The 68,362-nt window shown below is 29.6% G+C and overlaps 3 protein-coding genes and 1 long non-coding RNA gene across 4 annotated transcripts; 1 reads left to right on the forward strand and 3 right to left on the reverse strand.

The window, feature by feature from the left end:
* Positions 1 to 25,036: 25,036 nt before the first annotated feature.
* Positions 25,037 to 28,340, reverse strand: LOC105249026 (probable ribosome production factor 1). The gene is made up of 3 exons (XM_011254157.3): positions 27,579 to 28,340; positions 25,610 to 25,874; positions 25,037 to 25,307 (listed from the first exon to the last, which is right to left on the reverse strand). The coding sequence occupies exons 1-3, from the start codon at positions 28,171 to 28,173 to the stop codon at positions 25,130 to 25,132; spliced, it is 1,038 nt and encodes a 345-aa protein (XP_011252459.1). The 5' UTR covers positions 28,174 to 28,340; the 3' UTR covers positions 25,037 to 25,129.
* A 6,493-nt stretch (positions 28,341 to 34,833) lies between these two features.
* On the forward strand, positions 34,834 to 40,594 carry LOC105249027 (cytochrome P450 4C1). Its single transcript, XM_025406689.1, is given in 9 exon segments — positions 34,834 to 34,849; positions 35,676 to 35,745; positions 36,072 to 36,198; positions 36,274 to 36,340; positions 36,667 to 36,761; positions 38,013 to 38,081; positions 39,212 to 39,389; positions 40,132 to 40,308; positions 40,386 to 40,594. Coding segments are annotated over 9 exon segments (1,008 nt in total).
* A 2,203-nt stretch (positions 40,595 to 42,797) lies between these two features.
* Positions 42,798 to 44,570, reverse strand: LOC112637302. The gene is made up of 3 exons (XR_003122497.1): positions 44,456 to 44,570; positions 42,895 to 43,121; positions 42,798 to 42,815 (listed from the first exon to the last, which is right to left on the reverse strand). It is a non-coding gene; the product is annotated as an uncharacterized LOC112637302 (long non-coding RNA).
* Positions 44,571 to 54,892: 10,322 nt separating this feature from the next.
* LOC112637061 lies at positions 54,893 to 59,097 on the reverse strand. The gene is made up of 10 exons (XM_025406690.1): positions 59,022 to 59,097; positions 57,597 to 57,780; positions 57,317 to 57,496; positions 57,137 to 57,235; positions 56,766 to 56,987; positions 56,629 to 56,685; positions 56,345 to 56,473; positions 55,863 to 56,056; positions 55,406 to 55,558; positions 54,893 to 55,001 (listed from the first exon to the last, which is right to left on the reverse strand). The coding sequence occupies exons 2-9, from the start codon at positions 57,778 to 57,780 to the stop codon at positions 55,493 to 55,495; spliced, it is 1,131 nt and encodes a 376-aa protein (XP_025262475.1). The 5' UTR covers positions 59,022 to 59,097; the 3' UTR covers positions 54,893 to 55,001; positions 55,406 to 55,492.
* Positions 59,098 to 68,362: the final 9,265 nt, after the last annotated feature.

A 68,362-nucleotide genomic window follows, 5' to 3' on the forward strand; every position in this document is an offset into this window, starting at 1 on the left:
ATATTTATATACATGAAATTTCTCTAAATTAGAGTACAATATATTTTGTTTCATTATACATATAAACTTGTTTACCATTTTTTTACCAGCAATGTTATATTTTCTTTTGTCAAATATTTTGCAAATATTTTATTGTATAAAAGATATTATATCTATTGCTATAATTTAAGAATATATATTTTCTATATATTTATATACATGAAACTTCTCTAAATTAGAGTACAATATATTTTGTTTCATTATACATATATACAAGAGAAATCTGATCTTTAATAACATTTATCTCAGATGGTAAAATTTACATCTTACATTTGTGTGTCGTAATTATTAATATTTCACGTATGCATAATGCAATTAATTCGCACAGCTTAATAAGTCGAGAGTACTAACAGCCACGGGAAAGCAGATGCGCGCTCTCTATCGAGACAAGAATCAGTTTTCATGGAATGAATGGCACAGAGAGAGAGTATGTCATGCTTTGCGATAAGCAATGATAGTGATGTCCTCATTTCATACGTATTTCCAAAATACGACTGTAGTTACAAAGAAAATATGACATATGAAATGCAGAGAGAGAGGAAGAAAATATTGTGAAAAATGTTGTCAGCATTTGCATCGACAGTTTGATTTTGCTTTTCCAATCTACAGAAGTATCTCGCACATCAATACGATCAATCTTCATTCGAGAGCAGCTATTATTCGTCCGGCAAGTTTGAAAGAAACATCGCGGTTTCTCATTAACATTGAATAAAATTACGCGAGGCCAGACAGGAGAGCAAGGATTCTTTCGATAAAGTTAATTCTCCTTTTTCGCGATCTGTTCGCTTACACATATCACGGGCAAATTAAATATCCTTCGGAAATCGGCTTATCAACCATCAACTTCGCATTAACGTCACACTGTCCGCGAAGCGAGCGGGCTATCATTCGTCAAAGTCAATTTCATGCCTCGAAGCCAGTGGCAGGAATTAAACTTCTGCGGTAACTTCCGCAATACATCGCCGCGAAATTAGAAGCGCCGTACATCGAAACGTGTTTTCCTTCAGAAATATGTCGAACGGTTAATAAACGGACATTAATTATTTAAGGATGTTTTACATGTATAATCCCAGCAAAAAGTAGCTGAAAATCAATATTGACGAATATTCACTTTTGGTGTACTTTGAATGAGAAATTGTATGGACAATTTGATCTTAGTTACAGTGCAGAAATGTATTTTTTAATATTTATTGCGTTTTTATTGCTGAAATATTCCGAATTTTGTTAATCGAAATGATTAACTTTTGGCAGAGAATTTCGCCTTGTGACAGATACATGGCTAACTTTATTCAATTATATTTAATATCTTTTTAACCAGTTAGTACTTGTATAATATTATTTGATCAAATATTTCCTCTGTGTCTAAACTTTTGCAAATTTTAAACAAATTCTGAATATTATTTCCGTGTGTTTTTGTCATTTGAATCGACGTGGTTATACGTTTCCCATAAGAACACATGTTAATTCGGTGCAAATTAAATTCCTTATAACTTCGGAAATACTAATATTAAAAAATTTAGAAATAAGGATACAATCTATTATATATATATTTTTTTTATTTCAGAAATTAACAGATCTATATCTATTCAAATCTTGTAAAAAGATTTCCTAAAAATTTTCGATTTTACATATTTTTTTACTTAAAATTGCAAATAAAGAAAATATTTTAAATATCTTTTGATGTTAATTTCTAGAAAATGAAATTGTTTCTATATTTCCTAAAAATAAAATTGTTATTACATGTATTTTCTAATACATTTGACTCATACGAAGGGAAAAGTAAAATCATTTAAGTCATTTTGTGAACGCTTTAGTGAATCGATTTAAAAATTGTACTGAAAATTCTAAATATGTAAAGACATTCTGTACAATTTTCATTAAATTCTCAATATTTTGAAAATAGATACAAAACATCCTTAATTGTATCCCTGAGGGAGATGCGCGTGTGCAAATTTTTGAATTATTAATATTTCCAAATTATATGTCTCTAGAATCAATTCGCGAATAATTTCATTCGTTGAAGGATATTTATTTAGAGGTGATGCACCTTTTCACTTTGCTGAGAGAGATTCAAGATTCTGAATCTTATATGCCACGAAATAACTTCCTTTTACGCAATTACGACCTGTACATAATCGACACACGTATGCGTGCAACTGAGCGTGTGGGTCACGTTTGTAGGCAGTCTCGTGGAATTGTTGAACAGGATGTCTGGAAAAAACATGGAAAACTTGGAATTCTCAGGAATTTCTTTTGTATCTGGGAGAATTAGGAAATTCTTATAGAATTTTATTGGAACTCTGGAAATTTTTTTACAAATTTTGTGTTTGATAATTCCTCTCTTGTATTGTAAGCAATCGTCAATTTGCTAATAAAATAATAAAAGTCAATGATCGTGAATTATATATTTAAAATATATTAATATATCTTTGATTTGTTTATATATTATTATATGAATAATAATATTAATGATTTATATATTATTATATATTTATTATATATTACATTTTCAATGTCTTGACAAAATATTGAATATGCAATATATATTCTTCAATGTAATTTTTAATGATAAAAAATTGAAAAGTTACTTAAGCGAAAAATATTTATTTCACGAAAATATTTTTTTCAGTACAATTGCAAATTAAGCACTTAAAGCACTTTCTACTTTTCCCTTGGTATGAGTTAAAAGTATTAGAAAATGCATGTAATAACAATTTTATTTTTAGGAAATATAGAAACAATTTTATTTTCTAGAAATTAACATTAAAAGATTTTTTATATATTTTCTTTATTTGCAATTTTAAGAAAAAAATATGTAAAATCAAAAAATTTTTAGGAAATCTTTTTACAAGATTTGAATAGATTTGTTAATTTCTGAAATAAAAAAATATACACATAATAGATTGTATCCTTATTTCTAAATTTTTTAATATTAGTATTTCCGAATTATTTATTTCTGGAATCAATTCATGAATATTTTCATTGTTGTAAAATATTTATTTAGAGTGATGTATCTTTTCATGTTAAGAGACTCAAAATTTTGAATTTTATACTTTACGAAATAATTTTTTTACGAAGAAATTAATCCAGGATTTCTATTCACTGAAAAAACGTGGAAGGTCTGAAATTCTCTTTTCTTGTATCTGGAAAAATCAAGAAATGTTTGTGAAATTTTCTTGGAGCTCTGGAAATGTTTAAAAAATTTTTTTTTGATAATTGTGGTTTTATATTATAATCGATAATTTGTTGATCAAATGTGCATATTTAAAATATATTATAAATATATATCTCTATTTCCGTTTATATATTCAATGCCTTAACAAAATATTGAATACACAATACATTTATTGTAATTGTTTGCAGTAAAAAATGAAAATGTTATGCAAATAAAAAAATGTCCATTTTAAGAACTTATTCAGATTTTCTTTTAATAAATTTTCAAATATAACATTCGAAACTTAAGTAGTTCCGTATTTTGTTCTGTATGAGTAAAAAATATTAGAAAACGCATACAATAAAACATCTTATTTTCTAGAAGGTTCAAAAAATCTTTAAAATATTTTCTTCGTCTACAATTTTTTTTTTAAATAAAACAACATCAAGAAAATCGGGAAATTTTTTCACGAGACGAGCGGAGACACCATATTAATCTCTCCGAGGTAAAAAATATTTAATAGACTCCACTTCTAAATCGAAATCCGTTAAAAGCTCGCTCCTCGATATCGCATAAATTCAATTATTCCGCGTCAGCAACGTAAAATCCGCGGGTAAAATGCAAAAAGAAAAATGCGCAAACAGAGAAGTATTATTTCTGGCAACGACGAGAAACGCCACTTACTTCTACGTAACATCCTCATCGAGCACATGCCCGCGTCGCGATAAAAAGGAAACCCCGACATCTCGCTTAATGGGATTAGCTTCCTTGCGGGATAGGATTCTGCATCGGAGAGATCGGCGTCGCCTAATTAATAAAATAAATCAGCCAGTGCGCGCCGATCACGAGGAGTGCGACGACCCCGGGCATTAGAGCGAGCCTGACTAACTGGCTGACTGACATGACACCCGACGTCGGCCGATTGTCAAATTACAAGGAGATCGCGAATATCTGATGGGCATGTATGTGTGTACATATATATATATATATATATATATTATATATATATGATAGAAGGGGGAGGGGGTGGGGAGAGGGGGGGACGCGCGGCGTCGCGACGCCGGTGTCGAGGATCGCGCAGAATCCGACGTCGTCCCCCACCGAGCGACGCGGGCTACCGTCGATCCCTACCCCTTTTCCCTACCTGCAACCCTTCCGCGGCTTCGATGTTACGTCATTCGAGTCCCGGACTCCGGCGACGATCGGCGTGGGTCCCTCGCGACTTCCGCTTCCGGCTCCCGCTCGCGAGACTCTCTCCCGACGGACGAGGCTTCAGGTTCTGTTACCAGGTAAAGCGGCTCCTGCGTCATTCTAAGCATCCTCTCCCACTTAGCTTCAATATGCAGGGCGATATTACGGTTTGAATTGAGCTAGGTCGATTCTTTTTAACATTACACCTCTGCCTTTAACTTTTCCTTTTTGTAGATGACAATTCTGTTTATTCACCCAGACAGCACACATGTCCAAAAGACATCTAAAAGACGACTTAAAGACGTCTTAAAGTCCTTTAGACATCTTTAAGACATCTTTTGTGCTGTCTGGGCAGTTGCCAGTCGGTGATAATTTCTGGTGCGATTTTCGAAATTCCAATTTAACAGTCTCCGTTAATTTCTTCGAAATTTTAAGACACTACCCAGACAACACACATGTCCGAAAGACATCTAAAAGACAACTTAAAGATGTCTTAAGATTCTTTAGACATCTTTAAGACACCTTTTGGCCTTTTTGTGCTGTTTGGGCAGTTGCCAGTCGGTGATAATTTCTGGTGCGATTTTCGAAATTCCAATTTGACAGTCTCCGTTAATTTCTTCGAAATTTTAAGACACTACCCAGACAACACACATGTCCAAAAGATATCTAAAAGACGACTTAAAGACATCTTAAAGTCCTCTAGACATCTTTAAGACATCTTTTGGCCTTTTTGTACTGTTTGGGTATAAGATTTTCCAATAATATTGCATATCATTCCTTTTTGTGGAAATGTCAGTGTACAATAACATTAATTATTTTGTATAAGGATATCTCATTTTTGGTAAAATGAGACTCGCTGTAGGCTTTATTCTTGTTATATTTTATTTCTAACGCCATTTATTTTATAATTGAATGCATTTAAGAGAGAGAGAGATATATTAATCGATGCCAAGTTGAATGAAAATGTGTGTTGTGAATGTATGTAAAATATTTACATGCTGTAATTAAGTGATAAGAGAATTTGAGATCATTTTCCGAGACCGCTACGAGACGAAAGTGAAGAAATTAACAGTGGGGGATTGCAGAAGGCCGTAAGATACCTGTTGCATGTTGCGCATTGCTCCAAGGCAGATGCGACCGGCACTGCTCCTCAAATAGCTATTTTATTCAAATATAGTGGCATTACATACACACACACACACACGTGCTGCTATTATCAAGCATTGTCAGATCTGCCGTTTCATAGCTGCATAATGCGTAGTCATCGTGTATGTGTGCGTGTGTCTCGATCTAATGTAAATTTTTTTAAACTACTCCCGTAAAGAAAATCTGCCGAGAATCAGTAGTTTGAAACTGATTGTACGATACCTAGTGAAACGTATTATTATCCTAGATATATTACGTTACTTTGTACGCGTATATCAAGATGCATTGATAAAATAATGAGAAAAAAATTGTGCCTCCGATAAATTAAAATTTTCCTTCGTCAGTGATTTCCTGAGTTCATCGATATTGACGTTTTGTTATTATGCACTTTATGCAATTTTCGATAATAGCACACATTCACAAAAAAAATATGAAAGTATTTATGGATGTTTTGTACCTATTTTCAAAATATTGAGAATTTAATGAAAATTGTACAGAATGTCCTTATGTTTAGAATCTTCAGTACAGTTTTTAAATCGATTCACTAAAGCGTCCACAAAATGACTTAAATGATTCTACTTTTCCCTTGGTATGAGTCAAATGTATTAGAAAATACATGTAATAACAATTTTATTTTTAGGAAATATAGAAACAATTTTATTTTCTAGAAATTAACATCAAAAGATTTTTAAAATATTTTCTTTATTTGCAATTTTAAGTAAAAAAATATGTAAAATCGAAAAATTTTTAGGAAATCTTTTTATAAGATTTGAATAGATATAGATCTGTTAATTTCTGAAATAAAATATATATATAATAGATTGTATCCTTATTCCTAAATTTTTTAATATTAGTATTTCCGAAGTTATAAGGATTAATTTGCACCGAATTAACATGTGTTTTTATGGGAAACGTATAACCACATTGAGTCAAATGACAAAAACACGGAAATAATATTCAGAATTTGTTTAAAATTTGCGAAAGTTTAGATACAGAGGAAATATTTGGTCAAATAATATTATATAAGTACTAACTGGATTAAAAAGATATTAAATATAATTTAATGAAGTTATCCATGTATCTGTCACAAGGCGAAATTTTCTGCCAAAAGTTAATCATTTCGATGAACAAAATTCGGAATATTTAAGTAAAAACGCAAGAAATATTAAAAAATACATCTCTGCACTGTAACTAAGTTCAAATTGTAATATTCCACACAATTTCTCATTCAAAGTACACCAAAAGTGAATATTCGTCAATATTGATTTTCAGTTACTTTTTGCTGGGATTGTACATACAAAACATCCTTAAATATTTATAAACTGCAAAAATATTGTAATTTCTTTGACTACATTCGAAAGAGCATTTATAAAACGTATATATACATTTTTTTAGTAAATAACCAGAAAGAGATAGATAGATAGATATATATATATATATATATATATATATATATATATAGAGAGAGAGAGAGAGAGAGAGAGAGAGAGAGAGAGAGAGAGTAGAAATAATAGATTTTTAAAAAATCTCAAAATACAAATAAAAAATCTTAACGGCACTGGAAATAATAGGGTTAAAATTTTCGAATCTCTAAAGTTGAGAAAAAAATCATTTGTTTGCAGGTTGTAAAATTTGAGAGAGTATATTACTAGGATATTTAAATGGGAAGCCACAAATAGACTAACATTGCGGTTTACACGGATTGCAATAATCCAGGCAATATTCGAAAGCTGTAATAGAGATAGAATTTCATATTAACAGCAGGCTCCGTAGGCGATTCGATATATATATATATATATATATATATATATATATATATATAGCAATATTGCGGGAATATTGTAATGTTATTGTAATATTGCAACAGCATTGCGATATTGCTGCAATGTTATATTGGATAATGATAATGTGCTCTAAAGGAACGTTCTTTGTCAGAATTTGGGAAATGAAAATCGTGTAAATTTTCTGTAACTAAAATATTTTCTGTACTTTTCTGTAATTTTCTGTACTTAAAATATTTTCTATTTATTTTAACTTAATTTCAAAGCATACCGTGCAAAGAGTGAAGTTCAATATTTAAGAAAATATTTTCATTGAAAAGTACATTTCGCAATTTTAGATTTATGTGACATATATTTCTGAGATGAAACAAAAAAGTTCTGTACCATTTTCTATTTTTTCCCCTTTACGTTTGCATTTTGAAGCACTTAAAGAGTCGATGAATGTTTCAACTCCGAGAGGAAAATAGCATCGCGAGCGGAAAAAGATAAGAGCTCGATAAAAAAAATCGAGGTAAGTGAGAATCCGCAGGGAGAAGTTTCGAGTGGAAAGGGATTTACTTTTCGTAAGACATCGATTTAAAATTGGACGTGAAACGTAGTTATCGATATTGCCTCTCGACCGGCCGCGAGAGAGAGATAGAGATAGAGATTGCGGCGTCGAAGGAGAGCGAGAGAGAAAAAGAAATCGCAGCCGGAGTTCCTCCTCATCTCGACGTCCGATACGTGCGATGTAATAAAATTATGATCGGCCACTAGCCCTTCCATCCATTCGTCTCAATCATTTCCTCGCGAAGATTGACGAGCACCGGGTATTCCACGCACTTCCGATTCTTTCTCTCTCTCTTTCCTTCTTGTTTCTATCGCGTTCTTGTTTTTCCTCGCCGATAAAATTTATACGCGACTAATTTTAAAATCCCATCATAACTCGACGTGATACTTTTGTACTGTCGGCGTACGGGGCGTCTAGAGTTTGGAGAAACATGGAAAATTTGGAATTCTCACGAATTTTGTTGGGATTAAATTTTTTTTTAGTTTTCTTTTCAATAATTTTGCTCTTATATCAGTAGGCGACGAATGAATTATATGTTTAAAATATGTTATAAATATCTGTTTATATACATTCAATGTTTTAACGAAATTGAATACGCAATGCTTATTTTTTATTACAATTTTTAATGATAAAATCAAATAAAAATGCAAGTGAAAAATGTTTATCTCACGAAAGTTATTCATACATTTGCCTTGAAACTTAAATGATTATGTGTTTTTCCTTTTGTATTATAATAAAAAGCATTAAAAAAACACATACAACAGATAATCTTATTTTACAAAATTACATAAATTTGTAAATCTTTAAAATATTATCTTTATCTGGAACTTTGAATAAAAATTCCTGGAGATTCAAGATATTTTCTGGAAATATTTTACAAGATTTGAGTAGACATTCTGACTGTGAAATTGATCATGATTTCATTTATAATAAAGATAAATGATAAGCTACAATTGATAAATATATAATTTTTTTTACAGGACTATGCAAGATTTGTGCCCAAATCGGCGCTGCAAGTTGTCTGTCTGTCCTGGCAAGTGTCCTCGACTTGAAGCTCTTTATGCTTTTGATTGTTGCTCAGAAAGCCTTGTTTACGCTATTGGCTTTCGGGCAATAATCATAATCACGGAAGAGCCGATTATCATCGCTATCTGCTGTGATTGCGTGTGTCATCGAATTATAATAAATATTGTATTGTATTTTTATTCCACACTTGTATATATATTCAATATTTATAAATTGAAGATCTTTTTAGATGATCTATAATTCGTGACGAAATTCACAAAATAAAATTTTATTTATAAATTTGACGTGTCTGTCATGTAATGTAGATATATTTAAATACATAAAAATCAAAATATATATCAGGACGTATACTTTAAAATAAAATTATGACACAAAATTATAAATAAAATTCTATCTGGAACTTTATCGCAAATTATAGATCGCCTGAAAAGATTTCAATGCTATATTTATATACAATAGTTCTATTGCACATATAAAATTAAGAGACTTTCTTTTATTATGTTTATATACGTAATTTATATGATTTATATACGTAATTTATATAATACATATGAAGCAATATAAAAATAATACCTATTTATATATATTGATATTTTAGAATTTTATTAATCTAGTGAGAATACTTTATATTTGTCTAGAAATATTACATAATTATTAAATAATATTACACTTTATATAGAAATAAGATACATTGCGATTATCTTCAGATAATCAACAATTTACGATCCTTCTCAAATTCTCAATAGTAGTGTGTATCAATCTCGTTTTATTGGAAGTAACAGCGTGGGAATTCCTCACGTAAGCGTTATATCGCAGGAAGAAGTGCATCGCATCCTCTGATAGTTATGATCCCTTTAATTACGATTATTACCGCGCATTATAAGATACGAGACTAATAATTCCGTAAAGATATTAAAAATAATTGCAGCCTACGCTTACGGAGCAAAATGAGTAATAAGCTAACAGACAATGGATTATAACGCGATAAATAAATAGAATCGGAATAATAAGTAGTAATATGTGATGTCTATCAGTTAATATGCTTTTTCATCCGCAAAATAAATTGTTTCAAGCAAGCAAATAGCTCTAGAATATCTATTTGTATTTTTATCTTTGTACTCATGTTTAATTACAGGGTATTCAGTAAAATGTGTCGCCATAAAAGAGACCGTTCATGATAAAACGATTAATAAATCGTAGAATATTTTGAGCAAGAATATTTTTTTTTAATTTTCCTTAATTTTTAAAATAATTTATTATATTAAATAACGCTTATATATAAACATTTATCTAAGAAAAATATAATTTATAGCTGCGTCGGAATCTAAAAATTTAAACTATAATAATGATTAAGTTTTTACAATTTAAAATTTCTTTATCATTTAAATTCCTAGATAAAGACGATGTTAATGCAAAGAACCTAAAGTAATAAAAGAAATTAATATCTTATAAAAAACAGAAAAAATATTATATTGTCATATATATAATATATACCTTATTGTCTTATTGTTTTTTATTGTTTTGTAAAATAATTTTTATTACAAAAGAAAATTATGCGTGTAGTTTTGAACATAATTCTACGTAAATATTTGTCAGTATTTCTGTAGAAAGAAATAGAATGAGTTTTTATACAGAAAATCGAGTAACGAATTTGTAATAAACACACGATATTTTAATTATAACTTTGATAGACGGAAAACACACAGGGGCAGTCGATATTGGTTACGAAATTATTTAAAAATTTAATCTGGGGGAGAGAGCGAAAGAGGATATATTGTTTCCACAGATTTTAATGGACCGAAAACTGCGCGAATATTGTTTCCATGCTATATATGTACGCCTAACTTTTGAAATTATAAAATATTTCGCTAGAAAGGTAAATATTTCAATGGATTTATTTCGCTTCTCGCTAATAAATATTGAAAGCTCTGGCATAAATCAAAATATTATAAAGCATGCGATCTATACATATAATTTAAACAAGTATGAAAAGTAAGCAAATCTTTTATTGAGCCTAATTAAAATATATTTATCTTAATATTGTAAAACTAGAAGACCACAATATTGATCAGATTTTATATTTATAATAATTGTTTTTTGGCTATTTTTGATTATTATCATAATTTTTTTTATTATAATATTATGACTCTTTTTCAAATATTATTTTTTTAATATTTTTTTAATATTTTCGAAATTTAACGAATATTATAATACGAATGTTTATGGCAACACTACATCATTAAACTTGTTTACAAAATGAACACGAGAATATATTTGATAAATCTCTTCAGGCTTTATCGCTTATTTTTACATTTACGTATGGTATCAATAAAATCCATTTAAAAATAAAATTTATTTCAATAAATTTCTCCTCCAAAATTTTACGAACGTACATGATGTAAATTATCAAATATATTGCCCTTTGCAACGGGAAATATTTATTTTTATTTTACATCATTTTCCAATAAACTCTCAATATTATTTTCATACAAAACTAACAAAATGACACATGATGTTTCAAAATAAATTTATTAGCACAATTACATATAAAAGCATATTTTCAATATAAATAGTTATCTACTTCTCTCTCTCTCTCTCTCTCTCTCTCTTTTTCTTTTCTTTCTAATATCCATAATTTGTTATATTTTATTAAAGCTTAAAAATATGTATAAATTAAGGTAATTATTACACTGTATTTAAAACAAAAATATATTTGATAAAATAATATGTGTGTATGTCAAAATATACGTGGTTATATATATATATATATATATATATATATATATATATATAATAAAAATAAATTTAACAATAATATAAATATATGTCTCTAAAAATATAAATATACAATAATATAAATCATAACATATCATATAATACCTCGTTCTATCATAAAAAATCATATAAGCATTATTTTCAATATAAATAGTCGATTAGTTTCCTTTTTTGTCTTTTCTCTAATTTGTTAAATTCCCAAATAAAAAAATATTAAATTAAATTAAGTAAATAAAAATAAATACATGTATTATATGTATACATACAGTTTGCATTATAATATATATACAGGGTAGATAATTTTAATCAATACAATTTTGCAATTAATAATTATATGTTTTTTCTCAAAAATAACTATGTTTTTTCTTTACACCAATCGATTCCTCTTATTATTTTGTGCACAAATGTATTAAGGTAAGATAAACGAAAAATGAATATTTTACTAGATATTTTATGCTTTATGTAAAATTAAAATATTATCTTGAGCCTCAAAACTTGAAAAACACTCAATGAAAAAACACTTTATTATAGTGTTCTGGAAAGCTCTTGAGGCAAGCTAGAAGAATATGAAAAAGTATATAGGATATCCTATTTGAAAAATTGGAGATGACTTTCACGTGATCTTCAGGTGACTCTTTAAAGTCAAATTAATGGCACCATCTAATGTTCTCCTTCAAGCCTTACAACTTTTGTTTGAAACACTTTTCGATTTGCAGTGTTTCTGAGATATTCGCGTGTATTAATTAAAATGGTCTATCCTGTATACATATACAAGGTGTCGCATTTTAATGTCTCACCCCAAATAACATTCTTATTTTTAATTTTAGAAAAAGATGTTTCAGACAAAAGTTGTATGGTTTCTGAGAGGAATCAATTGGTGTAAAGAAAACACATAGTTGTTTCTAAGAAAAAATATGTAATTTGCAATTAATAATTCCATATTTTTTCTTAAAAACAACTGTATGTTTTCTTTACACCAATTGATTCCTCTCATTATTTTGTACATAAAAGTATTAAGGTAAGATAATCGAAAAATGAATATTTTACAAGATATTTTATGGTTTATGTAAAATTAAGAAATGATTTCAAGCCTCATAATTCGAAAAATATTTGATGAAAAATGTTTATTCATAGTGTTTTGGAAAGCTCTCGAGATAAGCTACAAGAATATGCAAAAATATGTAGGGTATTCCGTTTAAGAAATTCAAAATAACTTTCACGTAACCTTCATGTGACTCTTCAAGGTCAAACTAATGGCACCATCTTATGTCCTCCTAGAAACCATACAACTTTTGTCTGAAACATCTTTTTCTAAAATTAAAAATAAGAAAGTTATTTGGGATGGGACATTAAAATGGGACACCCTGTATATATCTCATACTATCATAATAAAAAAAACTCAAGACACTCAAGAGAGTAAAGTTTAACATTGTAGATCACTGTGTCCAATTTATCTCGATGTTGGAGAAATCGCAAAGGATTAATTCTGAAGGATGCATCAGCCCACGTCAGATGAGTCGGCTCCGCCGAAAAGTTTCTTCCTTCGTTCGCGTTTTCTCCGCGAGAATTACACAATCTCCGCGATGCGCCTCGATGTCGGCAGCGATGGTGTTTCGTCGAGAACTGCCAAAGAGTCGGCGCAACGAGGGTTGACAGCCAGCAACAACGAGCAGTTCGCGACGGAAGGCGGACAATGGTTTTGGCAAAACACGATGCATTATTTAAATTTTAAAAGCCCCTCAAAGTGTCGGCTTAATTCGCCGGTCTTTTAGTCTACCTCCAACTGTGCGCGGTCGAAAACCGCGGGAAAGCGACAAGCGAGATGTCCCCACACGTGCCTCGACACGTGCGTAAATGTGCAGGATGCGCAGGATGCAGCTCCTCTAGAAATCCTTTCTTTCTTTCTTTCTTTCTCTCTCTCTCTCTCTCTCTGTTCTTGAAATAATTAATTATAATAACTGAGAAGATTATTACCTCGAGGAGATTAAATAATAACTGTCATATTTATGTGGCATTTAATGACGTTTTAAAGATAATAGATTTTAAGTAGACATACATAATATGAGCAGGACGTGACTTTTTAAATTTTACCGTAATATTTTCAACTGTTAACTTTGCTTATTCTAGCCTTTCTTATTTTAGCCAAAATTCTGATAAATTAACTCGGAAAGTGCGCTTGTTATCAAATTATTTCTTGTTCGATAAAGTCGTGAAACGAGAAAAAGTAACCGTGTATTTTCAATTCCAACTTTAACCGAAAAAGTTTTCAATAATTCAAATAAAAAAATGGGTAAAAAATCAAGCGAACTTTCAAATTTCATTAAATTTTCCTACAAATAGAGTACATCAGATTGTACATTTGTAACATACGTGCGATCGCACTCGTATATTTGCGATGCACCATCAGCCGTCTAATGAAAAATATTTTTCATGTGGAACGCGATATCATCGCCTCTCGAAAAACGATATACGTCACGTTCGCGAGCGTAAAATCTGCATTCGTCGCTGAATCGATCTCATCCTTCCATATAATTGCAACAATGTAACCAGCGGCGAGAAGTCGCGTCTGTGCACCTCTGTAAGTGTGTCGCGCGAATAATCGAGTATACTCGCGAAACCTACACACACATACATACAGGGTGATTTAAAAGTCTGGAAACGATCAATTATCTCCGAAAATAGTGGTCCTGTGGGAAAACGTTTTAGACAAAAGTTGTAAGATTTTAAGTGACGCATTACACAGTAATATTACTATGACCTTAAAGAGTGTTGTTAAGGTCACGTGAAGGTCATCTTAAATTTCTTAAATGGAACCCCCTACTTTTAATTACATATTCTTGTAACTTACCTCGAGAGCTTTTCAAAACACTATAATAAAGTACTTTTTTATTGAGTACTTTCTGAGTTATGAGACTTGAAATTATTTCTTAATTTTACATAAACCATAAAATATCTAGAAAAATATTCATTTTTCGATTATCTTATCTTAATACTTTTATGTACAAAATAATGAGAGGAATCAATTGGTGTAAAGAGAACACATAGTTGTTTCTAAGAAAAAATATGTAATTTGCAATTAACAATTCCATATATTTTCTTAAAAATAACTATGTGTTTTCTTTACACCAATTGATTCCTCTCATTATTTTGTACGTAAAAGTATTAAGGTAAGATAATCAAAAAATGAATATTTTACTAGATATTTTACGATTTATATAAAATTAAGAAATGACTTCAAGCCTCATAATTCGGAAAGTACTTAATGAAAACTAACTTAATTATAGTGTTTTGGAAAGCTCTCGAGATAAGCTACAAGAATATGTAATAAAAAGTAGGGGGTTTTGTTTAAGAAATTAAAAGTGATCTCGACATGGTCTTAACAACACTCTTCAAGGTCATAGTAATATTACTGCATAATGCGTCACTTAAGACCCTACAACTTTTGTCTAAAACATTTTTCCATAGGGCCACTATTTTCGGAGATAATTGACCGTTTCCTGACTTTTAAACCACCCTGTATATACTTAGACACCAACATGCGCGCCTCGAGTGCAGGATACGAGGATGGAAGCAGGTTGACAGATTGACGTTCGGTCGCGCTTCGTTCAGCCCAGCGTCCGATGAATATTTCAGGTGCCCGGCTTCACCTGTCAGCCCGCGGGATGCCAGGGGGCGCGGGGAGGAGGGGGAGGGGGGGAGAAAGAGCGAAAGAGAAAGAGCAGCGGAGGCGGCGGCGGGGTTGCTTCTATCTATAGGGGGGCCGTGCCCTGGCGAACTTTCGACCCGAAATGACCTGAGAGAGGCGAAGAAGACGTAGACTCCGTCGCCATGAGGTAGATTTCCACCTTTTCTCGATTTCTCCCTCTTTCTTTCTCTCTCTCTTTCTCTCTATCGTTTTCGTTGCGATTCGCCGCCATCGGCGATGATGAATCTAATTCCAGAATGCCGATCGATTGTCTATGAATATCAGAGGATTATGTATTTATTTGCGCACGTGTCCCAATTCGCTCGCCCATCGTCTGCATGAGGGGAGGCGAAGAGGAAGAAGAAGAGAGATGCGCAAAATTTCTCGTCGTTACCTTCGATTAAAAATTCAACAGTGTGGTTGCCCCTCGTATAACCATCGGTTTTATCAATTTTATTAATTTGTGAATAGCTAATAGCGCTAATTCGTAAAAACCAACGTATATTAATTAATTGAAAGGAGGAAATGAAAGGTATTTTAATTATCATTTGGTACAAGATGCAATCATAATTAAATTACTATAAATTCTCGATTTAACCGACACGTTTTCTTTTCTCCCCTTCTTTTTACATCTTCTTATCTCATTAATTTTTTATTATAATTCATACTATTTTAAAAACAGATTTAAGTCGTTTTTAAAATAAACGCTTCATATTTCATACGAAATCTCTACCGCATTTCCGAATATTAATTTCTCATTGATCTCTCGATATAACGTTCTATTATTAAAATCTGCTGAAGATTTGCACGTAGAATCTTAAATAGTTCGTCGATTATTATTATTTAAGTGCGCCAAATCATGTTAGATATAATTATTCCAGGATGAAATATACGTCAAAATTGATATGCAAATTAGCATATAAGATAAATGATATTTTGCGGGTGCCTTGTACGGCTGTGAGATGATTCCACCGATTAAATCCTACTCTCTAAAAGTGAATCAGTGTATTATCACTGGAAAACAGTAAATAGTCACTGATTACAGCAGTTATAAGTACAGCTATTGTAAATCAGTGATATTTTATTGAAAGAATCAATTAATAATTCTGTTTCAATCAGAAATATTTCTCAGTATCAATAATATTTCTTTCTATCGTCAGTAATATTAAACTATAATTCATCTCTTCATAATTTTCATTAAGTCGTCAGACATTTATTTGTCCGACTTATATAAGATCGATTTAATACCTCTTTTTAATACCTCTTTGAGATTGTATCAGAAATTAAATCGAAGTAATACTTCTAATTTTATCTGTCGCTTTTTCCAAACTTTATATAATTCTCATGACTAAAACTAAATACGAGAGAGATAGCGATTACTGGTTTTACAGTGAAATTTACTAGTTTTATAGTAAATTTTATTTTAACTGACCATAATCAGTGAGATATAAGATAAAATAACAAAAAAATAAGCGTTTCCACTGAAAATCAGTAAAATACTCACTGATTCTCAGTGAAATCTTATTTTACTGTTTAAATTAGTATTATTTTCACTGATTTACTTTTAGAGAGTACATTACAGATATATATTTGTTAATGATATTAAATTAGGATGACAATTTTGATTAATAGACAAAAAGAATATGATGTCCGAGAAACTTAAATATAAAACTTTCATAAAATGTTTGATGCTACTTCAACGACATTATAATATAAATCACATATATTACTCTCTAAAAGTGAATCAGCGTATTATCACTGAAAAATAGTAAATAGTCACTGATTACAGCAGTTATAAGTACAGCACTGTAAATCAGTGATATTTTATTGAAAGAATCAGTTAATAATTTTGACTGTTTCAATCAGTAATATTTCTCAATATCAGTAATATTTCTTTCGTTATTGTCAATAATATTAAATTACAATTCATCTCTCTATCTATTTCATATAAAATTAAAAATTTTATTTATATTTACTAAATATTTATTATATTAAAAATTTTATTTTATTTATATTATATGCATTTTGAACTTGTTATTTTAAATAAATAACGAATGAATAATTTTCATTAAGTCGCCAGACATTTATTTGTTCGACTTATAAGATCGGTTTAATATCTGAAGCCTCTTTATTAAGATTGTATCAGAAATTAAATCGAAGTAATACTTTTAATTTTATCTGTCCCTTTTTGCAAACTTTATATAATTCTTGACTAAAACTAAATACGAGAGAGATAGCGATCATAGCGATAAATGAACAAACTAGCGATTACTGGTTTTACAGTGAAATTTACTGATTTTAGTTAATTTTATTTTAATTGACCATAATCAATGATATAAGATAAAATAACAAAAAAATAAGCGTTTTCACTGAAAATCAGTAAAATACTCATTGATTCTCAGTGAAATCTTATTTTATTGTTTAAATTAGTGATATTTTCACTGATTCACTTTTAGAGAGTAGAATGATATATAAAAGAGTACAAATTTTCCCCTTTCTTTATAAAATTAGTCAATTTTTATGAAAAATGGGATGAAAAAAAAATATAAAACTACAATATTTTTATTATTAGCTCTAAGTTTCGAAACATAATCTTCAAGCGTGTTTTAGCAAAATAAAATACTTAAAATAAGTTTTGCTGGAGAATTTAATATTAAAATTTAAACGACATGTTTTCCGATCAATTCCCATGTCTTTGATGTGTTATTCTGATGAGATAGAAATAGCCAAGTCATTTTCATGGGAGTATTCGTCATGCAACTGATGGGATATCTGAATAGTTGATGGTCCGACTTTTTTCGATTTAAAGGAAAGGCGTCATGCAAAAATAATAATTACTTTCGTAATCTTTAGACTTTCACCATATCATGGAAATGGCAAAAACTTGACCATGTATCACTTTTGAACCAACCACGAAAAATCATTGTACATAAATTACAAAAAGTTTTCCCTTGTCTTGGATTCCTACCTTACAATCGAAATAATGATGATATGCTGTTTTAATTATTATGGAAATAAGTTGCAATAATTTCTGAAATGAAAAAGTCGCTTCATCTCACAAAATTCTCAACCCATTTGTGAGATATCTTGAAAATAAAGTGTAAAATAAAGTGAATGATATTAAAAACATTTAAAAATAAAAGCACCTTCAACCAGGTTTGTGCTCAAAAAACAAGATAAATTTAAACAATATGACTTTTGTCTCAATCATATATTTAGATATGACACCAACCTAAATTCTTCGGATTCACACAAAATTTCTTTAACAGAAATTAAATATTTCTCTAAATCCTAAGAGAGAGAGAGAGAAGTTATATCATACAAAAATGAAAATTACCTAAAAGTTTTAAAAAATGACATTATTTTTTTTATATAAAAATTAATAAGAATTGACTATTTTTTTAGAAGCGGAAATATTTTTCATATTTATCAGGGTTATATAATAATAAACCATATTGTTCATAACCGTAAGCATATACGGGCAAATATACGAGGAAGATACAAAGAAAAAAAAACGAAAATCTCTCTGAGATTTATAGTCATTCTGCGCGGATCTCCCTTCGCAGTCTGTCTGACATTTGGTGTCTTACGATGAACGAAACTGAAATATGAGCCTTCAAGTTGCGAACGTCCAGCCGGTCCGGTCTGGTCCGGACCGGAGGAACTGGATTTCAGTCATAGACGGTAAGCGCAAAGTTGAAATTGGCACTTTACGATGGACGCCTATTGCACTTTTGCTGAATATTCATGCGCCATCGCAGTAAAGGGTTGTTGAACTCCCTCCCAAGCTTGGGACCTCGTGAATGAGCCGCCTAAGCTATACATAAAGATCGCTGCCGACTTGTAAAAAGTGAAACAATTCATGTCAGATATAATCATTCGGCATTAAATAATAAAGATATCTCATATGCGAAGGATGTATATATAGTCCCAAAAGTCCCGGACCGGTCGAATATTTCATAAACTATGCACTTTAGAAAGAAATGTTTCAGACAAAAGTTGTATGGCTTGAATGGGGCTATCAGATAGTGGCAATGATTTGACATGGAAGAATCATTTGAAAGTGACGTAAAGGTCACCTTCAATTTCTTAAATGGAACCCCCTATTTTTTATTACATATTCATGTAGCTTATCTCGAGAGCTTTCCAAAACACTATAATAAAGTATTTCTTCATTGAGTACTTTTCGAGTTATGAGGCTTGAAATCATTTCTTAATTTTGCATAAACCATAAAATATCTAGTAAAATATTCATTTTTCGATTATCTTACCTTAATACTTTTATGTACAAAATAATGAGAGGAATCAATTGGTGTAAAGAAAACACATAGTTGTTTTAAAAAAAAATATGTAATTGTTAATTGCAAATTACATATTTTTTTCTTAAAAACTGTTTTTTCTAATTATTAATACAAATGTAATAAATTAAATGTATCTGAATAATATTATTAGTATATTATTAATTAATCAATTATAAATAAATGTAGTTAAATATTAATACACATTTTATTTATTAAAAAATATCGATATTTCAAATTTCGAATATTATCAACGAGTTTCTAATTCAGTCCCTAACAGAAATATTTTTATTTATAATATTAATATCAATTTATTAACAATTAAATTAATAAAAACAAAAATGCATAGCCTAAGAGGATAAAGTAAAACGATTACGAAAAAAAAATTCAACATTTTTTCGTAACTCCACGCAAGTATTATTCTGCTTCATAAAGATTGAAAAATATTTACGTAATCTCATATATTTTTGGATTCTTTGACAAATATCGTGCATCGAATTAAATTTTAATTAATCGCAAAATTATACTTGCGCGCAGACCAACAATAGCGCATTTGATTGATCTGTATGCTTCATCTGCTATATCCGCGCGATTTCTATCGGTATATCATAAAATAGCAATTGATTGTCCGTCGTCGCGGAATTGTATACCAGTCGGCGTTAATTTTCCTTAATTAATGAAATAGATTAAAACACGAGAAAGCGCTTTCGAGCGCTGCCGGACGCGGTCACCGGTTAGTTGACAGCGCGAAAAGGTATAATGTCGTCTGCATATCCGATGCAGATCCATTTATAACGTCTATCGCATCACCCAAATTTATGCACAAAATGTGCAGATATATTTACTATAACAATTTTATAAAATACTTATTGATGTATATCATTGAAATTAAAAACATCTCTCTAATTTCATCTATGGTCACCTATTTATCTAATTTATGGAAGAGGCATTTTACTCGTATATGTTTTTGTTGCATTAGAATTACTTTTATAAATTTTAACATTGATTTCATGTATTTAATATTTTCTTTGCCTGCACAAGAAGATTTTATTATAAAATTTAAAGGACTTGAAACAAAGTTTGAATATTAAAATTTGTAAAATGCTATACGAAGATGCTATGAGAAGAAATTAATCAGATTTAGAGGGATATTTTTTCTTATAAAAATATAAATATCATGAAAAATTATAATAGAATTGAAGGAGAGATATATAAATACGATATGTTCGTATTTATATTTTATACAATAATTATGAGGATATAAATACAATATAAATATCTACATAGATACGACAGATTAAATTAGTTGCAATTTTAATTTTCTTCTTTAAACTTTTCTAATAATATACAGACTGTGCTATTTTAATTTAGACACCGTAATATCTCAAAAACAATGCATTTTCGAAACAAAAATTCCAGATAAGAATTGTAGAGTTTGAAGAAGGAAAAAAGACAGTATATTAGTTTGATCTTGGGTGTAAGTTAAAAGTCATGTAAAAGTCAATCTAGTTTTTTTAAATGGAATTATTCTAATTTTTCTATGCAAATTGATCCTGCGTAAAATTTCGCGTAAAAAAATTATAAGGATAGCCAAAATATATATCTAATTTACAAGATATTTTATACTTTACATAGTTGACATAATTCTACATAAATTTTAAAAATATTTATTTTTCAATTATCTCAATATTTTTATGTACAAAATAATGAAACTAATCAACTGGTGTAAACAAAACTTATGTGTTGCTCGTTGCAAATTTGTATTTTTTTTTTAAAAAAACTTATTGATCTTTACATGGCCTAGTATCTATAGTCAAAGTTAAATTAATATTCCTATCTTTTTCCCCTTCCAAATCCTATAAATTCTGAACATTTTTTTTTGAAAATGTATTATTTCCGAGATATATTACGGTGTTTAAGTTAAAATTAAAACGGGACAGCGCCTGTATATTCCCTTCATATCAAAATGTAAATTACAATAAAATAGGACATTACATTAATTATAAGGCAAATAAAAAAAGGAAGAGAGATACATAAAGTGTACATGTACATACAGTATGTTCTATATAGATCAGATATATGATAGCCTGTATTTTTTATTGTATTCCTTATTTATTAAAAAATTATTTCCTTATTTATTAAAAAAAATATATATCTTTCTTCTTCGACAAATTTCCGGAAATGTATCGTTTTCGAGATATCTCATTTTTTAATATGTCAATACAGTGTGCATTTACTACTTCTTAATTCTTTATATAAATTATTTAACGCGATTTTGTTATAATTAAGGCAAATCTAATATTTACATTATATAACCAAATCTAATATTTACATTATATAAACATTAATGTGTCCTTTTGTTTACATCAAAATTGACAAATATACTTTGTTGTTAAGGGAATTTATTTCATGTCAAAATTTCTCTCTCTCTCTCTCTCTCTCTCTCTCTCTCTCTCCTCCCCCTCCCCTTCCCCTCTCTCTCTCTCTCTCTCTCTCTCAAGAATATTTTATTATAAAAATATAATTATTATATATATAAAAAATTAATAATATAATAATGTAATAATAATATAATAAAATATTATATATAAATGTAATTATAACCGAATTATAAAATTCTTGAATTCTACGAATCTAAAATTTCATCTACATCAAGTATCAAGAAGTAACAAATACAAAATATTAGCATATTAAAACATTGAATTTCGCGAAAATAATGTATGTGTTTCAGAAAAATTTTATCGAAAAAAATAAGATACATATCTTTTTATGAAAAATATCAGTTTGTACTATATTTAAATAGAACACCTTATACGTATATCTCGGATTGATTATATAGAAGGAGAAACCTCGCTGTGAGTGACGTCAAAATTTTTAAATAGATTCTTATCGAGTTTCGTTAATGTGCGTAATGATCAAATTTTTATGAGTGTGACATTTTAGACACAAACGAAATTGTTCATAAATTCTTGTTCTATTAATCAATACAGGTTTTGAACGAGAGACAATTAAGCAAGAAAAACTGAACAAAAATATATCAATGCGAAAGAGAGAGAGAGAGAACTTTTTAGTATAAAGATTTATACTTTTTAATATACATAATTTAAAATAGTATAAAATTAATACAAAAATATTATTTAAATACGAAAATACTTTTCTTGAGATTTTCTATATAATATATATAATTATATTATAGTTGATATATAGTTTATATTATATATTATTATACAGAAGCACACACACACGCGCGCGCGCGCGCGCACCAACATATGTATATTCATTACACACATATATATATTTCGCATATATATATATATATATTTCGCATATATATATATATATTTCGCATATATATATATATATATATATATATATATATATATATATATATATATATACACACACACACTTATAATAATTGTGTGTGTATTTTATAAGTGGCTCATATGTTTTTATAAGTGAAAGTACACATGAAAAAAAGATTTAAGTTATTGATCGCATTGTCTGTATCCAAATCTACTAATAAATATACTCGAAATTGTGAGTTAGATTTGTACCATTATAGCTCATATATTAGCTCATATATATAATGCATTTCGAAATTTAGCCATTATTTTATAATATTAACAAATAACATATTCATAGTAATTCACATAAAAAGATTTAACTTTTAGCACTGATAGATCCAATTTGTATATAATTACATACATAGTTACAAATTTGGATGAAATGTAAAGAAAAACTTTCTATATAAACGTACAAATTTTATAGGAATGTTTTATCCAATAATCAAAGAGTATATTGTAGTTAAGACTTTTTTAATTAATTATTAAATAAATTAAAATTAGTAAATAAATACTTGTCTAAGAATATTTAGAAAAGGCACAATAATATGTAATAAGAGTAAATATGACTGGTAGTCGATTTAACAAAACATCATCTAGAAATTGTCCACAAATTAATAAACGGTATGAAAAATTAAAATTAATAATAGAATTTTGAAATTCATATATTAAATTTTTTAACATGAATTTTTTGATATAAATAATGATTGGATAAATATTGTTAGGAAGTAATTATTTCTTAAAACACTTTTTAAATCTACTAATAACTAACAAATCCAATTAATGTAAGTTGTGGGTCAATTATTGAATCAACAAAAAAATTTCAATTAAAAAATGATGAATTCTAAACTCCAAACACTCAAGTACTGATTAATTCAAATAATTATAGTGTGTGTGTGTGTGTATATATATACAGCCAAATTTTAATTGCATAATTCATCATTCTTAATCTCAATTCATTATTCCTTCTATATAATAAATAAAAAAAATCAATTCCATCTATATTAATATATAGTATTAATAAAATATAGATATTACTTGACAAACTATTTCTGGAATATAAAATTAACTTAGTTTTAAAATGTGTATATGTATACCATTAACAATTTGAATATTTATTCATACGATATGATATAGATGGAATTGATTTTTTTGAAGCACATTAATTTATTGATATTTATGTATCTTTTGAGATGACAATGATTTTAAAGTTGTGGATACAATATGAATTCCTCGACAGTTGAATACAAAATATGCTTCATAGTAGATTGTTTCAAACTTGCTATTTAAGAATTTGTTAATGTTATATATTATTGATATGATGTAAAAATTAATTTTTGAAAATTTTATTTCATTTTTATGATTACTGCTTTTAAATGTTTTGAATCTTTTTTTAAAGAAAATAACTTTTAATTGTCAATATAATCTCTTAGTCTTTTGATAAGACTGAATAAGTATAGGCATACAAAATTTCCTATAACCATGTCTTGTTGAAATTCTTCCAAACATAAGTAATGTAATTATAAATTAGATGAATACTTTTACTTACTTAAAATAGATATAGTTTTAAATGTAAATTTTTGTTATAATTATGTGCAAAATTTAAATAAAGTTAAATATTAAAGAATTATTAAAATAAAATCTATTCTTTACAAAATATACATTTATTTTAGTTTATATTATTTTCGACTTAAATAAAATATTATAAATAAAATATTTTAGAATTTGAGTAAAATATTTTACTATAGTCTTTCTTAAGAGAAATTCTATAATAATATAAATAATGTATTTCAAATTTTGTAAACATTTTGGTTCTGAGAGATGAAAACGATGATACGAAAGAGTAAAAGGAAGAAAAATCTTTAAATTATAACTGATATCTTGAAGTATATACATATACTTTACGAACATTTTAGAACAATTGTTCCAGAAATATAATTATCTAAGAGACAAAATCTGACACATATAATCAGACTTCTCAAACAATTAGATATTCTATTTTCTTAAGTACTGTTTTTTAGTAAATATATCCATACTTTTATGTAAAGAAATTAATAAAGTTTATTTCATGTATAATTGTGATCAAATTTTACGACAAAACGTTTCTTCCATTAATAATTTACTTAATTTCATACAAAATTTACAAGAAGAATTTTCTTCTGCTTGTTTCCATATCGTGTCTACGACCCTGTATAATCCATTCATAATCCCCATATTTACTGTCAAACGTTCCATGTTGCAATGATCTTAACTTCAAAGTAAATCGTGGACCCAATTCTCGTAATCTTGGTTTTCCTGTCTTAAGATTAAATTCGTACCTGTAAATATTGATTCACATTAAATTATATAACACAGTTTACAATGATATCAATCTTCATCAAAATTCTTTTAAATCTTATGACATAAAAATTATTGCAATTAATAGTAAAATATAAAGCTTATATATGTAAATATATATATAATTACACATATGCCTACAATATTATTCAAGAGAATTATTTTATATAAATGCTTAAACTTTAATAAAATTTTATAAGATTATGTATATAAACTTGACTCAATATTGTAATGAAATTTATAATATCCATCAAGGATTAAAAATAGCTGTTATAAAATTCACCTATGATGTCTGAAAAATATATAATCTCTTTGATTATGAAATGTCACAGCTCTTCTTCCTTTAAATTCTGGTTGATAATGAAATAATGCTCCCAGCATTCTAGCAATAGTAAATCCTAAACGTGTAGAAAAGTTATTTAGAATAACTTCTGGCCTATGTTCTGTGATTTCCTTGTGATTACGCTTCAATTCTGTTGTTATTTTGACATTACTGAGCTTAAAGTGCGCAGTAGGACCATCTGGCAGGTGAATGATTAACATTCCATCTAACAAATGTTAAGGAAAATTTTTTTAAGATTAAAACTTAAATTACACTTGTTATTTTACATTTTATGTAATATATATATATATATATATATATATATATATATATATATATACAGGGTGTCCTAAAAATCTCGGACCGGTCGAATATTTCATAAACTATGCACTTTAGAAAGAAATGTTTCAGACAAAAGTTGTATGGCTTGAAGAGGGCCATCAGATAATAGCAATGATTTGACCTTGGAGAGTCATTTGAAGGTGACGTAAAGGTTACTTCAATTTCTTAAATGGTACCCTCTATTTTTTATTACATATTCGTGTAGCTTATCTCGAGAGCTTTCCAAAACACTATAATAAAGTATTACTTCATTGAGTACTTTTCGAGTTATGAGGCTTGAAATCATTTCTTAATTTTGTAAATCATAAAATATCTAGTAAAATATTCATTTTTCGATTATCTTACCTTAATACTTTTATGTACAAAATAATGAGAGGAATCAATTAGTGTAAAGAAAACACATAGTTGTTTAAAAAAAAAATATGTAATTGTTGCAAATTACATATTTTTTTTCTTAAAAACAACTGTTTTTTCTATATACTAATTGATTCCTCTCATTATTTTGTACATAAAAGTATTAAGGTAAGATAATCGAAAAATGAATATTTTACAAGATATTTTATGGTTTATGTAAAATTAAGAAATGATTTTAAGCCTCATAATTCGGAAAGTACTTAATGAAAACTAACTTAATTATAGTGTTTTGGAAAGCTCTCGACGTGAGCTACCAGAATATTTAATAAAAAATAGGAAGTTTCATGTAAGAAATTGACGGTGATCTTCACGTGACTTTCAAATGACTCTCCCATGTCAAATCATTGCCACTATCTGATGGTCCCCTTCAAGCCATACAACTTTTGTCTGAAACATTTCTTTCTAAAGTGCATAGTTTATTAAATATTCGATCGGTTCGGGACTTTTGGGACACCCTGTATGTGTATATATATATATATATATATACACATACACACACACACACACATGCGTTCCAGCCAGACTTTGAGATGTTATAGGAAATTTAATCCTGAACAAAAAATTTCTTATAAACAAGGATCAAAAAATGCTTCCTTAAGAAGTCTTATCGCGCAAAAACCTCTGATGAAGGAAGAGCAAAAGGTGTAAAGAAAATGAAACTGAATAAATTTCTTGAAAAAAACGATAAAAATAAAAATCTTTTTCTTTTATGAAAATAAAATAATTTTTTTTTAACTAACTTTTATTTTATTTTCATAAAAGAAAAAGATTTTTATTTTTTATTTTTATCGTTTTTTTTAAAGAAATTTATTTAGTTTTTCTTTTCACCTTTTGCTCTTCCTTCATCAGAGGTTTTTGAGCGATAACTTCTTAAGGAAGCATTTTTCGACCCATGTTTATAGGAAATTTTTTGTTCAGAATTAAATTTTCTATAAGATCTTAAAGTCTGGCTGGAATGTTCGAGGCCATCCTGTATATAGAAAGAACTTATTAATTCTTTACGAAGATAAACAATTAAATAAATCATTTCAGCAGCTCTCTGAAAAATTCTAGAGTTTCAAATAATTGTCTATCAGTTTGTCTATATAAAATTTATCTGTATGTATAATAGTCTATTTTCATAAAAAGAAACTTTATACATTAGAATATTAATATAACATTATTTCAAGGATACTTGGTTTGCACTGATCTTCATTAACAATTACTATATCTGTAAAGTTCTTGGCAACAGCGCTTTTCACCATCTTCTTAACACCGGAACGATTTCTATATAGCGAGAGGGAGTTAGGTATTATCCTTGTGAGCTCTCTGCCAAAAATTCTCGTTTTTCTGTTAGGATTGTCTGCGTATGTAATGAGAACCTTGGGCTCATAATCCTGTCTGTAGTAGGCAGCAAATTCGTCATGCTCACATTCAACTTTAAGTTCCTGATTCGTTTCATCATTCAAATCATTGGATACAATCATAGTCTCATCTTTCTCTCGCAAGCTCTCTATAGTGTGCGGTACTTGTTTTGGAGCACCTTCTTGTATCCTTGCCTTTTTGGCCGCTTTTTTCGCCTTCATTTTCTCCTTCATCAGTTGCTGGCATTTTTTATATCTTACAGCTTTGCATTTAATATCATTAAAATTATTATGGGAAGGTAGCAGAACCTCTGACGTTTTACTTGCCGAGGTGCTCTGTTCATCTTGGCCCTTATTATTCGTCTCATCAACATCTTCTTTAGGTCGACTTAGAGGATTTCTTCGTAAATTATTTTTTACCTTCATAGTATCTTTTTAATAAAATTGTAGCACTTTTATTCACTTTCAAACTGTTTTCCCTTATTTCCTTCGAAGACCTCGTGCAGATTCAGTAATTCCAAGCGTAGATTTTTCTGACGCATGCGCACTAGTGAATTTAGGCTGCATTTCAATATTCACTGCCAGTACTGAAAATCTATAGTTTACGTGATGTATGTACACTATAGATTTTCAGTACTGGCAATGAATATTGGAACACAGTGTTTTTTAAGGCCGGGTCTACAATAGATAAGTTAAGTCTTAAGCCTTAGGCCCGTTCTACAATGAGTCGTAAGTCGTAAGTCGTAGACTAATTGATCAATTATTTCAAAAATAATCAACCATGATTGGACAATTTGCCTATGACTTACGATTCATTGTAGAATGGGCCTTAAGAAATTGACCAATCACAGTCGAGTATTCTCTCCATACTCGATTGTGATTGGTCAATTTCTTAGGCCCGTTCCAACAGTGGCCAGTTAGCTTAACTAGTAGTTAAGTAATGATGCCAACCACTGAAACAAAATTCGGTAAGCTAGGTTAGATTTTGACAGGGGTTGCATTTTCGCAAAATATATAAGTGAAATATTGAAAATTTATAAATTTTGTAAGTAAATGTATATTTTCAATATTTCACTTATGTATATTTTGCAAAAATGCAACTTGTGTATATTTATGCAACTTGTGTACACTTATGTATATTTTGCAAAAATGCAACCGGGCCTTAGGCCCAGTTCCACAATCCAGTTTAAGTAGTGAATGGACCAATCAGGTCCCAGTTTAACGTATTAAACTCGGATTAACTCGAATTGTGGAACCGGGGCTTAATCGGATCTTTGATCGGACTGACCAGTGGTACTCAGCGATAGACTTCCTAAATTTCCCTAGACTAATCCGGATCAATGATGTGTCTCTGAAGTAATCGAATTAGATTAACAACTTATTCTTATTTTATAGAAAACACCTTATTCCAGTAAAATACATTTGCTTATTAATTTATATTTGATAAATAAAGATATATTAATTAAAAGAATAATAAAGTATCTTCTATAACTTCTTATGATGTTTTTCACAATGGGTGTGTTTCGGGGTCGCATCGCTACAGTAGCGCTACTGTAGCGCTACATAAGCGTGTTTCACGTTATTAAAGCGCCCTCTATCGTTTTCGTGGATACATAAAGGTCATTCTACAATGGCCGTAGCTAGAGAACCTCTAGGAGAGAGAATGGACAACTGATCATGTGACATGTGATCAAGCTTTTTCATGATTGGCTGGCAGAAAATGTATCAATTTTAGCTATTGCGACGCCAATGCAAAATATGATGCCACATAAATAGGTTAATATATGTGTGTCATGTGTGTCCTATTTGTGTGTCATCATATTTTGCATTGGCGTCGCAATAGCTAAAATTGATACATTTTCTGCCAGCCAATCATGAAAAAGCTTGATCAGTTGTCCATTCTCTCTCCTAGAGGTTCTCTAGCCGTAGCATAAGGTTATAAGATTCAAGAAATTGACCAATCATAGTCAAGTATTAAGAGAATACTCGACTGTGATTGGTCAATTTTTTGAGTCTTACGCCTTACAACCTTATACTACGGCCATTGTAGAATGGCCTAAAGCAATATTCTGATTGGTTCTTCAGCTTACGTTTACGTTTTATGTTTATGGTTATGGCAATTCATGTGCGAAAGCCTTTAAAGGCTATAGCACACACTTTCCATAAGACATGACAGTAAGGTTTCGACCAATCGCGTTGCTCAATTTGGCCGTCCGTAACCAAATTGAGCAACGTGATTGGTCGAAACGTTATTGTTATGTCTTATGGAAAGTGTGTGCTATAGCCTTTAAGCTAACTGGCCACTGTTGGACCGGGCCTTAGATTTTATATGCTAAGGAAACAGAAAATTACTAAAAACTTAAGCATAAGAAAAATTTCAACCGGTTGAAATTTTTCTTATGCTTAAGTTTGCTTGTTGTACTCATCTAGCACAATCATCTGGCACAAGAGAAAAAAAATTAAAAATATAAAATTTTTTTCACTCCCACTACTTTTTATTAAATATTTAATCAAACTTTATAATTACCTATATTTTTTTATCTGTTTATCCTTTCTAATTATGAGGACCATATAACACAGTTGATAGAAATTCAATTAATGCTATAAAAAATTATTTATGTAGTATTATTGTTTTTAACTTTACACATTTTTTTAGCTAAATGGAATAAGATAACAAAGTTTGCTTAACGGCACAATACGGCACAAACTTATGCCAATTTATTAAAAAAAATTAAACTCGACTGGGACAAAGTGCAGGGCTAGTAATTTTTTTTTTCTCGAATATAGTTCAAGTTATTGAGCTGCGGTTTGCGGCACAAATTAGCACAAACATAGCACAATACAGCACAATCAATAAAACTTCAAAATTCAAAAAGTGCGGGGCGCCGCAAATTTCGTTTTTTTCAATTTTCCAAAACAATGGTTAAAATTATTAAACTACGGTTTGCGGCACAAATCAGCACAAACGTAGCACAATGCAGTACAATTAACAAAAATATAAAATTCAAAAAGTGCTGGGCTAACTTCACACAGGTACACGTCTAACCGCGTGCTTATGCCAGATCTTTTGAATATTTTAATTAGTCTGTTCAATTTATTGCGTTCTCTCTCTATCTTCTTACGTGTTTCGATCCAATCTTTATCACATTCAATCAAACACCTGTATATATATTTGACTCAGAAAGCTATAATATATATCTAAAAAAGCGAGAACGAAAGCGAAAAAGAAAGAAAAATATTACAAAATATTTATTTAACATAAAATATTTGTTGATCTTAATTGCAGTTCTGTCATCAATACATCGAAAGTTTCGATTAACCACGCATATCGTTAATGTCGAGCGCGGCTAATACGTAGAACTAAAATGAAGATACTTTTCTTATATAATATAAATCAAACTCAAGCTATTTATTAAGCTTTTTAAAAACTTAATCGGTTCAGTCGTTATTGAAATCCGATAATTCTATAAGGTCTTAAATATTCGAATATACACACAAATGAGATAATAATAATTTTTCTTCAAGATACTAATAAAATTTTCTTCAAGATCAATTAATAAATATTCTTCAACTAATAAAAATTCTTCTTTAACTAATAAAAATTACAAAAAATTTGGAAATGAAAATAAGGCTTAATAATATTATTCTACCAAGTAGTAATTTTTAATTTGAAAAATATATCTAGTTGTGCATATAGAAACTATTTTAAATTACCACACTTCTTTCTAATTATAATAATTAACAATCATAATCTCTAATGTGTAAACAGTAAAATATTAAACTTTAGCAATTAACTTTAGAAGGACAAAAATTACAAAGTCTTATCTTTATTATAAATTGTAAATTCTAAAGCCATGTAAATATTTATTTGAATATACATTTAAAATATGAGCTCTCTCTCTTTTTCTATTTTTCTTCTTCTCTCTTTCCCTCTCTTTGTCTTCTCTTACATTTAATAATTTAAACATTTTATAAAATAAAGATTCAAACTTATTTTTATTTTTATTTAATCTTTTAAATGTAATTTTACTGGATTAATTTGATTTTTGTAGCAAAGAGCATACATAGAAAAATAAATATGTGTTAAATAAATAAACAATAGAATTTTGTTCAATTAGATTATCACTGCTCATAGTATTTTTCTTTGATAGTGAAAGTGTTCTTTCCATACACATGTATTTCTTTCATTTGGTTTTTTACTATTAATCAAGGCAAGAATTGATTGAGGATTGAGAATGCTGTTTTCCATAGATTTCTCCTACCTGTTAGACTGGTTTATTAGATATTATTAAGGCTAGCTAGGTTTTAGTGGTATTTTGTTGACAGCATGAAGGCTAGCTGGTTTTTATAGTATTTTGTTGATAGCATAAATAATAAACATATTGAGGTTGTGGAAAAATACAAGTTACAATTTATTTATGCGTCAATGCTATATTTTTATATAATTGCATTGACATATATCAGTGACACATATAAATAAATTATAACATGTACTTTTCCATAAACATCGATATGTTTTTTATTTATGCTATCAACAAGATTCTAGCTAGCCTTATTATTACATATATATAAATCGGTCTCTATTCTAAGAGACAGGGGAAATCTATGAAAAACGGAAATATTTCAAATGCATAAATTTTTATCTTGATTAATAGTAGAAAATCAAATATCTCTTAAACAAAACATTTACGGGCACATCTTTAGAAGAAAATTTTTTCTTGAAATCCCCTAAAATTAAATTTTAAATTAGGACATTTAATCCTGAAACACCCTGTATATATAAACATACATATACACATGTAATATAATATAATCCTAAAAAACAAGAGAGAGAGAGAGAGAGAGAGAGAGAGAGAGAGAGAGAGACGAAGAGACGAAGAGAGAAAACTAAAAGTAAGATTTCTGTTGATTAATATTTTCATTTCATATTTATCTTTTTTTAAAATGACTTGAATTTTATTGAAAGATTTGAATTTTAAAAATAATTTTAAAAAATAGGAAAGTGAAAATTATCATTTAATATATAACATCAAAATTATTATTGTGTAGAACGTTATAAAAGTATTACATTTTAAGTCAAAACTTATTTAATTTTTATCTTTTTTTAAACGGAAAAGTTTTAAAATCTTTTATGTGAAACTTGATATTTTAAGATAAATTATGCCTTTACTTTCAAATCGAAAGGACGCATTATGTAAATAGTGTTTACTTATTAGAGTATGATTGGGTGGGGAAAACATAATAAAAGCCATAACATTCCATAACATCTACGGGATGGTAACATTAGTGTATAACCATATTTTCACTTTGCTGTTACAATTTTTCAATAATGTCATTTGTAAGTGTTGTGTTAATTGCATTGGTAGGTATCGTCATAAGTTATTTAATCTTGAATTATTATCATCGACGATCTTCTATTAAAACGGTAAACACGCTGTCTGGACCGAGAGCATTTCCGTTTATTGGAAGTGCTTATTATTTTCTTCGGCGGAGTTCTAATGGTAATAACAAAAAGATAAAAATATTTACCCGAAAATTAATTATCGTTAATATTGTATTAATTTAAAATAATAAAATGTTCATAAATTATTTTATATAATAAATCAAAAACCATATTTTAGAGTTTTTGGATGTTATAATTAAACTGACGGAAAATTATCCGTCTCCATTTAAACTTTGGATGGCCAACAAGTTATTTATTATAATACATGAAGCAGATCAAATGCAGGTAGAAAAATAGTGCCGTATATTTCATGAAAATATAAACTTATATTTATGGGGAAAATATGTTCCAAATAAATAAATATTTCATATTTTTTTATATAATAATTAATATAACAATAATTTATCACTAATCTAAATGATTTCCTATACTATATGAGTAACTTAAATCTCAAGTTATACATGTCCGAGAAATAACAATTTGAAAAATAAAAAAGCTTTTTGTATTTGTTTTTACCATAACTACACATAAGGATAATTAGAAATTTAACTATGTGATCTGATTAACCTTGATAATAGATGAATTCAGTATAGTTATACTGATCGCATTATTTGTATCTCAAATCTGTTAAAACTCGATAATAAGTTTAGATAAAATTGTATAATTTGCCATCTGAACTACTCATACTTAATTGTCAAAATGACACAACAAATATATATCGAAATATTTCACATTACATTATAGGTAATTTTGCAAAACATTGTAGAGAAAAATATAATATATAAATTTATTGAACCAGCATTCGGCAAAGGATTGCTTACAGCATCTGGTAAGATATTTTTTGTATAATAAAATTTAAAATAACTTCTAATTAGGGCTCCTATCCGTTCAATTTTTCTCAGATTTGCTTGAGTTTTTCGAATATCCGAGAATATTTAGGAGGATTTTTTAAAGTACTTCAGATTTTGAGCACTTTTTATCCAAGCATGACTGCACGGAATATTGTCGTTCCAGAACGTCGGTCGGAATCATTGGCAGCAGAAAAAATATTATAATAATTATTCTTATTAAAAATTCTCAACAGTAATGACTATTAATAGTATTAATGATTATATTAATAATTCAAAATATAAAAAATTAAAGATTCAAAATATAAAATATTCTATCATTTTTATCACTTTATCAGCAGTTGTATAATAATTTTGCATTATAAATTATTAGTGTTCGGATTTCAATCTGAAATCTTTTAATCTTAAGATTAATAAAATTATAACATAAAAATTAAAAATAGTAGTTTTTATATTTTATTTGCATTCCAGTTATATAATATTTTTATTTACAATTCGATACCAATATGACAAATTTAAAATTATTAATAATTAAATTTCTAACAACATTTTCTAATATCATTATTTTTTTTATATATTATATATTTTTTTTTTTTATTATATCTTCTTATAATACTTATTTCAGAATTGACGTGGATTAAATATCGAAAAATAATAGCTGCGAATTTTAGTACAATTGCATTACGAAAGACTTTTGATGTATTTGTCGAACAATCTTTAATGTTGACACATGAGTTAGAAAAAATTGGACTAAATAGGAAGAAAATCATTCACAATCATATATCAAAATATGCTATGAATACTGCCTGTGGTAAGATTAAATATTTTTATTCATTTATAAAATGTTTGCATATCTGTTACAGTTAAAATTAAAAAAAAAATAAAAAATTTACAAGAGCTGAAGAAAGAAAACGGATTAACAGTACATAGTATTTATATTATATATCTTCTAAATTAAATAATGTTAAATAAAGGTGATATAAAGATAAAATTGCAAAGAGTAATAAATTGTCATAATTATAATAATTTAACAATAGCAGAATTAGATTTATTTCATTCGAATTGGTTGTGTTGATCATAAGTTTGCGTGTTAATCAAAGTTATAGCATAATGATTCGTATAAAAAATTTATTTTTTCAAGAAAATCTGAAAAAAGTTGCCAAAATACACGACCATGTTCAAAAAATTATTTCCAAGGAATTGTTAGTACAAAACAACATTATTTCATTGTCTACGCAAATCTGTTTTTTGTAGAAAAAATTATGATATAAAAAAATGTACAATTGAGAATAAATATTATTTAAACTTATATATCTTTCTTGCAAAAATAATAATATCAAAAATAATAATGTAAAAATTATAAAAATTTAATAAAATAATACAAAAAGAAATTTTAGGCTATTGTTTACTCATATTATATATACAATATTATATTTCTTATTTAGATTTAATAAAAAAATAATGAAACAAGTACAATCTTATGTAGTTAATTGTCACTTTCAGGAATTTTGTAACGGAACATTTATTTTCTGCTTAAACATTTCCTATCACATTTGTTTAGTAAATATGTAAATTAATATTACTAATAAATTTATAATTAATATCTTAATTAGTTTATTTTTCATGACATTATAAAGGCATACTAACGAACATTAAACCGGAGTCTTTATCCAATGAAATCGATCAATGTCTCGAAGTATTTGAGAGGTAAAATAATTTTAACTCTAATTTCTTATTGTAATGTGTATATGTAAATCATAATAATAAATCTATTTAAAAAATAACTTATAAATTTTTTAACAGATTGCACTTTTGAAAGAATTTCTTTAATTTCATTCAATATATTTCTTTCATTAAATTATATTTCTAGTTAAATATTTATAAATAATATTGTTGATGTATAACTAAGAGAATAATATTTGCTTCTTAGTTATTTTATTCGTAAAATTTAATAATTACGATTAGTTAAATGTGTGCTTATATCATATAAATGCTTATATAATATAAAATATTTTAAAAGAAAAATCTTTTAGCGTGAGAAAAACTTTTAAATCAAGAGTGCGAAATGTATTCTTATATCCTAATTTGATATTCAATCTCACTGCTGTGGGACGAGAGCAGCGAAAGAGCGTAAACTGTTTACATTCTTTTACAAATAAGGTAAGCGCGAATATTAATAACTAATTAATTTAATTATATACATGTATATTAACTACATAATTTATTATTACATAGATAATACAACAGCACACATATGCATTAAATACACAGAATACCAACATTGAATCTGGAACGTCGAATCGTAAGTTTTTATCCATGTTTTATTTGTATGTTTTTATGTTATAGTGCAAGATTCTTAAATTGTAAAAATAACTTTTTTTCCAAAACCTAAAATACTATTGTACAAAGTGTTTGTTTCAATTATTAAAACTATTAAAATGCCTAATTTTGATCATTGCTAAAGATATTTTTCTTTTTCTAAATTTATTTTCAATATTAATTCTCAAAGTGACACATTTAATCCTACTATTATAAAATTTAGATACTAATTTTATAAATTAATAAATTGATAACCAATTTTATATACACATGCAGAAAATTTTACATTTTATTTTTTATATGATACAGATAAAACAATTCTTGACATTCTATTAGAAATGTCTTATAAAGACAAGTACCCGCAAGACATGATACATGATAATCTAATTACGATAATGTTAGAGGTATGTATTAGGGGTCCCTAAAGTATTTTTATATAATTTCTATATAATTATATTGTATATAAATGAAAATAGTTTATTACATTAAATATAAAAAGGCGAGGAAGAATTGGACTAATAAGAATCGAGTCTAACAAAATAAACGTACTTATTTTGTGTTGAAATTCTCTTTAATAATAATGTTTTGGATTTTTGTGAATCATCTTCAGCATGCAAAAATAAATAATATATTGTAATAATACAATTAATATTATTTAACTTTGGCATTCCAACTAATTTTATTATATGGCCTACCAGTAATTTCAAGGCAGTTTTGTGGTACCTTTAGTGAACATTAAAAAATGTTATTCTATCAAATAAAAAATTTTACTATTGTCACTACTGTATCATGAATAATTTCATTATAATCGACTGACAAATAAATATTATAAATAATTTTATTATAAGATGCATATCGCCGTAGCAGCGCGTATAGAATGCAAATGATTAATATAAATAAGAAACAGAAAGAGAATTGAATACAGTGTTGATAACATAAATCGCCTTATATATGTATTTTTTTAATATACAATATGTTCTATTTTTTTCCGGACATTTTAGAGATGTAGTGATCAAAATATAATTTTATCTTATACTGATATGAACAAATTGCGTTCCTTCATTAAATACATAAAAATCTTCTCCTTAAATAATTAAATAAAAATGTGGTGTATATTATATTAACCAATCGGATAGATTATTAAAAACGTGCATCAATAGCATCATAATAATATTAATAAAAGTAGTTTGCGTCCAATTACGAATATAAATTAATCACGAGTTTTAATGAGAAATAACGTTTTTAAATAAGAAATTAATAATATAAATATTTGTTATTTATTAAGCGTCAGAAAAATAGTTTCAATAGACAAACAGATAAAATTCAAATGTTTTGCACTCTATATCCACACATGTTTATTTTTCCCTCCTCTTCGTATGCAATTTAATGGTTTATCTTGGTTTGTTTATATCTAATTCTTTGTCAGCTTGTTATTCACTTCATCTGCTGTAGAAAGGCCCAAAGAAAGAATCGAAACTATTATTAAACTAAAATTATTATTAAAGAAAACTTTTACACAATATAAATGCATTTATTTACTGTGCTCGACTCTTATTAGTTCTATTTCTTTTCGATTTATTATATTCAATATTTTAGAGCTTTTTTTTGTTTTAACTTGTTTATTGTAATCAATAAATGAAATATTTATCTTTTAGGCTTTCGACACAATAGCTGTTACGGTAGATTTTGCAATCTTTATGTTAGCAAATTTTCCAGAGATACAAGTACGTATTTATTAAATTTACACACATTACTCACATTAATTTATTCATAATAAGCAAAATGTGCAAATGATAGCCCGACGAGTAAGCCAGAAAGGATACAGAAATTGATTATAATGTAATTGTAATTTGTACGCGTAACTTCAAAGTTCATGAACATGCATTGTTACATAGAGGAGAGAAGTAGTAGCCAAATTTTATACTCCGATTAATGCCAGCTCTTGGAGAAATCCTTTAATTGTAAAATCCGCATTGGGGATTTCGAATAATTGTCACATCAGTTTTTTATCGCTGAAATGCCGACTAGTAGATAAAAATCGAACGCTTTCTACTCCTCTTCTCCATATAATACAATACATGCCTATGATTTCGAGTATAGATCAAATCAAAGATTTCACGTATAGATCAAATAATTAACGCTTATCTTTATTATCGGACTATTCTCGTACGATTCTTTATGGCAAATATTTTTTTAAACAATAATCGAGAAAACTCTTTTTCAGAATATCTTTTTAAACAATAATCGAGAAAACTCTTTCTCAGTAAATTCAATTATATCTTTTTAAAAAATTCTTTTTCAAAATATCTTTTTAAACAATAATCGAGCAAACTTTTCAAAATATCTTTTTAAACAATAATCGAGAAAACTCTTTTTCAGTAAATTCAATAATATTCACTCAAATTATAACTTGTTTAAAATTTTTTTTAAATATATTATTATATGCATTATGAAGTAATTTCTATTACTGAGGTTAATAGAATCATATATATTAAATTGCTTTGTTCACATTGTAACTTAAATTTAGTTTGTATAAACGTTTTTCTTTTTTAAAGTAACTACGCTTATAACTTATAACACAAGTGAGCAAACAAAAAGTGACGTCATATACTTATTGCAAATTCGTTTAAATAAGAATTTAGTGTTTTAATTAAATTAAAAATTTTAATAAAGCCATAAAATGTCTACATTGACGTTTATCATTATTTTGATATCAAAATACGAATCTGTAAATGTAATTAATAAAATTACATAAGTGAGATTAATCAAATTGTCTCTCTTATAATTTATACATATTAAATATATTTATATTTATACATAATTAAATGTATATCTTATTAATTTCATATAATAGGAAAAAGCATATAAAGAATTATGGGAAATTTATGAGACGCAAACTCCAAAATGTGCCCCAATTAAATACGAAGATTTACAACATATGAATTACTTAGATTGCGTCATTAAAGAAACTATGAGATTATTTCCTGCTGTTCCTTTAATTGGGCGATATCTAACAAAGGATGTAAAAATAGGTTTGTTTTTAAATATAATTATCTTGTTATTTTATGTGTGTGTGTGTGTGTTATTATGCATAATTATTATTATTATATTATATATAACTTAAACGCACAAAATCATAGTTTTTAAAAGATAATTACAAATATATATACAATTTTATTATTAGTAATTATGTGTTTATTTCATTTTTATATATGAAAATAAGAAAAGTAAACATAGAAAAGTAATAATATATATATATATATATATATATATTTTATTATATTGATATTTTTCTCTTTCTGCAATTAAATCATAGAATTTATTTCGATTATGAATTATGAGCAAAATAAAAAAAATCTGAAAAAAGCACATGAGTCTTTTTTGTTAAACTGAAGATAAAAATTATAAAATTAAAAGGAACTGTTATGTTTAAAACAACATTAATATCTTTTAGAAAAACTAAATCTTAAAAACTAAATCTTTTAAAATAAAAAATACTAAATTTTAAATTGATCAAAGCTCTCAATAATTCTCAATAAAAAAGAACTTAAAAGATCATTTTAATTTTTAATATAAAATATTGTTTGTTCAATTTTGTATAAAATTATATACCTGTCTATGAAATGAAAGAACATAAGACGATTTAAATTATATTCCTATTGCTTCATTTATAACTATTCATTATAAGCTATTTATTATTTTTCTAATAATTTATAATTTCTAGTGTTTTCTAACTTTATTATAATAGCATTAAATATAAGCATATATGTTTAGGAGAGTTTATTTTGCCAAAGGACACTGAAATTGTTTTGGCAATACTGGCTCTACACCGAAATGAAAAATATTGGCCCGATCCGTTGATATTTGACCCGGAAAGATTCCTCCCTGAGAAAATAGGAACATCTTATAAGTATTACATGCCATTTAGTTATGGTCCCAGAAATTGTATAGGTAAGCATGAATAAATCACATAAAACGTACATCATAATAAAAAATTTACTTCAATATACCTAACAAGTTTTTTGCAGGTATGAGATATGCAATGATTGCAATGAAAATTCTCTTAGCAATTTTGATAAGAACATTTGTATTCAAAGTCGAGAAAAGTATTCAGATAAATGCAATAAAATTAGATATGGCTATAACACTATGTACTGTTAAACCTATAGAAGTCATTATTGAAAAACGAGAATTACATTAAAATAATATAAGAATATGTTTATTGAAAGACAATTGATATTTTTTGTATAATGTGTTGTTTTTGTATACATAGTGTAGCATAACAAGCGAGGAAAAAATAATCTAAAGATAAGCCACAATTTATACATAATATGATTGAAATTAAATGTAACCCACACAGCACAAAACTCAACAAATACCTTTCAGAGACCTTCGCAAAGTGTTACAAAAAAGATCTCAAAAATGTCTTATATACATCTTAGATACGTGAAAATGTCTGCTATTTTGTTACAAATACGTTTGTGAAAGGTTGCACAAACATTTCCTAGAGATTTTGCAAACGTCTCTGTAATTTTTTGCAAAACATTTTAATTACATTGCATAAAGGTATCTGATAATTGTTACACCCGTAACACCCTCACCCGAAAAAAAAACTACAAAAGAATACGAAAAAACTACTAAGTTACAATAATACATTATTATTGAAAAACTATTATATTATACTAGTAGTTTTTTCGTATTTTTTGTATAAAGTTGTTTTCGGAGGGGGGGGGTGGCATTGTGCAAAATTATTTTTATATGATGAAGAAACAGATTAATATATTTTTTTGTTATTCCTTTCCTTATTTTATTACTTTTTATTTTATAACAAGTATACAAATTTATAATTGCGAAAGACAAAGATAAGATATATTTTAAGATATATTTAGATAAGATATATTAAAGAGATGATTTTATTACATAAAGATCATTAAGTCTAATTGTATATAACAAATATAAAATTACATAAAACATAAGGTGATATATAAAAATATTAAATAATTATTGTTGCACATGAAACATACATAATTTCTAATAAATCAGAGAGAAAATTAAAAGAATATAATTTTATAATAACACAACAAAAGACATTACAAATACAATTTTATAATGAATAATATATTAAGCAGTAAGAATATTAAGGAATATATAAAAATGAGAAAATAAGAAAATAAGAATAAGAATAAGAAAATATTTTGTTTAAATAAAAAAAGAAATAAACGTTGTTGAAGCTGTCTTCAGGTATTAAATGATAATTGAATATCTTCTGGCATTTATATTAAGACAGAGATTTTGTTTTAAGAGCTCTCATCAGATGATATAGTGGATTTCTCTTCATCATCAGTGCATTTAAAAGATTCCTTTTCGAATTTCTTAGACCTTAAAGATAATAAACTTTTAAATATAGTTATTTAAAATTAAATACCTCTTAGTCACTAATATAATAAACACTTACGTAGATCTCGATAATCTGAACTTAGCATTTATTAGCCATCTGCTAATTATTGGTTTTATTGTTATTAAATCTTCATTTGGCCATCGACGTCTTACTGCTCTGTATTTTGTCCATTACTTCTATCAATTGTCAACATACGATTATCTAGCAAATCAATTTTTACCACTAATTGACTCACTTTCTGAAGTATTTTCTGCATTAATTCTAGAACAGAAATAAATTAAATATTTTGTTATGTGTTTGCTAATATACAATATTTTATAATTAGTTAATATAAAATTTTCATCGGTTGATGAATCAAAAGAGGAAATACTACTGTTTTCCTCACGATAAAAAGCCTTGTTCTGTGTTTTTATATTATAATTGACGTCATTAAAGGTTTGATTTGCATTCTCATCCATATTATTAACTTTAAACGATAATTTTTTATCATATTCTTATGCATTATTTGCTTGTCTTAATAATAACATATTTACACTTTTTCTTAACAATTGTTTCTTTAAAAGCGTTGAATCAGATTGCTTCATAATAGAAGAACACTCGTTTTCTTTTTCGCCATCATTATCTTTAGAAGAGTTTTCAGAGAGTAAAATCTTTTTCCTTTTCTCTGGTATTTCACAAATTTCATTGTCAGATAAATTTAAGGAATGTTTATTCCTCTCTTCTACATTCAAATCTTCAAATAATGATATACTAGTGATCGTAAATTTATTGTTTACTGGTGTTTTAACGTTCTTCATTTTTTGTTTTGTAGAAGTGTTACTAACTACAGGTAGGATACATTTCTCAGATAATGTTGACGGTACTTTTGGAAGTGATGGCATATTATATTTCTTCTTTTTATTATACTTGATATTTGCATTGTCTGGAGTACTTAATATTTCATCTTCTGTAAATACAACTTTTGCACGAGAATGTCTACTTTTTAAGTTGATGAAAACATCATCAATGTCAGAACAAGTTTCAGCAGATTTTAGTTTTTTTACTGCGATTTCATAACAATCTGAAATAATTATTCTTGAATAAATTAAAACTTTTAATAAAAAAATAAACATCACATATAAATAAATATATTAACTTACCAGCTGTACTAATAATCCTCGATATGTCAAAGGAACCCCATTCCGATGTAGAAAGTTCCATTTTGTCAATAGCTAGCACTATTTTTTTATCATCCTTATAAGGAGGCCACTTTGTCATTGTTTTATCTTTATTTAACCAATTCTCTGGCATCATTGCTATTGTATTGTCTCCAAATTCAACAATAAAGTACATCATGACAAGGACCAAAACTTTTCTTGCACAAGTGCTGTATAAAAACAAAATCAGAAATAATTCATAGAATTTTATATAATCTATGATAGTTTTATTTTTTTATATTTTCTTTCAAACAATATGTTGCACAATAATAACAGTGTTAATAAATATTATGATACTTGTGTTAAAATTATGATGATGAAAATAAATATAGATATACATAAACATAAACATAAATCTTATCAGTGATACATTATGAATTTGCTAATACATACACGTATGTTATAACAAATAGAATGTAAAATAAAAAATAACTTAAAAATAATTATAATGTGTTAATAAAGATAATAAAAATTAAGATTATAATTTGAAAAAAAATCTATACTAAACTGTAATAAACTTTTCTTAATTTTTAGTATAATATATGTATTTACATCTAATATATAAGAAAATATAATAAATACAGTATAATAAACAATATAATACAGTTAACATATTCCAATAAACATGTATTATGTATGTATTTTGTTTCGTTTTACATCATTTTATGTATCACAATATAATACTATAATGAATCAAATCTGTAATCAAATTTGTAAAATTATTGAAAAGTATGAATAATTGGTATAAGAAAAAAATTATGCATATATGACAGTCTGCATAACTTTGCCTTTATATGTCTATATGACCACATTTTTAAATTGGACATCTCTTCATTATTAGAAACAACATGTATATTAAAATTTTGTGAATGACAAAGTTCCGTATAAAGATTTGACGAATTACACATTATTTCTTTTCCTATTAACTAGCTTTTGTTTTTATATTGTATAAAATTATATATTTGTACACAGGTCCCATTATCTAGCAATACACAGTCATTATTTGTGTTATCAACATCTAAAGAATAGTGTTTTGTTTTCAAAGTAGAAAATTGACGACAAATCTTTTGACTAATTCCATTTAATAATGGTCCATTGCAATGATGTTTTTTTAGTTGAATGTTATTAGTACTTGTTAAATTTTCAATGTCATTGCGACAATTTATATCAATTTCAGTTAGTCTTCTTGCAATTTGTTGCAAAGGCTTGTCACCTTTACGAATCAACTTTTTTATTTTAGATAGATAGTTTTCGAATCTAAATGCGCTGAATTCGTCTAATGGACCAAATGTTTCTACATCATCAGCTAGATGCAACAAGTTATGTACATTGTGCGAAACGTACTTCTTTCCATATATTATTTGAAAGCATTTAACAAAATGTCGTAATAGTTCTTTTGCATACTGAATATTTTCTATCTTAGCAGATAAATTTGGACTAACTAAAATTGTTATGCCTGCATGTAATATCAGAAAATGGGAATAAACATTCTCGTCTATAATACCTTTAAGTACTACAGGTCCTAAATATAATAAGAATTGCCTTAATTCCGTTGCTTTCCACAATTTAAGATAATCCAGACTTCGTGGTTTTCTAGAAAATTCGAATGGGACATGTTTTCTAAAACTAATTAACGCAGTTGAAATTTGTTTCTTTTGAATAATCGATAATTTAAAACAAAATGATTTCGTAGTCCACAATAGAAAAAGTTTTCGAACTATACCTAGACAAATTAAGTGCATATAGTCTAAAGGCACACTTTTTATTAAATCAAAGTCAGGAATATTACATAAAATAGTCTGCCCAATTTGATAATTATTATTATATGCCAAATTTCTGAAATTTTCGTCCGTTCTATGTTCTTCATTTCGATTATAGGGAAACAATTTGTATCATCTGTATATTCTCCTTTTATGACACATTTAGTACAACTATAATAATCATTGTAATATATAACTTTTAAAATATAAGATTTCGCAGGTGCATTGCATATTATAGCTTTTACTCTAATATGGAACAAAGTATTATTTAACATAATACCATTATTTATAAAATATGTTGCTTCATTCACAGTTTGTTGAAGCAAATCATTAGAATTCTTTGGTTTACCTTCACCACAGTAGATACCGATAAGAAAAACTTGTTTTGTAAGAAAATCGGAACATAAGATAGGCCACAAACTTTTTTCACTAAAATGTCTTAAAGGAACACCATCTATGTTAAGCGTCAGATTTACAGTGCGTGTTTCAAATCCTAATTGTAAATATTTTTCAATTATCTTAATAATTGCTTTTTTTAATCCTAAGTAACAATATTGCCCGTTATCCATTGTAGAAATAAGAGTCGTACGAGGTGTTTGTAGTAACGTTCGATTTTTTGGAAAAGGAACTTCTGTATATTTGCACAAAATTTTAAGCAAAGCAGTAACTGTTGCAAGCGGAATTGTAGAAACAAACTCAACTGCCCACATTGAAATTTCGCTAACAAATTCTTGTCGATACTGATCTTCGGAAAAATTATTCAAATCATCGTTCTCTAAACCTCCACAATCTAATGTTATATTTTCATTTTCATCGAAAGATACATCATAATTTATTTTTTCTGCATAATTGAATGATTGTGATAATGACGCTCTTTCGTTTGCTGGAAATATTATTACTGTCAGCGTCGTATTTTTTAAAAATATATAAATATATATGCCTATATAAATATACAATATATAATATACAGTATAATACATGTGTGTGTGTGTGTGTGTGTTTATATTTATGTTTTTATTGTATTTATGTTGTTATTCATAATGTGCTGAGTTTTAAAAATTATACTTATAAAGAATACTCTAGTCACATTTTATATTCCAAAATTTCAAATAGTTCAATAATTATTAACATCATATATTTTATTTAAAAATAAGAGATAAAATTATTATGTGTATAAGTGTAATATAAAACCTATATTTTCACAGCAAAATTATATTAACTATAAATAACATTAAATAAAAGTTGTATATTTAAAATTATTTATAGTTAATATAATTTTACTATGAAAATAGCTTTACATTTAGCTGTATATTGAATTGATTCAGTTTCATTACTGGATTGTGAATTGCATAATTCATTATCATATGTTTCGTCAATATTACATTGATCATAATTAATAGAATTATTATTAGGATTATTTAGCTGTTGTGGCAATTTTGTATGTACTCCTCTTTTCAAAGATAAGCATTCATTGTGAATCAAACGACGAATATATCTTTTAGAATACGAATATTTACGTTTCATATTTGTGTAGAAATACACGGAAATATTTAAATTGAATGAGAACACAATACGATAATAGAACGTATAATTATGTATAATAAAGATATAAAACAGCTTGAGAACAATAACAATCTGAAAACACTAAATAATATATATAACATATAATAATAATAATAATAATAATAATAATAATAATAATAATAATAATATATATATATAACAATTGTGTAATTGTGTGTCATAAAAACAATAATTATTTTATAAAATAAGATTTATCTGATTTCAACGCAAATGATTAACTCTAATGGACATATTATTGTGATATAAAATATATACGAGTATATATAACATAATAAATAAATAATATAAATAATATATACAAAAAATAATATATATTAATATATATATATATGTACATATATATATATATATATATATATATATATATATATATTGTTACGCCCGCGGCGAGGACTTCGATTATTATCGAAGTCGCGCACGGAAAGATCGGCCGCTCGCGAGTCGCGCGAAATAAATAAACACTTTTAAAAGAACTAAAAGCTTTAATTCCCAACACAGGGCAACACAAACGATAACACAAAACGATTCAACACAAAATTAGTGGCTCGATGCAAATTCGCGTCCGCGCAGCCAGACAGCTGGAACCGAACTCAGCTGACAGTCGTTGTTTGTAAATAATCTTCTTGCCGACGAGATCCAGACAACGGCAGGGCCGTGACGACTCGGGCGCGCGCGTAACAATATATATATACATTCTTCGATCAGCAAAATTCGAATTATCTTACAATTAGAAATGTATATGTACAGGGTGTTTTCACAATTAGAAATGTATATGTACAGGGTGTTTTCACAACACACACACATCATTAAATCGGGTTGCCTGTCTGTCCACCGTCAGGGGCATGCTTTATTTGGGCTCACAAAATAAGATCAGAAAGTGCAAGTTCGAAGGGGAATAAGAAAAGGGAAATTGGCTTTTATCACTCTGTAGGGAATAGTTGTGAAATTTCATACACGGTAAGAAACATTTTGTATTTCTGTTAAAATTTTCTCGTGTAAAAATTTTTGTGTTAAATTTTTAACATACTCTTATGTTAATATAACGTATTATCTCTTATATTAATATAACATATTATCATTGCGTTATTTTGACATTTCTGCGTTGAGTTAATATTCACCGTTTCTAAGAGTTAAAACAACACAATTAATATGTAAATGCACGAATTTTTGATGAAATATGTTATATGTTAAAATGAACAGATAAGTTGTGTTATTTTTCTCTTTATAACAGTTTCCATATGTTAAGTCGACATATCTCTTCTGTTATTTATCATAAAAATGTAGGAATAACATTTTCTTTTAATTAAATTTAACATTATAAATATGTTAATTTAACATAAATTTTATTTCCAGATAAAGTTTAAGTGTTACACTTTTGTGTTAATTTTTAAACATATTACTTGTGTTATTTATTTACATATTTACATACTTGCCTTCTGTTAAATTAACATTAAAATTAGAGTGGATAAATTGGGACATGTGAAATATGTTAAATTTAACACAAAATTTTTTACTGTGTAATATAAATAAAATATTTATTTAATAATTTAGATAAAATAACATAAATAATTTAATAAGTATTGTCGGCATCGCGAACGCCGCTCTTTGATTTTTTTTCAAATAGCACAAAGTTTTTAAGAGACACTGATCCTCTCTCCGATGTAATGTTTTGCAGTTTTTATTGCGCTATTCGATAAATTCCTCGATCTTGCCGTCGATGTTTTGTTAGTGTCTGCTTTTTTCACTATTAATAATGTCTAGAGATTCTTAAAAGCCTAAACACTCGTTAAAAAAACTACAGACATCCAATAAAATAATCTCATTTTAAGATGAATGGTTTTTATTTTAAAATAGACCCGTTATATTTGCAATAGTGATTAAGAAAACGTCTTCATATTTTCTAAAACATTTAGTTATATAGCCCGGTCATCTATAATATATTAAAAATAAGCAAACAATTTTATAAAAAATGCATGGTTTTGAAAAATATTAATAAATGTGAAAATTTTTTATCTTAATTCGTTTAATATTTTTAGCTTTTCCCTTCTTCCTTGCGACACTTTTGCCCACCTCGAGAACGCCGATCCCGAGGGGTAGCGTGCAAGTTTGGCGGTTACGGTAGCTGACGGTATTGGGTTATAAAGCGGTATCTCCAAAAAGGCGGTAACTTGTAAATCTCCTGAAAAGAGAGTGAATTTGGGCGCCAGGCGCGGTAATTCCGCGCCACGATATTGGTACAGTAACGGTAATGTCCGGGCTCAGTGTATGGCAGAGGGGCAGGATTCTTGTGAATTTTATAGAGAGAGAGAACGCTAGAGGATAATCGGGAGAGAGAAATAATCGACACTCAATATATTATGTTACACAGATTTAAGTTATATTAAACCATGATAATACAGAGACAAGACCAATATAATAGATAAATTCAGAATATAAGAAAATTCAGGTAGTAGATGAATCAGTACAATAAGTACGTCAATATATCCGGAAGTTCATATAAGAGGCAAATTGATATAATAGATAATTCAAAACATCAGAAAATTCATATAAGAGACAAATTAATATAATAGATAATTCACTATATAAGAAAATTCATATAAGTCTCAGCATCTAAATAATCGGTATCATAAGTTTGAACAACCACGAGATTCAAATCGGTAACGGCTGACGCGAAGGTTAAATATATCAATAACGGAGACGCTCTATTCAGAATAGAAAACCATAAGTCCACACAAAGAGCGATACCGAAATAAATATAACTCAAAAATCATAACAAGAACAGAAAATCACATAAATTATTAGCGGTTCGGTAATTTATAATATCCGCGGACTAACTACGCCAGATTTCCGAACATACATAGAGGCACAGGCCTCGCCAACGAATTTCAGTATAAATTGAATTAATTTTCCCTACAAAATCGACGGTAATTTGCGGTAATCAATGGCGAAGGAAGATTTACGATCAGACTATGGTAACGCGTATACTTTCGGAACACCCTTGGAGGCACGAGCCTCACGCCGAATTTCGATATATCTCGAAGTATCTTTTACACAAATTTTTGACGGTAGCTTAAAATAACGGTATCCGAAAGTAATTACCGATAAAGGAGACTAAAGAAGTATAATTACGATAGATTTTAACAGTAAACGTATCCTGAAAAATCTCGATATAAATCGAATCTAAATTTTCCTTCACGATAATCGGTAACAAGATCTCACAATATTTTCGGCAATTCTTATCGGCAATTCCTCGCGGTAATCTCCAGGATGACAATGCTAATATGATTTACTCGATTTAACGGTCGTCTCGCGACCTTCTATCTTTGACAATAAAACTTGACTTTCACACACTCGAATTTTAAACGGAACGATAACGGATATATGTACATATCTCGACGGAGATTTCGCTTTATACAATGTTCTTACAGAGCCGTGTTCTTTTAATTCCGGTAGCCCGGGCTCGTCAAGAAATTGTCTGCGCAAATCCCGACTTTTCCGATAAGCGATACGAAACGACCAAAATTTGCCACGTCACGCGATGACTTGAAATTCGGCCCGGAACGTAACGGTAACGAGACGGTATGTACAAAAAAAAAAGACGAAACGATACAATATTAAACGGTACGAGACGAAACAGTACGGAAACTGCGTCACGACGGGGACTGTCGGCACGAATCACCCCCTGAGAGGGACAAATTCGCGGCGCCCGAGGGCAGCTGACGTCCGATAATTAGCGGTACAAGTTTTATACTTTACGCGATAATTGAGACGGTAAAATCGCCGCCCCGCGACGATTCCTTTTTTTCTTTTTTTTTTAACGTAGTGACGCCAGCTGATCCCGGACGTAAAACACCTAGGCTACTCGTGCGGCGGCTTACAGTATCAGCTGGTGGCGGTTTCCTTCGAGATCATCTCCTTCGGTTTTCCAGGTAGTGACACACTGGACACAGGCTCACCGAACAGTGACGAATCTTTTCTGCGTCCGTGAGGCCCTCGGATCCCGCGCCGATCTTCCGCGCATCCCGTCGATTTTTTGGAGAAACGGGGGTTGATTCTCCGCCCCCTTCAACATCTCCGCTGTTGGACAGTGTTGCCCTTACGCAGGGGTTCCGACCCGACGCTGACAGTAATTTCTTAGCGGTGTCTCCTTGCAGCTCGGACTCCGCAGGCTGGCCAGGCCTTATCGTGGTCCGGAGTCTGCAGTACTTCATTCTCTTCCCAGTCTGCAGCCTGGGGGTGGTCAGTCGTCCAGATTTTCTGCCGTCCTGAAAATTTTCGGGATTAATATTTCGCGGACTTCGACTAGCGGCGGCGCGAGATCTCTATACGTGACCTTATCTCTGTGCGGTATCCTTAGCCCATCCTCCGGCCCATCCACCTTACTGGCGGTATCTTCGGTATCTTCGGTATCTTCGGTACAGGTTACAATATCACACGCTCGCACAGGCCGCCGCACTCGCTATCGCACGAATCTTACTTGGCTAAAATAAATCTAAATATGCGAACAAATTCAAATTTAAATTCCCTCTCAGGCGCGAGGAACGACCCTGCGCTTGCTGTTTCCCCTCGGCGGGGTCACTGTGACGGAGCTTAAAAAGCGTCACGTCACATCTTTTATAACACCTCGGGTTTAATTATCTGCATGTTTATCTTTAATTTTCTATTATCAGAATCCACTGAAGCGCGATGTAGTCTCATTATAATTATTGTCTCGTGCTGAGATAATAATCTTTGTCTTTCCGATAAAGCGCGTCATGAACAGTTTGTTGACTTGTTTCGATGTTCCAGTGTAATGTGCCCGAGATGAAGTGTGGAGGTAAGGATTGTTTCGTCGAGACATAAAGCGATTAAGGTAACGAAAGTCGGTAGGTGAGGGTTTGTTCTGCCAAGACGTAACGACTAAGGGTAGCGAGGTAACGAGAATTTGACTTGGAGCCCTATGGGCTCCTGGAGTGGGAGAAGGATTGCTTCTTCGAGTCTAGTACCGTGGAGGTAGAGAAATAAAAATTTGCTAAATCAGCGACATAGCCGGAATCGACCAATCGCTCTAGGTCACTATGGTGCAAGCTAATCACAATCGAAACTTCCGGGAGGTGGGGTATTGTTTCTTCAGGTATTTAGCACCTAAATTAACTTTTCAATATCCTAATCCACCAATTAGAACGTCTCCCTCCACTTCACCTGGCCACGTCCACAGCGCCAGGGGCCGAGTGGTGGAGATTGTTTCGACGCACCAAAGTGGTCCATATCTACTGATAAATTAATTAGAAACTTAAATGTCTCGTATTTCTAGTAACCTTTCGCAGCCTTCATGAAACGGCAGCGTGAGAACAAATTACTTCTCAGAATATCGATTCTGCGGTAAAAAGGTAAAAGCAATATGACGAAGCAATATGAAAGACGCAATGAAAGCTTTGATTTTCAATATTATGTGAATATAGTACCAGAGTAAAGATCAAACGTGTAAATAAACAATTTTTATTATAAAGACTTCCAATTATTATAAAAAGAGAAAATCGAGATATATTATACTGTTCTCTTCCTTCTGTTTATAACTATAACTGTTATATAACTATAACAGGTCTTTTTTTAAGGAAAAATATTAAAATAAATAATTTAACAATATAAAGCTAAAAATTTTGGAAACATAAAGAAATAAGGAAATATTGATACAAAGAGATTATGTAAGACTCTATTTATATATCAAGCGACGCGGTAGCGTCGCGACGCCAAGTACATAAAAAACAAGTCCAAGCATTGAGTTCCACGTATTGAGTTGAGAGTCACTGTTCTCGACGCGGCGCTACCAAGTACCTTATCCGGAATTTCGCATCAAGTAAACTTTCGGTTAAGATATTTAATAAACTAAAGCCGTAATCAAAAATATAATGACACTTTTATTATAAAATGTGAATATATGCTTTCGATTGCGACTTGTTTGAACAAAATCGGTGCAGTCAATCCTGAGAAATGATGATCGAATATCAGAATTGTAACATTTTTCGTTTTCCTTCATTTCCAGTAGTCTCACGTACATATGCTCGCACGCACACACGCAAAGTGAATTTGTCCCTCAAGCGGCGTTCACATCGCTGCGTATACGATTATTGCTTCGATATGTACAATGCTTTAAGTGACAAAATCATATGTGTGCATGTGCGCACATACATGTGATATGTATATGTATGTGTACGTACATATGAAAGATAAATTTATTAAAGTATAGTGAGGAATAGTGTAATATGTATGTGTACGTACGTATGAAAGATAAATTTATTAAAGTATAGTACGGAATAATGTAACAAGGAATAGAAGTGACACGTTAAGGTTACTTGTTTAAAAAGACAGAAGAGAAGTGACATATTATTAAAAGTTATTATCAAGCGACGCAGTAGCGTCGCGACGCCGAATGTATTGATTAGTAAAAAACCCCAGACTTGTGACACTTAACGATCGCCAAGTGGACTGTGATTTATCAATCAAAAGGTAAATATTGTAAAATTTTTCTCATTTCTATTTAGATTAGACATAACATATATTTTGACATATTATATTAATAAAGAGAATAGACATATTGACAAGAGAATAGATATTTTGACATATTATATTAATAAAGAGAATAGAGAGTTATCATTTTGTGGAATATATTTGTATAATTTATAATTATGTGTGTGTGTGTGTGTGTGTGTATGTGTGTGTGTGTGTGTGTGTGTGTGTGTAGAAATTTACATATTTGACTGTGCAGTCATAATTATACCCAGTAAGCAAAATGTTAGCAGTCTGCCAGCAGCATGCGAGCAGATTCAAACAGAATATTGCGGCAGTTTGGCATCAACTGCGTCCGTATTAAGCTTGGGTTCTGCTAGCAGAATCTGTCAACATAAACTGACAGCAGATTGACAGCAGAAATCGAGCAGGATCTGCGCATGCAATTTGATGTTAGATTGTCAGCAGAAACCGAGCAAAATCTGTGCATGCAACCTGATAACAAATTGACAGCAGAAACTTCACAAGATTTGCGCTTACTTTTATTAATGTTATATAAATGCAACACAATTGATCAGGTGTTAAATAACAATATTATCGGCAAGTTAATTAGAATTTTCTTAGAAAATGACATATATGTAATATGTTATATCGTAGTTATATCTCATATAGCGAAGGACTAATTCAATTTAATTAAATTAATAATAAAGTAAATGATAAAAGTAAATGTAACTTGTAAAACTTGAGATGAATTGACTTGAGACTAATTTATTATATTTAGAATTAAATTCTTGCTTTATGCCTCAAATAAGCAGTACATGAATAATTTTTCATTTATCATATTGATTTCAATCAGTTTAATATTCTGACTCTCATTTGCTTCTATCAGATATCAGAAATTAAAGTGATAGAAATTAAAATAATTACTACATTTTTAGTCTTTTATTCATATTCGCGACTTTATATATATTTCTGACAGAAATTCAATTACGAGAAAGTACAGCTCGCGTAGCGGTAAGTGAAAGAATTATCGAATCATGCAAACCCTGTTCCGTTTCTGCCATCAATCTGCTATCAGAGATTGTATGCGCAGATCCTGTTTGACTTTTGCCGACAATCTGTTGTCAAATTGCATCGCACAGATCCTGTTCAATTTCTGCCACCAATCTGCCACTAAGTTATGCCGGCAGAATCTGTTCGATTTTTGCTGCCAATCTGGTAACTGATTATGTTAACAAACTTTGTTATATTTCTGTTGACATTCTGCTGACATCACATGATATATCAGAACCTGCATCGATTCTGTAATCTTTCTGTCGACAACAATTTGTAACAGATTCCCTGACAAGATCTGCTTTAGCAGATTTGGCTATTAGGGATAGTTACATAGACATTTATTACATTTGCCTGCGTAGACACAAATATAGTTACATAGAAATATTTCCTATATCTATAATAATAATTATATATATATATCTATGTGTGTGTGTGTGTGTAGAAATTTACATATTTGACTGCGCAACCATAATTATAGTTACATAGACATTTATTACATTTGCTTGCGTAGACACAAATATAGTTACGCAGAAATATTCCCTACATATTATAATTATTTATTATATATATATATATATATATATATATATATATATATATATACCCACACAGCAATATGACTTCTAAAAGAATTCTTAAAGAGTTCTCACGTAAGATTTAGACATCCGAATGTATCTTCTGAAAGAAGACTTAATGACTTCAGAAAGTAATCTAATGCGCCACTTTAAGAAATAAGTAAGACTTCTTCAAAAAGATGTCTTAAAGACTTCTTTTTTCTGATTTCTTTAAGACGACAATAAGAACGCTTTTTTGAGAATTGATGTTTCGGAAATGATATTATTATTTCAATATATATGTATTAAAAAAAGTTTTATTTCAGTTATTTGATTTTTGTTGATTTATAAATTTATAAAGAAAATATAAATTATGCCTTATAAATAATACAAGTAAAGCATAATCACATATATGTTTATAAAAATACATAATATAATTTATATTATTCTATATATATATATATATATATATATATATATATATATAATATAAATTATGCATTGTGTTTTTTTTCATGGTATCGAACGCGATCACCGGCATGCTGAAGCCAGCTTTGTATTATTGTCTGGACCTCATGAATGGTGCAAGCCTCCGAAGCGATCATGGCTTCTGAAATAATAATTAAGCTGTGTAAACACCTTTAAATATTGATTTTAATGAAAAAAGATAGAGTGACCAAGCTAGTAAATAAACGATTTAACCAATCAGTTAACAATAAAAGTTTTTATTTTTTAATAATGGAGAAATTTAAAAAATTGCAATTAATATTTAAAGATTGACGACTTAAGTAGTTATTAACCATTTTCATCATGTGGTTATGAGGAAAAATTTTGATTACATGCTTAAGGAGATACCGTTAATGCATACCAGTCAAGTAAAAGAAACTTTCGCACCACTTCCTTTTGTACTTCCTTAAATTTAAATGATGTTCATTCACTGTTCCGTTCATTTATACAGCCTTGGTTACGCTAATATGAATTACAAATTATCAGTCCGATTCGAAATTTAGTTACCTACAAAAACATCAACAAATTTCATGTCTTTGACTCCGATCGTTTTTTTTTGACCTGTCCACGATAGTTTGCATGCCAAATCGTCGTTTAATATGGTATTTGACGGATATGTTTCTTAACATCTCTGCCACCTCTCATCTGAATCATCTTTTTCTGAAAAAATATAGTTTAAGTAACATACTAGAAGAAGTAGAATAATAAGTAAAATAATAAGTAAATAATAATTAAAATAAATTAAATCAAAATTTTTGGTTAAATTTCTAGAAAAAAATTCTTGATATGTCAAATGAACGTAAATAAAAGCTGCGTGCGCGCGCGTGTGTATGTGTGTGTGTGTACTACAGAAATAGTAAATAAATAGCTAGATATATATTACAACCAGAAATTTTAATAATTGATGATAGTTGAAACTGAAGCAAATTTTTCAAGTAGTAAATAGAATTTAAAAATTATTAACATATTGATTACGTGCTCCTGCATCGTCATCTAATAATTTATTAAATGCCTTTAAACTTTCTATATTTTGTATAGGAAATTGTGGTAGGGCATTAGCATTTTGCGGATTTTCATTAATGTGATTAGAGTCCATAAGAAACATACTTAAAGCTTCAAGTTTATGCAATATTCTTTCAATATTGAGACGACATGCAGCTGTAAATAGAAAGATAGCATTAATCAGTTATGTGTAAGCTGTAAGACTTCTTGTTGATAAGTGAAATAATCAAGATAAATTTTCTTTTAAATTATTTAAAAAACATGCTCAGTCAGTATCTTTATCTTATTAAGGAGGTTGGGGCGTTACATAATATATGATAAAAAAATTTTGTAGATTTACATATTAAAAAAATCATTATCAAAATTTTATAAAGTTTAGGAAGCTGTTTATTGAAAAAAACTTAATTAGAAAATCGTCAAAATTACATGGACTCTTATACTCACAACAACAATGTGTATGACACTTCGTGGAGGATGGATCCTTAACAGTAGCAGCAGTAGTTTTTTGCTTTACAACTGAAGAAACATGAGAAGACTCAGGCTTTTCTTGGCTTACTACACGTATTGGTATATCTATTGAAACATAACCGACATTTTCAAGATATATTCATTACATAACTACAAAATAATCATAACTATATAAAACTGCATATTTTGTAAAAAAAATAAAAATTTGTTATAGCTATGATTAGAATTTGTTAGCTGGTCCTAATAATGGTACAATTTACTGGTTTTAATACTATGAATAATTTTAACATCCTTGCGTGGTTGGAAATAAACTGAATCTAAAAATATAAAAATTTAGAATGAATATTACAAAACTTGACACAGCAATCTTATTTTTATATTTTTTGGGAAAACTAACCAGAATTGAGATTTTTGTCACATTTATTAACAGGTTTGACTTTTTTTAAATCAATAGCTTTTTCAGATTGTACTGGGTCTGCAAAATAATTTCCGTAATCCAAGAGTTCTGTGTCTTCGAGTAATTCATCATCCTTATGGTTATTGTTATTGTCAGGCTCCAAATATATATTTTCATCTTCAATATTCTTTACTTTCTGACATTTAGAGGCATTTGTTGGACCTAAATAATTATACACATAAAATTAAATAAAAATACAATGATAACGTCAGAGTGATAAAATATAAAATTTAGACGAGTACTAGATATATGCAAAAAATAATGGAAATTATTTTTTTATGATCTATTTAACATTAAACAAAATTTTTTACCTTTTGCTTTAGATTCCACCAAATTTTTTTGTTCTTTGTGATCAACATTATATGCAAATGTAGGTTTGGGAATATTTTTTTTAATTTTAGTTGTAATGGCTAAGAAAAAAGTATAAAGAACTTATAGTCTGCATTTATAAAATATATAAATGTATAGACAATAACAAATTGATACACTACTCTCCGATTCATTATCAGCATCTTCTTCATCAGATGAAATTAAATGTGCCGGTTTTTTTCGAAGGCGTTTCTGCGGAAGTTGATCACTTTGATTAGTAATGTTTTGTAATGGCTCTTCATCATCGTTAGTCGATAAATCAACAGCAGCAATTTCTACTGCTCTGGCAGTTTCGTAATTACCTTGGAGAAAATTAATTTATATAAATTTAATAATAATCAGCCCAGTAAACACAAGCTAATAGCAACATAACATTAATTATTAACATTACATTGAACTTACTATACGGTCCTAACACTCTTGTGTATTTGATGACTGCCCAATTATCTTTTGGATTAGTCGCTTTTTTAGATTCCATCGTTGGATTACTAGTTTTCGGGGGCCATTGTACTTTATGTATTTTAAGATTTAACCAACATGCTGGCACAGTCGCACACCAATCATGGCAAAATACAACAAAATACATCTGGAAAAAATAGCAGTATTTATGAAAATTAATGTGAGGTTATTTGTAATTCATACCCCAATAGCCAAGTCTGCTAAAGCAGATCTTGTCAGGGAATCTGTTACAAATTGTTGTCGACAGAAAGATTACAGAATCGATGCAGGTTCTGATATATCATGTGATGTCAGCAGAATGTCAACAGAAATATAATAAAGCTTGTTAACATAATCAGTTACCAGATTGGCAGCAAAAATCGAACAGATTCTGCCGGCATAACTTAGTGGCAAATTGGTGGCAGAAATTGAACAGGATCTGTGCGATGCAATTTGACAACAGATTGTCGGCAAAAATCGAGCAGGATCTGCGCATACAATCTCTGATAGCAGATTGATGGCAGAAACGGAACAGGGTTTGCATGATTCGATAATTCCTTCACTTACCGCTACGCGAGCTGTACTTTCTCGTAATTGAATTTCTGTCAGAAATATATATAAAGTCGCGAATATGAATAAAAGACTAAAAATGTAGTAATTATTTTAATTTCTATCACTTTAATTTCTGATATCTGATACAAGTAAATGAGAGTCAGAATATTAAACTGATTGAAATCAATATGATAAATGAAAAATTATTCATGTACTGCCTATTTGAGGCATAAAGCAAGAATTTAATTCTAAATATAATAAATTAGTCTCAAGTCAATTCATCTCAAGTTTTACAAGTTACATTTACTTTTATCATTTACTTTATTATTAATTTAATTAAATTGAATTAGTTCTTCGCTATATGAGATATATCTACGATATAACATATTACATATATGTCATTTTCTAAGAAAATTCTAATTAACTTGCCGATAATATTGTTATTTAGCACCTGTAATAATCAATTGTGTTGCATTTATATAACATTAATAAAAGTAAGCGCAAATCTTGTGAAGTTTCTGCTATCAATTTGTTATCATGCGCAGATTCTGCTCGGTTTCTGCTGACAATCTAACATCAAATTGCATGCGCAGATCCTGCTCGATTTCTGCCGACAATCTGATATCCGATTCTGTGAGCAGGTTCTGCTAGCAGATTAGAAGCAGAATGAGGACGCAGTAGATGTCATTCTGCTGACATGGTTTGATCAAATCTGTTGCCAGTCTGTCGACATACTGCTTACATTTTGCTTATTGGGATATCTAATACTCTTATTCATTCGAAAAGTATTAAATTTACTATTTTTAATAATTATTAGCATTTTTTCAATACACTTACCTTAATTAATTGATTTATAACGCACTAAACTGCATACAAGCGTATATGAGTGTTATTCTATAAAATGGTTGTGTAAACTTCTCATGCTGTGATCACTACGTGTAGGGGTTCAGAAATCCTACTCGTAGAGTAAAGTCGCTTTTAATTGACCAATCGGAAGAAAAAGAACGAAGACTTCTTTGTTTTGATTGGGCAATTAAAAGCTACTCTACCTTATGAGTAAGATTTTTGAAGGCACTTCAGAAGGCGCAGCAACGTCAGCAGCAACGCGCGCAATTTGAATTAGAGGTTGCGAAATTATTAAATACATATGTAAAATTATCAAAGATTTTATTTAACGTATAATTACATATCTTTTTAAACTATTTTCATATAAATGTAAAAAACTCAATACTTCGGTAAATTACAACCAGAATAAATATAATTGAAAAGTATATAATTTTACACTTCAAGAATCACACTTTTAAATACTTCGCTTTCATAACAATTTCAATAAATTATTAAATTGAATAATGTATTAATCAAATATATAACTGTGTTCAAAAAATTTTATGCAGATGAATGAAGTAATGGAAAAAAACAAAAAGTATTGTCATAAGGCAAACACACGGCTTTTAAAATAACATCATTTGCATTGAAGTCTTTTAAAGTGGACCATTTATTTCCAACTACTATATTCATTGATTTACAATCAATTGGATAGTTTTCTAAATTAATTGAGTTCATCAACGTTTCTCCTTGTAAAATAATATCATTGTTATTTTTTATATAAATATTTTCAATTCGAAGAACATCATAATTTTTAACATAACAAAATGTATTACTAATTTGATGAATCGAAAGTGTGAACGTTTTATAATTAATTTTATCATATGAAGGGACTCCATTTTCTTTGGATTTTTTAGTATTATAATTTGAAACTTGAGGTTTGATCAAAGCATTGTTTTTTTGTAGATAGCTGCAGCCAGCTTGTTCTACAATTCTTTTATGTAATTGTTGTAAAGGCTTTTCACCTTTTTTTAAGTGTTTCTTAATATTGTTTAAATAACTTTCGAATGCAAAAGCACTAAATGAATCCAAAGAATCAAATCTCATAACATCATTAGCCAAATGGATTAAATTATGAACATTAAAAATCACAAAGTGTCTTCCATACAATGCAATAGATTCTTTGACGAAATAGCGCAATAAATTGTTTGCACACTCATTATTATGAATGCAGTCAGTCTCGTGACACAGAATTCTTATTGCGCAATGTAAGGTGTTAAAATGATATAAATATTCACTTGATAGATGATTTTTCAGAACAAGTGGGCCTACATACAAAAAAAGAATCGCAGTTCAGTTGCTTTCCATCGATCCAACTCATCGAAACTTCGTATTTTCCTGGCAAATTCGGTTGGTATCCATTTCCTTGTCAAGATTAAATATTCCGATATTTCATTTATTGTTTTGCTATTGAATTTTACAATTTGCTTCTCATTCACACGCCATCCTTTGATAAAGGCTTTTAAAATTTTTTTCGTAACGCCAAGACAAACGAGATGCATATATTCCACAGGAAATTGAGATACCATACCTACATTTACTTCTTCAAAGATGGATTTTCCAATATGATGATCTTCATTTACTCGTTGTAGAAAATTATCATCTGTGCGTAATGGTGCATCCATCTCTAGAAATAACATTCGACAATCTTCATATTCGCCCTCTTGCATACATTTACCACATCCAAAAAAACCATTATGTCCTCCCAGACAGCACAGGACATCCTATGGACATTCATTTTATGTCCATTTTACGTCCGTACGTCCATGGACATGAAATGACTGTTCATCGTACATCCGATTCGGGACATCCGTTAACGGCCAATATTTGGACGTCCACAAAATGTCCGATCTTGGACATCAAAGTTTCGCGCGAGCACGCAAGGATGTGTTAGTTCGTTCGTTTACCGCTATGCGACGTGCGATGCGCTATCTTTCTCGTATTTAAGTTTTAGTTATAAGAATTATATAAAGTTTGCAAAGAGTAACAAATAAGATTAAAAATATACTGTTCAATTTAATTTGTGATCTCAATACAAGAGTTTCAGATATTAAATTGATTTTATAAGTCGTACAAGTAAATGTCCGGCAAATAAACGAAAATAATCCGGTACTTATTTAAACTTGCTTGTTGCACTTTACATTTTAAATTACCTATTTAAAATGTAGAGTGCAATAAGCAAGTATAAATATAAATAAAATTTTTACATGAATTTTATGTAAAGTTTTATATGAAATAGATAAATTATACTATTTTATTATATTATTTAATTTTGTTGGGCCAAAGAATTTTTTATGTTTTAAATGTTATGAAGGATACATAATGCTATTTATTTATGTATAATAAAGAACAATTTTTTATATATGATTAAATTAGGTCAAAATCCATACATAATTATATCTACACAATTATACATAATTAAATATAAATTTTTTTCTGAGTTTATGAATTTTTGATATTTATTCCTGATGATGTTAGAGTAGCGAGGATAAGGGGTGGACGAAATAAGTATTACCACAGATTCATTGAGCTGCAACTTTTAATATCCAGTAACTGTTCGAGTAGAGTCATGAAGTAAGAAAGTATAAAAGAAACGAAACTAGAATTTAGAACGTAGATTACATAGTGTAGAGAGAGATTATACATTGCTCAATCTAACACTCCGCCTCAATGTATGAGCCGTAACATAAATGTAAATATAGCTTAATTTTTGCAAACACCAATATAAGAACGAAGCTTAACAAATTGGTCTCCTGTGAGACTTTTCGTAAGTATATCGGCAGTTTGCTCTTTGGTATTTACGTAATGCACGTTGATTTCTTTGCTTTGGTACATGTTTCTAACAAAATTGTATTTAACATCAACATGTTTTAATCTACGATGTTCCCATCGGCTTAACAGATGAATCACAGATTGATTGTCCTCAAACACTGTAATGGGATAGGCACTATTCACATTAAAGTCCTCTAAAAGTCCTTTTAGCCATATTGCTTCCGTCAAAGCTGTTGCCAAAGCAACATATTCTGCTTCAGTAGACGAGAGGGTGATTCCAGTTTGCTTTTTCGTTGACCAAGCTACCGTAGAGCCGAAGACCTGAAGTAGAAAGCCAGTAGTTGACTTGCGATCGTTGTCTGTAGCCCAATTTGCATCTACGTAGACTTGGAGTGGTGTTCCTGGATCTAAGCCTCGTTTGAACAGCAGTCCATAGTCGAGAGTGCCTCTAATATATCGAAGAACTCGTTTAAGGCCTTTCCAATGAGTTAATTTCGCATTGTTCTGGAAACGACTGTAATAGTTTACAGTAACACTTATGTCAGGACGTGTGTTGAGCATAAGAAACATCAGACATCCAACGAGCTCTCTGTATGGTTTTATCTCATTTATGACTTCTCCGTCATCGTTTTCTTGTTTTTCAGGATTTGCTTCCATGGGTGATTTGGAAGAATTGCACTCCGTCATTCCAAAGCGAGTGAGCATTTTTTCCATATATGCTCTCTGGCTCAAAAATAGGCCTCTTGATGTTTGCTCGATTTTTATTCCGAGGAAACTTTCAATTTCGCCAATGTCCGTCATAGCGAATTCATTTTTAAGAGCATTAACAATCTCTTGAATCTGGATTTCATCTTGGCCTGCAATGATAATATCATCGACATAAAGCAGTAGATACAGCCGACACCTTTGGGATATTGCTACATAGAGACAGTGATCTCGTTCTGATCTTTTGAATCCTAGGGTCAAGATGAACTCGTTGAATCGAGCATTCCATGCTCGTGGAGCTTGTTTCAGTTCGTATAAGGAACGATTCAACTTACATACGAGGCCATTACCTTGGGTGAATCCTTGAGGTAATTTCATGTATATTTCTTCATCAATAGTTCCGTGTAGAAAAGCATTTTTAACTAGTCTAGCTGTCTAGTTTTTAGCCTGAGTTGGTTGACTATCGATAGAAGGGTTCGCACCGTAGTGAGACGCGCAACTGGCGCATATGTTTCTTCGTAATCCAGGCCTCTTCGTTGAGAGCATCCTTTCACTACCAGACGTGCCTTGTATTTGTCGATATTTCCGTCTTTATCCCTTTTTATCTTGAAAACCCATCTGTTATTGATGATCTTTCTTTCAGGAGGCAATGGTATTAAGTCCCAGGTTTTGTTTTCGACAAGAGATGTAATTTCTTCATTTATCGCATCCATCCACTGCCTTTCATCATCTCGTCCTTGTATGTCGTCAAAATGTTGTGGAATATCTTCGACAAAGGATTCTGCGCTTAAAGCCAAGACAGTGTAGTCATTTAAATACTTTGGCTTGTTTCTCTGTCGTGAGCTCTTCCTCAAAATCCTTGCTTCATCAGCATTATCGAAGTATTCGGATTCTTCATCACTCGGGATATCTTGTTCTCCGCCTGAATTGGGAGACTCTTGATTCCTTACTGTTTCTTCTGTAGACTTCTGTAGACTAAAATCATCATAAAAATCTTCAGACTCGGAGGTAAACTTTGACTCGTTAAAAATAACGTCTCGACCTAATAATATTTTGCTACTTTCCGGACACCACAGTCGATATCCGTTCGCACAATAACCCATTAGTCTGCAGCGTTTTGAACGTGATTCGAATTTTCCGTTGATCAGTTCCTTTGGAATGTGAAGATGTGCAACGCATCCAAAAACCCTCAGTTTCCGAAGATTGGGTTTTTCTCCATACCAGAGTTCTGCTGGCAGCTTGCCTTTCACAGCGTTCGTTGGGCATCGATTGATTAAGTAAACAGCCGCTATTACAGCCTCGGACCAAAAAATCTTACTCATTTTTGAATTCAAAATCATACAACGCGCCTTTTCGATTATTGTTCGGTTCATTCTTTCCGCTACTCCGTTCTGTTGTGGCGTATAGGGAATCGTGAGTTCGAATTGTATTCCGCAGTCCTCGAAATGTTGACGAATTTCAGTCGAGAGGTATTCCCTTCCATTGTCACACCTGAATCTGCTTACTTTGAAATTAAAATGAGCTTCTGTCAATGATTGGAACATTTTAAAATGTTTGAGCACTTCTGATTTGGCTTTCAATGTATATGCCACAGTAAAATGAGTGAAGTCATCAATAAAAGTAAGCAAATATCTTTTTCCATCAAAGGATGTAACGTCCATTGGACCACAAAGGTCGCTATGAACCAGCTCGAGAGGTCGCTTTGCTCTGATGCGGTGAGATTGGTGAGGGAGGCGAGTCTGCTTGCCCTCCACACAGGTTTCGCAGAGCTCCAATGAAGTCTCCAATTCTTTCACATCTATTCCGTCTGCCATGCTCACAAGTTTCTTCAATCCGGAGCTGCTCAGATGTCCTAAGCGACGATGCCACAGTTGTGTTGTTTCACTGACATTGCAGACATTCGCGGTTTCCGTTACGCTTTCAACACATAGTTCATACAGCTTGTCTTGACGACGCGCGATTGCGGCGACTTTGTCCCCTTTCTTAATGATTCCTTTACCGTCTTCAAAAATTACTGAAAAACCATTCATTTCAAGTTTACGAACTGAGAGAAGATTACATTCGAGTCCCGCTACCGATAAGATTCCAGTTATTACAATGTCACTAGTTTTCCCGTTTACTCGCGCGCGCACTCTTAAGTCTCCGATTTTATTTGCAGTCAGCACGTGACCCGACTTTGCAACGCGTATATTTATCGGCGTAGTTAATTTCCGCACGTTAATTAATTTTGTCTTTTCCGTTGACAAATGCTCAGTAGATCCGGAATCTAAAACAAAATTTACGTTTGACACACTACTGTCACTTCCATTTGAGAAAAACACAAAGGCTTTTTGATTTTTGTTACAGTTATCATCAACCGCGGCATTCGCCGTTTCCGAATTCTTATCTTCGTTTTTCAATTTCCGACATTCGGACCGTTTGTGTCCAACTATGCCGCAGTGGTGACATCTATAATCAAACCGGTTACGTCTCGTTCCCGCGCTATTCCCGTTCGAATTAACATTCCGTTTATTGTTCGCGTTTCGATTTCCGGTTGAGTTCGCGTTCCGATTTCCGGTTGAGTTTGCGTTCCGATTTCCGTGGCGCTTATTCGTCGTAGCTGAGAACACGGTAGACGAGCTTCCACTTACTAAATCTGTGCTGCCACCTCGCTTCGCTTCTTCATCCAATAACCTTGTTTTGACGAAGCTAAGAGTTAACTGTCCACTTGACATTGTTTCGAGGGCTGTTACGACCATATCATACTCTTCGGGCATCGTTAACAATAGATGGCATACGATATCAATTTCTTCTATCTTAGCACCGGTCGATTTCAACTCCCGAACGAGCTTGTCGAACTTCAAAAAATGAGATGCCATGGATTCCGTTGACGCGTACCGCATGGTCAAGAGTATTTTTCTAAGACGAAGTTGGCTCGAGACGCCTGTACGCTCGAAACTATCCGAAAGAGCCTTCCACATATCATACGCTGTATCTTTCTCCTTCACGTACTCGAGATGACTATCTGAGATACGTTGAGTAATAAGCGACTTACATTTTTTGTCATTTCTTTTCAAGATAGGAGTTTGAGCGGCTGCGGTTGCCGCCGGTAGCCTTGCTATTAATGTATTAAGCTCTTCACCGATTAGATCAAAGAGATCATGTTCCTCAAGTAGAATCTGCATACGAAACTTCCAGTTACTGTAGTTGCTTCCATCAAAGAGCGGCACTTTGTACTTTTCATCGTCCGCCATTTTTGTCGCACTTTCGCACACGCGTTGTTTCTCAAAACTTTTCCGACTCGTGACTTACGAAGTTCATTCCGCGACTAAATTCCTTCTTCACACGCGCAACTCTGGGCCCATAACCTGATGATGTTAGAGTAGCGAGGATAAGGGGTGGACGAAACAAGTATTACCACAGATTCATTGAGCTGCAACTTTTAATATCCAGTAACTGTTCGAGTAGAGTCATGAAGTAAGAAAGTATAAAAGAAACGAAACTAGAATTTAGAACGTAGATTACATAGTGTAGAGAGAGATTATACATTGCTCAATCTAACAATTCCAATAATAATTTGAAAGAGTAAGACACTGAAAATGATGTCCATTTTAAGTCCTTTTTTGGATTGTTTTTTGGACATCCGAAGTAGTGAATAACCGACGTCTTATGGATGTCCAATGGATATCCGTCGGACTTAATTCAGACATCTTATGGACGTCCACATGTCCAAACTCGAATGTCCATTGGACGTCCATAGGAGTTCCATGTGCTATCTGGGCTTTTGTACATGCTACAAACGCTCGAGCCGGAGAATCACAAATAATAGCTCTAATTATGACTTGAAACGTTCTATTATAATATTCGAAGCCTTGTCTTCGTAAAGTATTGTATTCTTCGATGAATTCTTGAAGAAATACGTCACATCTATCAGGTTTGTTATATCCATGATATATTCCAACGACAAACGGTTGAGCAACTTTAGGGAATATTTCAGCCAGTATAGGATATAACTGACTTTTAGAACTTTTTGATATTGGTAATCCATCAATATGTACGTTTATGTGGATATTTTCAAACATTTCACTGACACCAACTAATTTTAATTGATCAATTAATCCTCTTTGTAAACCGTAATGGAAATATTCTCCAGGTACAACGGAACGAATCACAGTACTTCTAGGTGTATTGAGCAAAGTTCGTGGATCTTGCGGAAGTTCTTTTAACTGCTGAACTGATTGGACATTATTACGAAGAATCTTTAATAGAGCTCCTGCTGCTGTATGAGTTACATTATAATGGCAAATCCATCGTGCCATCTGTTCTTTTAAGTCAATTGTTTTCTTACTTTGTGGAATATCATACAATTCATCATTATCTGTTGAAGTATTATTTTCTGTTGAAGTTTCTTCATTAACATCTGATTCCACTGAGCTGACTACATCATTATTACAATCATCACTTTCACTTGTGATAACTGCTTGTAAATTATTTAATAATTTCACATTATCCGCATATTCTCCATCAGTTTTTGATTTTATCACTTCCTTCACAGTTATTTTTTCAGTCTCACAACTTGAACTACCAGGCATCTCCAATAAAGAGTCATATTCTTTTTTTATTCTTCTATTTTTTTGACTCTTAGATAAGTTCTTGAATGATTTCCTTTTGGACATTTTTTTGTACAAAAACACACTTTACCTGTAAAATTCAATGAATGTTTTAAAGATTATAAATAAAGAACAGCTTTTATTTATATTAACATAATTTGTGATATATATATATATGTAATAATTATTAACCAAATATATAATATACTTATATATATATTATAATATTTCACTTATTTAGCCTTCAAATACTGCACTTGGTTACGTTAACCCTATAACATAACCCAATGAAGGGTTTTCCGATTAAAAATAACTTATTCTCTTATTTAAAAATTAATAATATGTAATAAATCTTCTCAAGTTTTTATATCAATAAATATTAGTTATTAATTATTTATCAATTATTAATTAAATAAACTATAGTATAATAGGTATCAAAACTTACTTGTAATTAAATTTTAATTATAGGTTAGATTGCACTAAAGCGTTTTACTATTATATGACGCGCATGCGTAGGAGCAGTAAATTCAGTGAAAGTCATGAGTCAATCTAAAACTTGTCATAAATGAGATAACAAATTGTAATCTGAATTAAGAAGTCTTTCTGATGACAGAAAAAAGATTTCTTCAAATTGACGTCTATAAGAGATCTTATTCGCAGTTCTAAAAGACGTCTTAAGAAAGAGTTCTTAAAGATATCTTTCAGCGTTATGTGCTGTCTGGGTATATATATATATATATAATTAAACATGTAGGCAATATTTCTGCATAACTATATTTGTGTCTAGGCAGGCAAATGTAATAAATGTCTATGTAATTACAATTATGGTTGCGCAGTCAAATATGTAAATTTTTACACACACACTATATATATATATATATATATATATATATATATATATATATATATATATAATTATCATTATACATGTAGGGAATATTTCTGCGTAACTATATTTGTGTCTACGCAGGCAAATGTAATAAATGTCTATGTAACTATAATTATGGTTGCGCAGTCAAATATGTAAATTTCTATACATTTCTACACACACACACACACACACACACACACACACACACACACACACACACACACACACACACACACACACACACACATATAATTATCATTATACATGTAGGGAATATTTCTGTGTAACTATATTTGTGTCTACGAAGGCAAATGTCTATGTAACTATAATTATGGTTGCGCAGTCAAATATGTAAA

The sequence above is a fragment of the Camponotus floridanus genome, unplaced genomic scaffold, assembly GCF_003227725.1.
Source record: "Camponotus floridanus strain SB8 unplaced genomic scaffold, Cflo_v7.5 scaffold151, whole genome shotgun sequence".
Classification (NCBI taxonomy): Eukaryota; Metazoa; Arthropoda; class Insecta; order Hymenoptera; family Formicidae; genus Camponotus; species Camponotus floridanus.

Bases quoted from the DNA above. Each gene is read 5' to 3' on its own strand.
- LOC112637061 (XM_025406690.1), bottom strand. From the start codon at position 57,780: ATGTATTTTGTTGTATTTTGCCATGATTGGTGTGCGACTGTGCCAGCA. The intron at 57,497-57,596 runs GTAAGTTCAATG...ATTTTCTCCAAG, and splicing joins AAGAGTGTTAGGACCGTATA to GTAATTACGAAACTGCCAGA. The intron at 57,236-57,316 runs GTAGTGTATCAA...CTTTTTTCTTAG, and splicing joins TGCTGATAATGAATCGGAGA to CCATTACAACTAAAATTAAA.
- LOC105249026 (XM_011254157.3), bottom strand. From the start codon at position 28,173: ATGAAGGTAAAAAATAATTTACGAAGAAATCCTCTAAGTCGACCTAAA. The intron at 25,875-27,578 runs GTATCCTTGAAA...AACATTTGTTAG, and splicing joins TGAAGATCAGTGCAAACCAA to ATGGAATGTTAATCATTCAC. The intron at 25,308-25,609 runs GTGAATTTTATA...CAATATTTACAG, and splicing joins ATATTTTTCAGACATCATAG to GTACGAATTTAATCTTAAGA.